Below are 72,089 nucleotides of genomic sequence, written 5' to 3'. Positions count from 1 at the left end.
TAGTTTGACCCCCCCCCCAGAGCCCTGATCTCAACATCTTCCGAGTCTGTTTGGGATTACATGAAGAGACAGAAGGCTTTAACGCTGCCTACATTCACAGAAAATCTGTGGTTCTCCAGTCCAAGATGTTTGGAACAACCTTGAAGGAACTTTGCTGAGTTCCTTCAAAAACTCTGTAGAGTATTTTATTTATTTATTTATTATTGGGACTTATATGCCGAAAGACTCAGGGCGGCTAACAATAACATACAATAAATACAGAAGTTAAGATAAAATTAAAATTAAAGGCCTCTGTACAATAAATTAAAATTAAAATAAATTAAAAATTAAAGTTAAAAAATTAAAAACATAATTAAAATCCCTGTCAGTCCAGGTCAGCCAGGTGGAAAAGGAGTGTTTTGAGGCCTCGGCGAAAGGACTGGAGATCTGGGGCCATCCGAAGCTCAGGGGGGAGCTGGTTCCACAGGGCTGGCGCTCCCACAGAGAAGGCTCTTCCCCTGGGGGTCGCCAGCCGACATTGTCTAGCCGACGGTACCCTGAGGAGGCCTTCTCTGTGTGAGCGTACTGGGCGATGGGAATTCGTTCCCGGCAGCAGATGGTCCTGCAAGTATCCCGGGCCTAAGCCATGTAGGGCTTTAAAGGTAAGTACCAACACCTTAAATCTCACCCGGAGGGCAACCAGTAACCAATGCAGCTCAAGCAAGAGGGGTGTAATATGGGAGTATCGGGGTGCTCCCATCACTGCGTGTGCAGCCGCACTCTGCACCAGCTGAAGCCTCCGGGTAGTCTTTAAGGGCAGCCCCATGTAGAGAGCATTGCAGTAATCTATACGGGAGGTAACGGGTGCGTGGGTGACTGTGCGTAGGGCATCTCGGTCCAAAAAGGGGCGCAACTGGCGTACCAGGCGAATCTGGGCAAATGCCCCCCTAGCCACGACTCCAATATGATCTTCAAAACTGAGTCGTGAATCCAGGAGGACGCCTAGATTGTGTGCTCTATCAACGGGAGGTAACATCTCTCCTCCTATAACCAAAGATGGAACCTCTTGGTCATGGCCGGGTTGAGACGCCTGTTCTTTCCCATCCAAATCTGTACCGCTTCCAGGCAACGGGACATCACATCGAGGGCATCACTGGGTTGGTTCGGGGTGGAGATGAAAAGCTGGGTATCATCAGCATATTGATGATACCTCACCCCGAAGCCACGGATGATCTCTCCCAGCGGCTTCATATAGATGTTGAACAGGAGGGGCGAGAGTACCGACCCCTGAGGCACTCCACAAATAAGGGGCCTAGGAGTATTCGTAAAAGAATTGGTGCTGTTCTGAAGATAAAGGGCAGTCACACCAAATTTGACTTGGTTTCAATTTCTCTTCTATTCATTTACTTACCTTTTTGTTAACAATAAATTAACACTTCTATTTCTGAAAGATTCTTAATTTACAGCATTTTTGCACAACTGCCTAAAATTTTTGCACAGTACTGTATGTGAACTGATACCAAGGTCTAGCAGTAAAGAACTTACTTTCTAAACCAGGGGTAGGCAACCTTGGCTCTTTTATGACTCGTGGACTTCAACTTCCAGAATTCCTGAGCCAGCTGGCTCAGGAAATCTGGGAGTTGAAGTCCACGAGTCATAAAAGAGCCAAGGTTGCCTACCCCTGTTCTAAACACTGATTAGTTTCAGCCTTTTAAGCCACAACCAGTTTCCCATTTGGCCAATTGCAAAGGGACATTTGAAATACAGGTAGTCCTCGACTTATGACCACAATTGAGCACAACATTTCTGTTGCTAAGTGAAACCTTTTAAGTGAGTTTTGCCCCACTTTGCAACCTTTCTTGCTACAGTGGTTAAGTGAATCACTGCAATTGTTAAGTTAGTAATATGGTTAAATAAATTACATTTTTTGCTTGTCAGATCACAAAAGGTGATCACATGAACCTGGAACACTCCCAATTGTCATAAATACAGTATGAGTCAGTTGCCAAGCATCTGAATTTTGATACATAACCAGCGCTAGCTGCAAAAGTTATAAGGGTGAAAAATGGTCATAAGTCACTATTTTCAGTGTCATTGTAACTCAAAATGGTAAGTTGAGGATTATCTGTATTGAAGCCCTACTAATACTGTCCTAGTCTAAAAGTTGGTAGGGTATCAGAAGTGAAGAAAATGATCATTTTATATTCCTCCCCACCCAGTAATGAATATTGAAATAGTTCTGATTGTTACCAGCAGGAAGGATCTTGCATTGAATTAGAGGTTGTCCAGGCTGCGTAAATCAAATATTTAGATTCTCAGTCTGTTTAATAGTGATATTGTCCCTGCCGCTAGTTTTGCCCCTCCTGTTTACTTATTTCAGCTGTCTCAAGCTTTCCCACCAAACGGGCTAGAATAATTGATCAACGGTTAATAGTTGTATCTGCAGATTGATGTATTCATGCTGTAATCATAAGGATATACCAATCCATTACATCTGTGGCAGGCAAACACTATTTGGACACTAGTGGCAGATAAAAAAACGTGCCAACAAGCAAACCACTTTATGGGTTTGTAACTTGTGTAAGCTCAATCCTAGAATAAAGAACATTACGAACATTAGGTCCCATAACTGCTCCCTTCCATGTAGTCATCACATTAAACCATAGAGGTGATGGTTGGGTCAGTTGTATAGGCCAAGTCCATTGTGGTTTTGTTATTTCATTTCAGTACTCCTTGGTTACTCAGAAAATGGCGAGCTGTAACCAGAGCCCCGATTTGTATTTCCGGTTGCAAAGAGACGAGAGGTCAAATCTGGGCGGCCCTTAATTGCAGAATGACCTGGAAGAGTCCCACAGCAGCTGGGGATTCAGGCGCGGGATGTTGAAGTGAAGCCAATGGAAAGCAACCTAGCGGTTCCTCCTCCCAGCGCCGGTTATGAGCGCTCCCTCCGGAGAACAAGCGACTCGACTCGACGGCTAATTTCCGCGTGCCAAGAATGGCGCGACCACGTGGTTTCAAGCGGCCTCCCTCGGAAAACGCCTCGCTGCTGCGCGCATGCTCGCCTTTTAATTTGGAGCATTGCAGGAGGTTATAATTCGGAAGCGCGAATGAACCCTCCTGGGCAAAGCAGCTGCAGCTTTCTGGTGTGCCCTCCCCAGGACTTCGCCATTAAGGGCAGAAATACTACTGTTAAAAAAACCAACAAACTACTACTGTTTCAAGATCATAACAAGTTACCTCTTCAGCTCCTGCGATTCCTGCTTACAAGAGGCCTCCCAGGTCGTCCCTCCCTCCCTCGGTTGCTTAATTTTAATAACATCCAAAAGGGCTACGTGCCTTTTAAAATATTCAATGTAGTGAAGGGCAATTAGTTTTCTCACGGATGTGTTTCCAAACGCTAGGAAGTTCTTGGCGAAAACGCAACTCGTACTTGCAGGATGTTTGTACCAATTTAGGAGAGTTCTTTGCGATTCAGGAATGTGTCGCATGGTACTGTAGTATTTGCCCGTGGAGATGCTTCGAGTTTAAGATCACGGGGTCCCTAAGACAAAGGTATAGGTTAAGTGATCTTTTCAAAATCAAAAGGGTGCATGTGAGACTAACCTTCCTCGAGTCCTGATTTGGGCGCAGTTTATATTAGCGAGATGAAAAGTCAAGCTCACTATTTATTCACTTAAGCAATCAGGACCCATCATCTCCTCTGAAGTCGGCATTATAACAGAAAATGAGACCATTGACTCCGGTTTGTGTAGATCTTTCTTGTCCCCATCGATTTGAAGACTTTGGGATGGCCTCTCCATAGGACTAGGAGTGTTTTCTCCTTCAGTCCAGCAATTGTTTTTAACCTTAATTAGCAGTTACTGTTTTTAGTGTAGCTGACTCCACCAGTGGCACCTGAGGCCCTTTATCAATTAAGAGACAACTAAAAGGCTCCTCTTGACTCAAAGGTTAAGTATTTGACACTCCCCAAAAGCTGTTCCTTGCTATCAAGTTAAACTAGCCAGAATCCTAATCCACAAAATGTTGGAGAGAGTTTCTCTTCTCCATTCAATCTCATTAAACTAGTAATTGTACCTTGTAGACAAATGAGTTTTTTTCCTATGTGTGAAATGGGAATAATGTTCCACTCAGTGCAAACATAGGCTTGCCTTTTATAATAATAATAATAATAATAATAATAATAATAATAATAATAATAATAATAATAATAATAATAAAGTTGGAAGGGACCTTGGAGGTCATCTAGTCCAACCCCCTGCTCAGGCAGGAAACCTTATACCATTTCAGGCAAATGGCTGTCCAGTCTCTTCTTAAAAACCTCCAGTGTTGGAGCATTCACCGCTTCTGGAGACAGGTTGTTCCACTGGTTAATTGTTCTGTCAGGAAGTTTCTCCTTAGTTCTAGGTTGCTTCTCTCCTTGACTAGTTTCCATCCTTTGCTTCTTGTCATGCTTTCAGGTGCTTTGGAGAATAGCTTGACTCCCTCTTCTTTGTGGTAGCCCCTTTTATGCTGGTATGGATTTTTGGAACACCCAAACTTAAAAAAGAAAACTCCAAACTTTACTGCATGGACTTTACTGTGATTTAATAAAGAGGCATTGTCTCATTTGTGCAATATTTAAAAATATATCAGTTGGGCTCCTATTTGTCAGACTGTTAATAGTACTTTTGCCAGGAAGAGAAGTTTATACCTTTAGTTGCAGCAAAATTTATTATGAGCATGGTAAATTTACTCACAAGCAAAAAACAGTTTGGGGCTGTGTCAATCAGGAGTGAAAGAAACACATTTTTTTTTGGAAAATCCTATCTGCTGGTTGGCAAATGGAAGGTTTTATTTTATCCCAAGTCCTGCTCTCTTGTCTGCATTGAGTGGGTTTTCTGCCTTGGGAGGCTGCCTGATGCTTTAGAAAGCATGAACGGGTGGGGGAAAAAGCCCTTTGGGGGATAAATAAAATACACTTTTAAAAGTTATGGGTACCACCAAGACTAATAGAACTTTTAAGTCCTTAAATTTCAAGAAGAATCAAGTCTGAAAATCTACATACAAGGACTTGAGAAAAAGCCATATGAAAGGGGGGGGAGTATTTGTAAGCAAATTCTTCCTAAAATCAAGTTTGCAAACAAATCCAAGTGCAGTTTACATCTACCTAAATACAACTGTTTCTTCAGCAAAAACTACGCATTGTGAAACTGCTATGGCACGCTTTAGTTTCTCTTACTGTAGTCTTGCATTGGAATTTTATATAGCTTGATGCAGAAGCAAATCCCACTGAGTTTATTCCCAGATTTCAGGAGTCTTTTGTGCTTACAAAAATGGGATTTAAAGCAGTGTGCAAAGATGCCAGACCAGCAGGCTCACAGTGCTGGATAATTTTTTGCTTGACCAAGCTGAGCCCTATAAACATTTTACATTTGGTTATCAATATCTGCCTGCCTTCTTGGCCTCCATCTCCCTCATTATCTTTAGCCCACTATAGAGGAAAATCATCTCGGTCCTTCACTTTTAGCACCTTGGGACTGCAGTAAAATCGGAAGGGAACAATAGAGCTGGTAAACGTATTTGGGAGGGGGAAAAAACCCACCTTCCCCATTTTTCAATTGGTCCAATTGAAAAATGGAAGGTAAGGCTGCTCTTTCTTATTCCGCCTTTTTCCCCGCTTCAAAGAGAAGAAAGTGACCTTGGCTTAATGAGGACACAAAGAGCCCAGTAGGACTTTTCAGGATCTAAAACCATTTCTCAGCATCAGGTTTGGTGGACTGTATATAGTCCACTTCAGCCGCTCTCCTGAGTGACATCACTTTCGGACACGTATAGAAAGTGTTTAATAGAATTCCCTGCCCGGACCCCGTCTGGAAACACGTTCGGAGGCGTCTCAAATCGCTTCCTTTTGAGGTTAATTGCACCGCAGTTTAAACGCGCGCTGTTTCTCCGCGCGCTTCGCCAGGCCTAACCACTGCACGCACGTCCACTTCCCCACAAGGGAACGAAGTGACGTCCCTGCCAGGCGGCTGCGAATCTGTCTCTGCTCAGTTATTTCTCTCTCTCTCTCTCTCTCTCTGTTCCCCGGAGCATAATCTGGTGGGATCTCAGAAAAGCCGCGGACAGATGATCCCGAGGCACCCAACAACAGCGATATCCGGGGCCATCTGGTCGGGGAGCCACACCAGAGTCAAATGCGTCAAGTCCCCCTCCTGCCCGCCATAAAGAACGAAGAGCGGCCCGACTCGGGAACGAGCTCGACGACCTGGCGTTTCGGCAGAGCGTCCAAGAGGGAGACGAGCCGCTTCCGAACCGCTTCTGTAGCTCACCCCACCCCACCCCACCCCGCTCTTCGCAGCCTCCAAGATCCCTCGCCGCCGCCTTCTTGCAAAAAAGGCCCGGGCGCCTCTCTGAAAGTATTCTTCCACAAGGAAAAGGTTGACAATCGCCAAGAAAAAATAATCCACCGACTAAAGCAAATGGATCCCTTCGGTTTTCAACCCTTGCGGGGCCCGGGTTAGAATTGACAGAACGAGAACTCAAACCGAGGAAGGTGTGCGATTTTTGCAAGGGAGGGAAATGCCCACGGTCTTCCCAGCCTCCCAGGGCTCTCGTTTTGAAGGGGCTTCGCCGGTTGCATAAACGCTGGGCAGTCCGGGCCGAGCCTAGCCTCTTCTCTTCCCCCAAGGGCGTTGGCTTGGCGGGCTTCCCTTTTGAATTATCCCGGGGAACGGGCGGCTCTCGAGCGCTTCGCTCCCTGACTATTAATGGGGATCCTCCTCCAGCACGCCTCAATATGTTGCTCTCTTCACATTAAAAACAGCCGTGCCGTTTGTGTAAATCTGTAATAAATAATATTTTAATGTTAAAAAGAGAAGTGTATAGTAATCAAAATCTTTAGGGGCAGGATGGAATGGAAACTGAGAAGGATTTGACAGTAAACAATCCAACGCTCATTCCTCTGCCTCACAAGACAAGTAAAAGGCACCGGGTGCTTCCAGTTGCCATGGAAGAAGGATATGGCTTTTTAAGAATAAGAAATGCTAAAACATCAGGAAGAGGTGGCGTGCAGGGATAGAGGCCAAACCTTGAAGGTGAGGCCAGGGGTTGAAAGAGGAACTCGGGCTGCTTTGGAGAAGTGGGGTGCTAGTGCAACGTCAAACGGGTAACTGTACCATTCCCACGAGGTTTGATTCTCAGCTAAATTGCCACTATGTCATGTTTTCATTCTTCTGCAGATTTATCTGGGGCCTCTGTCCTATCAGGCTACAATTTGGAGCCCTGGGTTTAGAGAGCTATTCTGAATTGAGGAATTTATCAGTGGAGAACATTTTGGTGCTTGATCTGGAGGAACTGCAAACCCCACCGCAACCTAATCCAAGGTACAGGAGCCAAAACCTATCAAATTATTTTGGTTGGAAATTTTACAAGCCTTTTCTTTCTTTGGCAGTTAAAACTAAATAATGACAGATCATATAACTGTTTGCTGCCCTTTTCTGATACTTGGAACCAGGCATTTGAGCCTGTGGAGTGGCATCCTCACGCTACAGCTGTTTTCATACTGTATAATAACTTAGTTGAAACATAGTTGACTAAATTAGTCCAACTGCCTGGATTTGGAGGAACATTGAGCCATAAATGATAAGCAGAATTCACATATATGATGTATTATAAGTTTTTCCCCTGACTTCCATCAATGCATCAATACACACTTTCCTAGATTTAAAATGTATGTGACCAGTTGGTGGCTCAGTTTGTAGTAAGAACACAGCCACTGAACCATAAAGTAGTCAACCATACTTTATCCTAGTGTACTATATGGTGTGAGCTCATTGCCCTGTGTTTGGAAACAGCTCTGTTTTAAGGTAGTGCTTTTTCTAATAAGACCTGTAAGCTTGGATAGCACCTGAAAATGCCATTGCTGATTTAAACCTATTTCTCTGAAACTTGATTTTCCTGACTTAAAGTCATAAAGCATTTTCATTCCATTTTTTCTAGAATACGAAGTGGTCTGCCATTTCCTTCTATCATTTATTTTTCCAATTTGTATCAGTGTACTCCTAGCAAATGCAACAGTCTTGACTTCTCAGTTTGGTCAAGAATCATGGCATCTCTTATTGGTTATTAACCAGATGTAACCCTACTTAGCTGTTGTTCAAGTTACTCTTATTGCTGTGTACGTAGCCTGGATTTAGTTCTGACTGGATTTTTTTTTACTGCCAGATCTTTTCAAGAATCTACCTTAGTTAAAGATAACATGTACTATATATCATGTATATATTTATGTTTTATGTATGTATATTAAGAGCTGAGATGATACTGATGGTGATTTTTGAAAAGCTTCTGGGAATGCTGCACTCTCAGTATGCAGAACACTCTATGCACTTCTGATAAGTGATATGGGCAATTCTGTGTGGTCTGAAGCTCCAAACTATACTGAAAGTAGCCATTGACCTTGTCGTTCTTGATGGAGAAAAAACGTATGTACCACTGCCACAGACATAATCCTTTTGTTGAATTTGTGCAACACACTCAACCACAAACTGATCAAGGTCAATTTTGTTCAGAATGTTGTGTCAAATCCTATCTACGGCCTACAGATTGCATAATGCAGCCCTTTCCTTATAGTTTTCCATCTGCAGCAGAATATGTTAGCCCTTCCAGTGTTTTCATTTGATGGTATAATGCTGATCTGTATCAGAATATGGAGTTTTATTCCATTCTAGTTATTCCTGCTTAACAGGGTCCTTCTGTATACATATCATTCCATAGAGCTTCACTAGCTTTTTTAGGAAAGGGAGGTCATGGGGAAAGATGTGGTCACCTTCTCCCCTATGTCACAGGGAGAATGCTTTACTCATGCCAGTTAGAACAGGGCTCTTCAAACTTGGCCCTTTTATGACTTGTGGACTTCAACTCCCAGAATTCCCCAGCCAGCATGCCTGGCTGAGGAATTCTGGGAGTTGAAGTCCACAAGTCATAAAAGGGCCAAGTTTGAAGAGGTCTTGAGTTAGAATTTCTGATAGCATGACAATTATGGATTTGAATAACTAGGTAGTACATGTACTCCTCATCTTATGACCACAGTTGAGCCCATAATTTTCATTACTAAGCAAGACTGTTGTTAAGCAAGTTTTGTCCCATTTTATGATCTTTCTTGCCACAGTTGCTTTAAGTGAATCACTGCAGTTGTTCAGTTAGTAAAACAGTTAAGTGAATATGGCTTCCCCATTGATTTTGCTTGTCAGAAGATTGCAAAATGAGCCCCGGACACTTGCAACTGTTATAAATACATGCCAGTTGCCAAGCGTCCAAAGTTTGATCACATGACCAAAGGGATGCTGCAATGATCATGTGAAAAATGGTCAATACTCACATTTTTGGTGCTGTGGTAACTTCAAATGGTCACTAAATGAATGGTTGTAAGGACTACAACTATCAACACAAAATAGAAGGTACAATCTGGCAAATTCTATTGTATTGTAGCAGCTTGTTTTATTGGCACAAGGATAAGGGGATTTTTAAGTGACTGTTTAAAGGCCCTTTGTTGTCAAACTCAGAACAGTAGAAAGAGTTTCTAAAGCTGAAATAAGATAGAGTGGGGACAGCATGTACAAATGCTAATAACCTTACAAGTGATAATGCTAATGGAGAAAAGTTAAAACCAATGAAGTATCCCATCATCTTAATTTATAGTTAGATTCACCTAACAGTATAGGCCAAAATATGGTTATTTTAGGGCTCAGTCTTAATACTCAATCTATAGGGTTAAATAACCTGTAATCAATAATTTGAAAAACATCATCAAGAAGTGGCTCCTGAAGAAAATTTGTTCCCAAACATTCAGAATAAAAGAAAGTGTGATGCTATCTGCTAAATTGGATTTCATTTTCAGAAAGGCATTTTTGCCATGGTCTGGAGCAAAAGTTCATCCTTATACTACTAGTTTAGGCAATTTATTCAGAAATAAATCCAATCGCATAGGATTTTTTTCCTGTTAATTTTAATGAACAAAAACTAGTCTTATATTTGGTCTGGGAAAGACTTGTGCTTTCTTGGATTTTGAACGGATTTAAGTTGGCCAGTTGTGTTTTTATTTTACCCCAAGCTGGATTACTTAAAGACATTTTGAGGTGTGTGAGGGACCTGCCGAATGCAAACCCGGACAGAAAGAAACAATTCATTAGTAAAATCAATTCCATGAATGTTTTATTTGGAAGTTTTAGAAATATACAGGTTGCTCTTCAAAGCCAAGGTTTTCTGCGAAACAGAGGACTCTTAAATACAGGACTCGATCCCAAATGAATTTCAAAGGCAGACAAACATCTTACATAGTTCGTCCAAAACCGCTTGGATCAAAAGGCGCACGTTGCCTCTGGGGCCAACTTCCCACTCAAAAAGCCCCAGCTGTTGATTTAGCCGGGACCACGTCGCAATCGCCCCCATCAGAAAAAGGTCCGGCAAGCAGGAATTCTCGACTTGGGCGCACGGAAGGACGTCAACCAGGCTTGCTTTTCTTTCCCTAGTAGTTAAATAACGTGCTCAGTAAATAACGGGGCGCCAGCCGGTTGAAAGTCGGCCTAATTGGTCTGTGGAAGATCACCCGGCCATTAAACGCTCGCTCTTCCCCCTCCCTGGGCCTCCTCGTCCCCCTCACCACCACCTTCCCCTCGCGTAATTAGGGACGCCGGTGGCGACGGCTGGGTTAAAGGCAACGGGGGATCCCCAAATGGCTTTGGAGAAGCGAGGACCGTGCCCCGCGACTCGTGGAAGCGAGCGCGGGCATATGTGCCGGATGCGTCTGAGCGCGGAAGCGTCGGCGACGAGCTTTTAACTCTCCGGGCGCAGGAGTAGTAGGGAAGGCGGGATCGCGTCGAGCCGAGCGAAAGGAAGGAAGGAAGGAGGAAGGAAGGAAGGAGGCCCGGCTGATTAGCATGCAGCAGCGCTCTCGAGCCCGGCTCCATTGTTTTAACACCTCCCCTCTCCTCCGCGCCAATCTGTCACCGTTCAGCAGGCGAACGCTGCTGCCTCGAACGCTGCTGCCTCAAATGAGACGGATAATTAGCTGCCCCGCACGAATGGCGCACTCTTCTCACCCCTGATTGCTATCACCTTCTTGCTCCTGGCAGTTTTGACACCTCGTAATCAGCCTGCTGCTTTTTCCTCTTTTCTTTCTCCCATTTCTGATCTCCTCCCCACCCCCCCCAGCCCCCACCCCACGCTCCCTCTTTTCCTTCAGGTTTTTTTCCCCTCCTTTTTTAATAAATGCAACGCCAGTTGCCATTTGGATTGAGTCTTCTCTGTTGAGTTAACCTTGCGCGAATTGCAAAGGGAAGAAAGATTGGGGAAGGGGAGGGAGGGGAGGGGGGGAGAAAAACGCGAGTCTACCCGAGCTTCCGAAGAAATAGGTGGGTGAAGGACGCCTGAGCGCCGCCGCGGGCGAAAAGGAAGCGCTTCTTTTTCGATCGCCGGCTTTCCCCTCGCGAGCATTCCCGGGCCGATGTGGGAGTGGGAGTTCTAGCACGCCCCCGTTAGCTCACCGGCAGATCACGGCGAAGCAAGGCCCCGCGGCCCGGCCGACCTGCAGTGGTTGGCTTGGCTCAGATCTGGCGCTTCTCGGCGGGCTGGAAGGCGTAAGGGAAAGCAACTCTAGCTGAGCGTGGCGATAAACAAAGTACGGAGGGAACCTCCAGAAAAGGACAGAGCTGAGACCTCTAAATTAATGTACGAAATTTCCCCTTCGAAAATCGCACCCCCTCGACGAACTAGTGGAATCTGTCACAGGAGCGTTTCCCGCTCGCCTCTAACGAGCAGTGACAGCCTAATTACGGGCAACGGCGTTGCAAAGGAGCAGCTGGCGAGGTAGCCCGGAGAGCCAGGGAAGAAAGGTGCGCGGCGGCGCGTAGGCGAGAGCACGGAGGAAAGGAATCCGAGGCAAAAAAAAAAGCGGCACGTGGCGCCCGGGACGAGGTTTCCTCGCCCCTCGGTGCCTTCCTCCGGTTGCTGCGTTTTGTTGGAAAATTGCTCCCGCTCGCCTTCTGGCTCCCGGCCTACCTAGACCAGGGGTAGGCAACCTCGGCTCTTTTATGACTCATGGACTTCAACTCCCAGAATTCCTGAGCCAGCTTGGCTGGCTCAGGAATTCTGGGAGTTGAAGTCCATGAGTCATAAAAGAGCCGAGGTTGCCTACCCCTGACCTAGACGGTCCTCGGGAGGTTGCAAGTGTGTGAAAATGCCCCCCCTTCAGTAGATTATTATGCAGTACGGGGAGGGGGGGGGAGAACGGCAATAGCACCTTTTCCGAGGTGGGGTTCTTATAGGAGGGACTTTTCATTTTCCTCAACTTGTGTTTTCTTCCATCAACCGGGCCTCTTTGTTGAATCCAGTCATTTCTGCTGAGCTAAGGCCGCGTTTACTCCATCTTACCGCCTGAGGGGCCTTAGGTGAGGGTAACAGACGGGATGGCTGCTCCCCCCCCCCAAACCTGCTGGAGGAACACTTTTTATTCTTCCTTGTTTCCTACCCACCCCTAGCTAAAGAACAGCATAATCCGGGAGGGCAGAACCATGTATGCCATATACTCCCAAATCCCAATGTGGGTTTTTGGTTACTAGTTGCTTTCTACAATGGTCAAATCGTGGTATACAGTGGCATCCTGTTAGACAGGCCTTGGCAGAATTTTGCTTTCAGACTATGGTCTCCACCTACGACAGGGGTAGGCAACCTCGGCTCTTTTATGACTCATGGACTTCAACTCCCAGAATTCCTGAGCCAGCTTGGCTGGCTCAGGAATTCTGGGAGTTGAAGTCCATGAGTCATAAAAGAGCCGAGGTTAACTACCCCTGACCTACGATGAGATATCCAGAGGTGAATAGACAATATACTCACTGACTTTGTGTCTGTGCTGCTCCAAAGGCTGAAAATCATTGATGACTGCCTTATCTATAATCTGTATTCTAGCCTAGAATTCTAGATATCTGGGACAGGATTTCTTTACCCTTTAAGGAACAAAAAGTTATCAGATAGCACTGTACTGCCTATGTACTGTACTGTACCATCACTCATCATGGTTGGTTGGAAATCATGGAGGGGGAAATACTTGTATTTAATCTGTAACTCATCCTGTAGATTGGATTCTTGTATTTTCTGTCTCATATAAAAAAGTTAGGGTTACAAACAAATAAAATCTGATGAATTGGATAAGCAGTTATTTCTAGAAAGGTGAATTATTCTTGCTGTAAAAAGTTAGCAGTACATTTGGCAACACGTAGCTCTCTACCTTAATGAGGTAGTAATGTAATTTGGTTATCTTTCTGTAATTCCCAAAACAGTATAATGAGTGCTGAGACATATTCCTTGTGTTTACTTGTGCAAACTACAGGTCCCTTTTGATAAAGGCCAATGTAGCTCAGGGTTGAAATGAGGGTCCTTTTCTCTGAGCTTTGGTTGTTTTGGTTGAAGAGGTTTCATTACCCAAACTAGGTAACATTATCAGTGCAAGTAGGGAATGGGGTTTCCTCTCAATTTATAGAGGTCCCTTTCAACAAACTAGTAGCTCCCTCTCATTTTTCAGTTGTCCAGTTTGATTGTTTTTGTTAACACAGAAGCATTCTGTACATTGAAGGATTAGAGAAGACACATTACATTAAACATGTATATTCCTGTTACATAGCCATAAGTTTAGGATCAGACACTATTTTCAAGCCATGCTGTGACTTTTCTTTCCCAAATACATCATCCACAGCAGCATAAGCAGGCAGGCCTGAAGAGGTCTCTTTGTTCCTGTCATATATACATTTGTAAAAAGTTTGAAAAACCAAAAATATTCTGGAGCACATTACAAATAAAATCTACAGAAAACTTATTTTAGCACAAAGGTAGTTTACAGCTAATCAAGGAAGTTCTAGAGGTTGTAACCAAAATTGTAAAAGATGTTTGAATAACCAAATGAGTAACAAATCATGCAAGAGGTTGCTCCCCCCCAAGTTATAAAATGGACATGTCACATTTCTACTGCACAAGACATTTTGAGAAATTAAGTGTGTCGCATATGTCGACACTTTATTAAAACCGATCACTTTTTATTCTTACATCTGGAATAAAAATTCAATAAGCTGCATTTATCCATTTTGTAAAGCTTCCTGAAAAATACGACATTGCAGTAGGTAAAATGGATTACTGTTAATAAGCTCAACATAAATGACTTAGTCTGGAAAAACTAACTGTTTTAAACTGGAGATTGTGAACTTGACCTTAAGTCTTTGTGATTTACTACTGAAGTAGTTTCCTCTTAATTCAGAAGTAGGGAATCAGATGTTGCTGATTCATATACTGGATCCTTCGCTTTTGGTCACGCTGGCCTGAAACTTTTGGAAGTTGTAGTTCAACATCTAGAGGTTTCAAACTTCATCTATCATATTACACAATTATTAGATTAGGCCTTAATTCTTTCCTTGTTTTTTTTCTTGTTTATGGTTTTAAGATTAGTCATAATACCAGTCAGTTTAGAGAAAGATGAAAATAACTTAGGCTGGAATCACTGGCCTAGTCAGTCCTCACTTTACAAGGAAATTTGTAAACTGAGGACTCACTAGACCAGTGTTTCTAAACCTTAGGAGCTTTAAGATGTGGACTTCAACTCCCAGTTCCCCAACCAATACATTTTGAAGTTGCTGAGATTAAAAAACAAATACTGGACTAGACTATTGGAAACTGAACATGAACAATGTAGCAGGAGGAATCAATTAGAGGAGAAAGGAATTTTGGTTCACCTCTCCTAAGCATGAACAATTGACTATATTTATGTGCTTATATATAAGAGGTCTTATACAGAATCTGATACAGGTAGTCTGTGACTTAACAACAATTCATTTAGTGACTGTTGAAAGTTACAATGGCACTGAAAAAAGTGACCCATTTTTCACCGTTTGTGATTGTTGCAACATCCCCATGGTCACGTGATCGAAATGCAGATGCTTGGCAACTGGTTCATATTTATGATGGTTGCAGTGTCCCAGGGTCATGTGATCACTTTTTGCAACCTGAAAAGCAAAGTCAATGGGGACGACAGATTCACTTAGCAACCATTTTTCTAAATTAACTACAGTGATTCACTTAACTATGGCAAAAAAGGTAGTAAAATGGGCAAAAATTCATTTAACAAATGTCTCGCTTAGCAACAGAAATTTTGGGCTCAACTGTGGTTGTAAGTTGAGGAAAACTTGTACTTGATCCCTTTCGTTCAGAATTGTCTGCATTGTCTGGTAATGGTTCTGCATGTTTCCAGCTTTGGTGATGGGAACTGGCTCTCGGTGATTGTGTGTGCAAAACTTGTGTTTCACCTACTAAGAAACCAAAGTATTTCCCAAATATTTAATGTGTGAGTGCTATTTAGTTAAAAAAAGAGAAAAGCCTCTGGAATTGATCTGGATTCCTAGTAATTTCATAGATATGGCTATATGTCCCTTACCCAAGTACAGACAGGTCTGACTCTGCTTTGCCTCATCTGTCAGTCTAAAAAAAGTCAGCAAAGTGCTGGATATTTACAGTCCAATCGGAAAAAACGTTATTGCACATTGGTTATAAATTCCCTGTATGCAACAGACTGAATTGCAGATGACAGACTCTTGCCTTCAATGGCTTTAGTTAAGCACAGAGCAAGACATTAGCTGCAGGATAAGGCTGTTGCAACACAGCCGTTGCCTTCGTCCTTTTTCATGGGATGTCCATGATTCTGTTCAAGGTTAGAAATAACAACACTATATCTTAGCCCAAATTAATCATGCCATACTGATTCTGAATAACATTTTTTTAATATGGAAAGTAGAGGTACCTCACTGTAGCATTCATACCTGCATACATGTTCCATGCATACTCATATGTAAATGCATTTATGGTTTATTTTGATATTAATGTAACAATTATAAATAGGTGAAACATGTGGGTCATTGGTTTATTACAAAAGGGGCAACATAAGAAAGAAGTTCATTTTAATAACGTTCACAATTAAATGCCTAATATAAGGGTCAGTGTGTACTTGCAAGCACTAACATAACACTTATTTCCATGTACCTCTTCCAATGTTGCATTAACTAGTCTGCCAAATGTTAAAAAAGTATACTAATAAATAAATGTTATTTAGAAATACAAAGGATGATACACACTTATCTGTTCTATATACAAAATACGATCTCAATTTTTGTTACATTTCAGACCAGATCATAATATTCAGCATCCTTCTGCAACTGCAGTTTTAACACAAGACATGTTGATTCAAAAGGAGTTTCGGGATATTTATTTTAGGGATTTGTTATCTGATTTTAATTATATTAATGTTGGGTATGAAACTCGACAGATTGTTATAAATGCCACCTTACATTCTGAAATTTGTATATCTGTTGAGATCAAAATCAAAGACAGTATCTACAATTAAATAAAACTTGTCTGTTTTCCAGTGACGCTAAGACTTCAAGTTGAAATGAGAATTCAGATGCCTCAGAAAATCCTCCCTTGATGTAAGAGATGGTGGGAACACTTTCTGACAGAATTCACATATTCCTGACTGCCTGGGTTCCGAGTCTTCAGAAGCAAGTGCCAGTAAGTCAGGGTCTTGAGAGGAGTAAGACTTCCACGGAGGCTGTAAGAAGCAGGTGGGGAAAAGGAGTGAGTGCTTTGTGCATGATCAGGGTTGTGTTCTCACTGACAGTGGTTTAGTTTCCCTAAATATGTAGCATTTTATTAAAGAATAATAAGCTTTGATTTTCTCTAAAGGAATCCACATATTTTAAAAGATGCCACGGTTGAGAAATACTGGTCTAGAGCATTGTAAAATATTTATTTCTTTTTAATTTTAGAGCTGATTACCATTAACAGGCACATTTGGTCAGAAGTTCTGGCATGATAAATATAGACATTATATTTTACTTCTGTAAAATAAGGCACTGGTATTCACATTATGTAAGAATTCTGATCATCAGCATTTCATACTTTTAAAACAATCAAATACGTAAATATTAAAGTCTTAAATAAAAAGTTCATTGATTATGGCAGACAAGCCAGAATAATTTTGGTAGGCAAATATTCATTCAGTGGTTCAAGACCTCTTTTTCAAGATAATATGTATTTTGAAAATTTGATTATGCAATAACAAAATGACAAGGGCACAAAGCCCAGGATATATTTCTAGAAGTACTTTGTGTTATTTTACTACGTAAGAATATGTAATTTGAGTCTACGTTTTCTTTGATATTCAAATACAATATACACAAATACGTATATATTTACTCCTATCAATATCATTGAATTTTGAAATACAGTAGTTAATCTAAAAGGGATGGGGAATGAGAAGCAGCTACTGTTTCTCTTAGGAGTTAATGCTTTGTCTAAACAATATTTAAGATTTGTCACAGGGCCTTTGCAGATTTCTCTTGTACATCTTGTACTGTGGTCAGTCATCAATCCTCCCAGACTAATTAGGTATAATTACATCAAGTTCTAACAAACACTACTTTTTTGTTGGTGTAAATTGCTTTGGAAACCTGTCTAAGCATTGATGCGTGTTTTAAGTATCACTATGGAAGTGTGCTTTTAATTACTTATTTGCAACTCCACCTTCATTTAAACTGGCAGTTTTAATAACTGTAACAGGAAGCATTTCATGCTTTTTTTGTAATATTTGATCATGTACACATCAGTTCTTCTCTTGAAATTTTTTATTTACTGGCCTGGTTAACACCTGACACTAAACCATAATGTGATTTGTTTGGTTTTTGGGTAAGTATGATGTGTGAATTCACCCATTATGTCTTAGTATTCTGCACAGAGTAGGTCACTGGAGCTTGTTTAACAAACCATAACGAAAAACAAGCTGTGCGAATCCTTCAGTTGAGTTTTGTGTTGCAACTTGATTCAATATGCAGTTTTATTTATTTAGGGATAAGTTTCATTGAATACAGTCAATCTTACTTTTGACTAGACATCTAGACTTTTCTTAAAACCTCCCCTTTAACGTAACCACTTCACTTAACATCTAATGAAATCAGCACTGCCCATGGAAGCATTTCTTTGGATTAACATTCCACTGTAGAAAAAAACTAAGCTATCTAGGGTAGGTTTTATTTTGGATTGTTGCTGATGGTGTACTTTTTATGTTACATTGTTAGGAATATTTGCGACAATTTTAATGTGGCAATTAATCAGTTGCCTTTTATGTGAGTAACGAAATACATTTTTTTTCATTTCCATAATTCCAACATGCATTCATGTTTGAAACATTAAAAAATGCAATTGAAACTCAGTAACTACTACTACCACCACTTCACGTTAAAAGGAAAAGCTTTGCTTAATGTGTTTATTTCAGTTGAAAATAAGAATCCAAATAGAATTAACGGTAAACAAAGGAGATCTTAACTTGCAACCCACTGGTTTAAAAACAAACAGAACTAAGCATTTTAATTGCTGTATCCTATTTTATGCATGCTCCTTGCTAACCTAGCTTTTAGTTAGAGAAACTTGCGTGGCCTCCTGAATGGCTCATATAGATAGTTAAACACGATGTATTTGTATAAGTATTGGGATATATATTTCTAAATGGTATACATCTAAGCGTATGTTAAAGTACTTTGTTTAACAGGTGTAGCATGTCCCGGTTTGTTTTCCTCCAAATGAGGGGCAGCCCATTCTGAACTAGAGCCCTATGTGAGCCACAGTACAGGGTCGCACAACATTCCTAACTGTTCAATTCAGTCTACATTCTTGTTTTCATTATAACAGTTTTCAATCCAGGTGTTTAAGAAACTGCAATACACTAAGAAAGCAGACTCAAGTTTTTATATTTAGTCTGCAAGGAAGAGCTAAATTTATTACATCAACTGAGAGCCACAGTTCTAACGACTTATGGTTGCCAATTACGCTGCATTTAAGTTTCCCCTCCTCATCTTTACTTGTTAACACATGTACTAAATACATGACAGAAATTCTTGTCTGCTGAAGGGAAAAAAAGGATTGGGGAATCAAGTGTGTAAATCAGCAATATTAGGATGTCAGCAAGGTTAATCCTGTATACAAGGATCCAAACATTTTAAATGCATTTTCATACTGTCTACATTCACTCTGCAGGCAAGATAATGAGGTGCCCCCAAGCTATCTTCAGCTGATTCAGAGAATGAATCTATCTACTTTTATCAGGAGAGGACAGTCTTACAGTCTCACTGAATACATCTCAAATCCGACTCTGAAATCAGGCCAACTTTATTTGTCAGTGGACGACCCTGCCTTCACTTTAATGCCAGCTTGCCAGAGCCATGTTAGTATGCTGAAGGAATTGGGGCCATTATTATTTTTAGCAAAACTGAACTTTCACATTTTCTCCTGTTGCTAAAAAGGGCCGTGCATTTAAGCTTCTTTTCCTGCCTATAATTTCACAGGGATGTTGATCAGTTAAAAACAAATTAGTGTTTTTATATTTGAAAGGAATGCAAGAATTTAAGCATAAGAAAAGTAACAAAATATTTAAGCAAATATATGTGTCTGTATCTTTAATGAAGTCTAAAGTAGCATTGGCTTCTTATGCCTACGTTTCTGGATAAGATACATAATTTTAATCAAAGGCCTTATGTTCTACATTCCTTCCTGGATACAACTAACAAATATTGGAACTATTTTGTCGCCAGTTGTCTTTCCAAATGTAAACACTTAAGATATCAAGACATCCTGGCTATCACTGAATTATAGTACAGTACTGGCTATTCAGAATTTAAAAATGCATGTGCTTATTTTTCAAAAACAAACATTTTAGCCTAATATCTTTAACATTATTACACTTTTAACTTCTATTCGCCTGTCTGTTTTAAGCTGCATAATTCTCTTATCAATTTAGAATCTCATACCAGCTGTTTCACATGCTTTGCTATACAATGCAGGGTGCCATCTATTGAGAAATGAATACACAGTCTAACTAGTTAAAAGAACAAGCAGGAGACATATTGGAGAAAAGGGAAAGTAAGAAGTAATAGACCGGATGCTTTGTAACGCCACAGGAATCTTCATAGTAATAGAAAAAATAGTTTAATTTGTTTTGTACCAACTCAGCTCAGGATTTGATGCAGTGAAAAGCAAAAACTGGTTAGTCATCAAATAATGCGGGTGATAAAAATAAAACCTAGTGAAGGAAATAAACAGTTTGGTATGTGCATGTTTATGTATGTGTGTGTGTGTGTGTGTGTGTGTGTGTGTGTGTGTAAATTACGTATAATAAAACATTCACTGACAGTTTTTCACATGAATTTTGTTCTGGAAGACATGATTGTCTTTTAGATTATTTTTTTTTATATCATTTGAAAACTAGTAAGAGGAAAGTAGACATGGTTATTACCTGCTTTTATGATTGAAAAAAATTGATATTGCAAGACTGAGTGGACATCCATTCTCTGTCACACACTCAATTATACAAATGGAGTCATCTCAATATTAGAACAAACATTCCAGAACTTGAAGGACTCTTCAAAAATCTAGACTGCATGTATTTATATGACATTAAGATGTTTTGTCTAGAACATAAATGATAAATCTTTTTATTCTCCATAAAATAAACATGTATTGTAAAAATTTCATCTTACTGTATGGAAAATTTGAATACTTTAAGGATGTTACGTTGTAAAATTGTCTTAATAGGTAAAGGTGTACATATCTTAATCTTTTAACAATTTAAAGATGAGAAGCTACTGTTGATAAAGGTGGAGATTTTATTTAAATGGCATCTAAACCCCTGCATAGTAGAATCTGGTATGAATTTACTCTTTGGCAGCTGCATTCCTTTATGAGCGTGTTTAGGTTTGCAGCCTAATAGAAGCCCAATCTGCTACCAGTACAGGAACAGGGCAGCAACAATATGGCACAGCAGTACACTAAGACAGAAAAGAAATGGAGCAGCATGGAAAAAACAATCAGGGTTGAGCCAGTGGATGGAGAATCATAAGACTCATTGTGATGTTATCTGAAAGGTTTAAATATCTTGAGTCGCTTTAGAAGTAAAGTTGTAAATCTTCCATGCATTATAAAGAAATTACTGTATTTTTCCGTGTATAAGACACTATTTTTTTCCTGCAAACACCCTGTCAACAATCAGGTGCGTCTTATACAAGTGCAGCGTCTTATACACGGAAAAATAACGGTAACCTCCGCAGCCCAGGGCATGTCTGTGTTGGTTGCCATGCCGCCTGGTGCAGGCTGTGGGCTTGCCACTAACGGGAGGGGGCAAGATCGTCGGCTAGCTGAACTTCCAGATTTGCCGCCTCAGTTGTTTGGCACAGAGAAACTCACATGTCAGAGCGTCTTATACAAGTTTGCGTCTTATAGACGGAAAAATACGGTACTTTCCAGCATCTACCTTTAGGGATTGCAAGGACTGAAACTGGTTTATCTGTAAGCAATATTGTGCTCTACTACTGGGCTGTAGAAGGATAAAAAGAGGGAAAAAGAGGGAAACCAAGAATATCATACTAAATTCCGAAAGCAGACTTCCTATAATCCAGATGTATTGAGCTTCACTGAGTCATCTTTGAAGTCCTCTACATCTGAATACATAAAATAGAGGAAGGCTGTCCTAAGAGTGAAGAATAATAAAACATTAATAAAAAATAAATGAGGTTTTCTTATTACTGACTGTTTTAAGGCAAATCCATGCATACATCATGACTATATCCAGAGAGAGCTGCTGAAACAGGTCAGGAGAAAGACATCTGAATTATCTGTGCGTGCAACATGAGGCCCTTGAGTAAACTAAGAACAACCTATAAAGGAATCACTTATTTGTAGTCATTCACACATCATGGGTAAACTTGCCTAAAATTAACCTCCATTTTAATTTAAAAACACACATCATCATCATCATCATCATCATGTTTTTTAATGATTTTACTGTTTTAAAATATTTTTAGTATTTTTAACTGTAATAGATGTTCTGAACTATAAGCCACCAAGAGTTACAAGACTGAGATGGTGGCTATAGAAATTGAATAAATAAATTAATTAAATAAATAAATACCAGAGTGGAGAACACTAGCTTTTGTTCCATAGGAAAAATTTAAATGCTATTACAATACCAATATATACTGCTCAAAAAAATAAAGTGAACACAAGATAAGACATCCTATTATTAAATACAGTACATTGTGTTGTTTCAAGTGTTCCCTTTATTTTTTTGAGCAGTATCTATTAGTATGTGGTGTCTGTGTGTGTGTGAAAAGGCTGGTATGGGCTGCTATGGGAGACTTGGGCTTTTCAGTAAATTGGCCAGGTCCAGGCACAAAACATGCATTATCAGAAAGCAAATCAGCTGTTACTACTTTGTTGGGATCTTTGTTCACCCAAAAGAACTTGCATAAATAAAAATTATGGTAAGGGGTGGTACTTGGAGACATGCCAATTTCTGGTTTCATTTTGTTCAAATGTAAAAATAAATCCCAGACATATACCAAGGGAGATGTTTCAGAGCTTATTGGTACGTACAGACCCTATGTTGCTTAGCCCTGGACTAATGCAGATATTTTTGATTAGGACAGCAAGCAGTAAATTTTGCCTTAGAAATATATAGCAGAAAGAAACTGAAGCCCATGCTCAATCTTACAGCTTACAAGTAAATCATAAATAAAAATAAACGATATAATTTAAAAGATTGATACCAGCTCAGGTACCCCAACATTTTTCTCATTAGCTTCTGAAGAGGGAAATTCTATTTATTATAGTCTCTAGTTGCAGTTATAAAGAAATGTGTTTTTATATAACACAGAGCTTTGTTCAAAAGAGTCTGGATGAGTAGATATGGGCGAGTTGAAGGTTGGGTAAACTTACCTTTGACTTGCTTTGCATCACTGAAGTAGTACAGTCATTGCCCATACTCTCTGCAGTTAGAATTCATCTTATTGAAACTCACCTCCTGGTCCCCAAGATCTATGTTAAATGGCTGATTTGGGAGCACATTTTCAGTCATGAGAGTATTTAGAATTGGAGTCGTCTCTGGAGAGCTCTCCAAGAATTCAGCATCACCATCTGTAGGTGGGAACTTAACATTAAGCTTAGAAAGGGATTCCACGGAGTTTTCTTCCTCGTCCGGTCCCATTCCTCTTGAGGCAATAGATGGGAAATGAGATACATCTCTGTTTGCTTCCTTTTTAACCCAAGGATTACAAAGGTCATCTGTTTGTTCATCAGTGCACTGGATAGGCTTGGAGAAAGGGATTTCTGATAAAAAAAGATGCAAAGGAAAAGATCAAAAGATACCCCAAATACCAGATTAAAAATATCATAGAGTTATACAAATTCTTGACCAATTCCACCATCCAGAGTTGCTCTGTGAGAGAAATAGGCAGCCTCCAAACACACACACACACACACACACACATCTTCCCATAGCAAGCTGATGTTGGTATTCCTCCTTGTCAAATCATTAATTTCTTTCTTCAGAGATACACATTAGAATTCTTGCTTGGAACTAAAGTAAAATAATACATAATTGCTTTTATGTCTCAAAGTGTTACAAGTTTTCTTGATTAGTAGTCTAGCAATTAGGCAGACTATCAGGTCTTTTTTTCCAAGAGCTCATTGCTTACATATAAATATATTTATTTTCTACATTAAATTAAATTACCTTTCTGTCTACAACTACATCTGTTCTTTCATGTTCAGCTTGGTTTCATTCAAGCCAGTCTCATTTTTTTTAGTGTTTTAATACAGATTTCAACTGTTTCACTTCATAGAGAAGGGGCATTTCTTCCTCCTTTCCCTCAAGATTTTCCTCTTTCATTCCAGAGACCCCCTTGGGAGAAGAATGGATTGAAAAGGATCACTAGCTACACTTTCTTCTGTGGTTTTAAATACTAGCTCAGAGAGATATTACTGGATGAGAAATTATAAGACATCCTTTTAGCACATATCATTGCAGCCATGTTGTAGAATTTGCTAAAACAACTACATATCTGCACTTACGAGAGTAAGTTAAGCCCATATTTGTCTCTGGTAAAATGCAGAGAATTCTGGTAGGTTAAAAGCCATTATTCAAGGAAATGACTGGCTTTGTCCAGACTTCACTTCTTCCAGTAATGTTATACTGTGAAGCACTTACACCAGCTATTCCTAAGCTGCCCAAGCTTTGGAAATTGGCTATAAATCAGCCAAGCCTAGCAATCAGATGCAGCTATTATTAGAGAACAAAGAATGTTGAAAATTGGGTTATAAGCACATATACTTTGCAGGAGCATCTGATAGGCCCCTGTTGGCTGTCACAGATTAGACAGATTTTGGTTTGATCTAGCAAAGATGGTTTTTACAACTGAGGTGAGGAAAGGGCTTTCAGTAGGGGGTGTGCAAATGTTTCAAATTTCAACTGTTTTAAATTCAAAACCTGAAACAAGTTTGCATTTGAAAAAGGCTCTTTTAGTCACTCAGAAGTGGTCGGAGCTTGAAACAGTGTGTTTTGAACTCGAAATGGAGTTATCGGAGTGCAAAATACTTCCAAAATGGTCAAAATTAGTCCATTTGGAATGCAAAACAGCTTTAAATTTGAAACAATATTTATTTGCTCAAACCTGAAATGCTTTGCATGTCAGTAGCTTTTAGACATTCACATTACATTAAATGACTTATTTCTAAAAGAAAAGTCATAGTTTATTGCTTTTTCAGTCAGCTCAAAATGTTAGCAGCAGCCCAATCCCTAGAAATACATCCTGTTGTTCCACTCTTTTTTTAAAAAAAGAAATCAGGTATCTTAGACTGTGGATTAAATTCATCACATTATGTTTCTAGATATACATAAAACATACATTAAAGCAAACCCGGACAGTATGCATCCTTTCTGTATACTATGCCACAAGTTGCAAATTCATATCTGCTTAAATAACTCAAGAGCAGCCTCACATGAGGCTTGTGTTGCACTGAGATTATCTCACTACAGTGGATATTAAAACAAACAAACCCTGATACAGTATTGCATCAAGGGGGAATAAGGACCTCACTTTCTAGCCCAACCATCTTAATTTAGAGTTCCCTCAGTCAGTGAACATGTTTGCTGCAAAAATGTAAATATATTCATTAGAATGTGGTTGCAAATCTAATTGACCAAGATTCTGAAATCTAAGTGGCGTTACACCAAATGAGCTCACAGTAGGCTTTTGCTAGCAATATATGGTGGTTAGGAAGCAGTGAGGTAACCCAGACACTGTTGCCTTTCTCCTTCAACATAGTTTATTTTTAGAGTGACAAAAAAGTATTTTGCCAGTAAAACCACCAAGACAATCACTGCAAAATGGAATTCGTGCATTCACAGCAAACTGAGCTGTCAAATCACTTGCCATAAATGAAGCACTGGTATTTTCCCTAAAACCTGAGGGTTCCTGCGATATCAAATAAATGCACTCTATTTTGTGGCATTCTGCATAACAAAAAGATATGGATAATCTTAAACTGAATCTCTACGCAGTCAACGCACAGAGTTAGAAGGCAGTAAAGCATAGTTTTCAAAAGAAAGTACTGCAATAAAATGATACCAGTTGTAGGTTCTCTCCGTAGGTTAAATTTATTCAGCTGGTCTGCCTGTGCCCTTGCCAGTGCACGTATTCGACTGAATTCTTCTTTCATGCCCCAGAAAACACTTTCCAGTTCATCCCTAAAGAATAACGATTTCAGACGTAAAGCATCATCCCATGCTTTTTCTGTTCCTTTAGCCCAACAAACATCGTTAAAAACACCGGCGCCATCTGTGTTTGCAGCCCAGACTTGAGGCCAGAATTTATGGGAGGGGATCCATGATCCCAACTTCGAGAAATTTTGATAAAAACAGTAACTTCGCAAGGTAGCTGACGGGAAGGAGAGGTTCTCAAATTGACTGAAACAATACCACACAGAAATGTGATTAAACCTCTCCTCTTCTCCCCACAAACTAAAACCTACTTATTATAGCCCCCATCAGAGAAAACAAAAATATAGGCATACTACAGGAATTTTCTATCTGTCCTTCTGGCCTCCAACAAAATGAATATTGGAGCATGAAGGGGTTATACGGGGGGAAAGTGTGAGAAGTTAAAAACAACTGAAGTGACTTCTGGCATAAAGATGTCAGAGTTTTTCTCTGCTACATGTTTATTTTATTTTTTAAAAAAATTAGATCCAGCATGAAGCAATATAATACCTTTAGTTTGGTCTTCAGGATGAAAGCAAAATAAATGTGAGCATATTTCTGTCATTTACCCTTGAATGGTATGTAGAAAACAACCCTTATTGATACCACCCATGGATAAAATGTCTCCCCATTTGCAGTCTTTTAAGCATATTCAGATAATGAGGGTTCTCCTGGAGGAGCCTGAAATCAAAAGAGGTAGATTGAGGACCCAGAGCTATTTGGAAAGAGGAATATGTCTTAAAAGATGCAAAATAGTGAGAGTACAATGAAAGGTGAAATAATCTTTTTTTATTTTTTATTTTCTTGGAGATCATATTCTGATTTTGGAGACAGTCTGTTCCAGCCTAATCTTTTTCCAATTCAGATTCAGAATTTTTGAAAAATGATCCAGGCTTCAGGTATCATTGAAAGACAGAGAATTTTTTCCAGAATTTTTGAAAAATGATCCAGGCTTCAAGTATCATTGTATTGATCCACTTGAAATCCAGCAAGTGAAGGTTTTACTGCCTAGGCATACCCATTTGCTGTTCTGCTTGGACCAAGCCTTTCCTTTCTGTTAATTAAGGCACCAGGTGTCCACTGGCAGATTTTATGTTATTAATTGTTCAGTTTAGAGCACTGGATTCACACATCATCACATAAGCCTGGCTTATTTGCAGTTGCCTCTGTCCCTATCTTGCCTAAATCGTAAATTACAAAGCAAAAGGCAAAACCAAGCAAATCACATTAGTTGGGATGGGTCAACCTAGCCTAAAAGTGGTTCCAGACATCCATCTTAGAAGTGGGAAGGGAGAAGGCAAGAAGTAAGGGGGAAATATTCCCCATCTTTTAAAACCAGAAAGCAACGACAAATAATGCATTTTTGTAGAAGAGGAGGGGGGAAAAAACCCCAATTCCATACCTTTCACAGACAGATGCAGAAGAGACCCCTGATGTTAATTCCTGTCTAGACGAAGGATGTTTTTCACTCCTTGCCTTTTGAAGGTGATCAGAAGTAGGGAAAAAAAAGTTGAATTATAACATTGTTACAAGAAACACCCCTATAAATTAACAGAACCATAAAGTACTAATATAATATCCTCTTGTTAATGGCATCTTGCCTTACTTTTTATGCAAAAAATAAAATAAAATCCATAAATCATTGGTTAGAAAGACATTATGCTGGAGATCTATTATGGATCATATCCTTATTTTTAGGTGCTAGAATATGCCCAAGTATTTTGGATAGCTGAGTTAACCAAGAAGTGCTGTTCACACTGGTTCCACACTTATACCTAAGAAAGAAATAATTTAGCTAAATAAGAGGGACACATTGAATGCTGACTTGCATTTCATTCTTTTTTATTAGGCTTTCCCATAATTCAGTCATTTTCATACAAAAAGAAATCATACAAATATTCTTCCACGTAGAATTCTCCCCACATAATGAAACTGGGTAGGGATTACCAAGTCCATACATATTTATGCATCAGTCTTTGTACATTAATATACATCTTAAAACTATCAGGAAGAACACTTTATTAAAGCTGATCCAGGGCTAATATAACATGTTTTCTCAAGTAAGGAGAGAAGTTATTATATTTTACTACCATCTTGTGGATTAACCCTGTATTACATGGGCGTTTTATTTCAAAGCCTATGAGCTAAGATAAGCGTCTTCTTCAAGGCCAGTTCGACTTATGGGAACTTCATGGACTTATCCTTGAAGCTTTCTTGACAGTTGTAAGAAAGTGTTATTCTATATATATATATATATTTGAAAAAAATCAGTTTACCCTACAGCCCAATTTTTTTCAGAGCAGTCCCATCCATGCCCTAACTGGACCCACCTTTCTTATCTTCAGAGCCCCAATAAGGTTGGTCAGGGGTTGCCACGTGCTGTTAATCCATTTTTACATAGCTTTCAGAGTTTAGAAAAAGTCTGCCTGGGTAAATGAATCCAGCACGGTCTTTAAAGTAAAATATTAGGTATACAAAGGAATGACAGATTGTACATCTGCTTTTCACTCCAAAAGGCAGAGGAAATTAGTCTGAGTATTTTTTAAATAGATAGACCAGTACTCAGAGTACTTTATTTACAGAAGAGTACACTGCATTTAGTTTTTGGCTTATGAAATTAGTTTCAGTCCTACAATATTTGACTGTCTTCAGATCTCTACAATATCTCTGAATTTTCTTACCTCTTTTTCGTATCTTGATACCTGTATGCAGTTTTGTGCTTCATTTATTTCTTTCAGCTGCTTTTTTAGATTCCTTATTTCATCTTCTTTGGCAGTGATAATAGATTCAAATTTCTTTTCCTTTAAATTACTATCTTCTTCAGTTTTTTTTAATTTTACACTCTCACTTTCCAATTGTTCCTTTAAAAAAATCACATACACAGAGAGAGAAAGAGAGAGCACAGTTGGTTAATTTTCAGGCTCTGAGGAATGTCATTATAGAATAGATTGTTATAGGCTAAATTAAGTCTTAGCAATCTGTGAAAAAGCTGTGAAAAGGCGAATTCCATGTTAGAGATCATTAGGAAAAAGATTGAAAAATAAAACTGACAATATCATCATGCCTTTGTACAAATCTATGGTGTGACCACACTTGAAATATGGCACACAGTTTTAGTAGCTGTGTGTGTGTGTGTGTGTGTGTGTGTATGTACAGTATATATATATATATATATATATATATATATATATATATATATATATATATATATACATATACATATATATATATATACATATACATATACATATATACATATATGTATGTATGTATGTATATGTGTGTATATGTATGTATGTAATCTGATGGAGCTGGAAAAGAGGCAGAAAAGGAGCAATTAAATGATAAAGGAAATGGCGTAGTTTTTCTATGAAGAAACTGTAAGTTAAGAGAGGCACAGCATTAACAGTATATAATCTACCACAATTTAAGTGGGTAATGTATAGGTAAGTTTTTTCTTCATTCATTGGAATCATCCAGTGGAATTGAAAGATGGGATTTATATGACATTCATCATTGAACAATGGCTCCCAATATCAGAAAATCCATCAAGAATGTTGGTAGTGATAAGTGATTATTAAGATAGCTAAATATGGCCTCAGGGTCCAAGATAGTGTGGCTCTTCTTAATGGTACCTGCTCAGCAACTGAGTGGGAAGTCCTATTGTCCTCAAAACCAGTTGTGGGCTTTTCAAAAGTCATGTGATTAAGGGACCAAATGGGCTGTCAAGTTTCCGACTATGGGCTTTTCAAGTGACTGAGGCATTGTTTACCTTAAAAGTCCTTTATTAGCCTAATACACCGGCAATAATATTATTGCTTGACATGGGCCTTTGATCTGATCAAGATTCCCTTTTGTGCTCCTATATGAAATCAGAGTTGAGTAAGTACCATTAGGTTAAGATGAAATAATTATAATTCATTTTCTTACAATATGCAGTTAATTTTTTTGCGGACAATTATTCAAAACAATTGTGCTTTATTTTGAGTACATACATAAAAGGAGTCACACCACTACTATGCATATTAGTGCTTAGAAATGCAAGAAATGTTGTCTTACTCCATTTATATAGTCTGTTCACTAATATTTAATTAGTTTCAGCATGTGCTAGGATGAAGATAAAATATATTTAAAGAAAGTGACAATAGTCTTCAAGGCTCTTAATTTCTGGAACAGTTAAAATGTAGCTATTTAGCACTTAGGATTTTGCAAGACTCAAGATATTAAGCTTCAAAAATAAGATATTAAGGCTTTTAAATAGTCTACTTTTCCCCTGCATCATTAGGATATAATCTATTAATTCTCTGCATATAATGACAGTCTATACAGAAAAGGGGAAACCACCAAGAAAAAAACACGAAGCTATTACCACCGCCACCAGCAGCAGCTTTAACAATGTGTTTTCCTGATGATCAAAATCTCCAGCTCTGATGGATGCATGGCATTCGTCAATTTACTATGAAGAACAGTCATTCAATGTAATCATATTACATGTTGCATGTGTGTGTTTTGCCTATGAAAAATGGCAGTCCAGAGTCAAAACTGGGAAACAGAGTATCAGAAGTAGGAACATTGTGAAAATGATGACTATCTAAAGCCTAGTTGGTTCCATCTGGTCAATCTGTTTAACTAATGACAAGCAAAACGACTGAAATGCGTTTGCTTTTGTTCACATTTTGAATGGGGAAAGAAAAGTACTGTCCTATTAGTCCTATATTTGTTCTGGATATACTCAATCCATTTTCTCCATTCCATAATATAACGTTCTTGCGAGTGATCTTTCAAATAAGCCGAAATCTTTGCCATCTCTGCCAGGTCAGAAACCTTTAAAGTCCATTCTTCTATGGTCGGCAGTTCCTCTTTCTTCCAATACTGACCTATTAAGAGTCTTGCTGCCGTAATTAAATTCAACATCAACTTAGTGTCCACAACCGTAGCATCTGTAATTATTCCCAACAAGAAAAGTCGAACTGAAAAGGGGGGGGGGAACTGCTGCAATGATGAAAGCTCACCTACCTGCAATACATTTTTCATTCCCCAGTTGAAATTTCAAATATTTTATTTACGAGTATAAATGTATAAATACTTATATATTTATGGTTTTATTTTGATATAGTAAGCTGCTCAGAGTTGCCTTGCAAAGAGATAGGCATCAAATAAATTTAATTAATAAGTAAAATAAAAAATAAGGGGGGGGTTACCACCAATACTTTAACCACTATTAAAAATACTGCTCAGTCATTCTCTGGGTTCTGTATTTCGTTCTTTTTTTTTGTAAGCCACCCAAAGAACATTTGGTGTTATTTGCCGCCTGTGTAAATGTAAATAATAAAATAAATTTGTGGACGTGCTTGATAGAAAGGTTTTAGAAGGATGAAATCTATTTTTCTATTTCTGGATGGGTGGGAAAAGCTATTAGCACCACATTTTGCTCAGAGTGGAGCCAAGGAAGATGGAAATAAATAATAGGAGAGAAACAACAGAAGAAGAAACAAATGAAAGATGTGAAAAGTACTGAGACAGTGACAGGTTTCTAAAAACAGCAAGAAGCAAGCTGACCTTTCTAAGAAACTTTATGATTTTTTTTAAAAAAGAAAAAAATATATATATTTAAAATGTAATAGAAAGTGGGATGAGGACTTTGTAATCCCAAACTTCACACGATAAACTGAAGGAAGTTAGAACGCACCTGCAGAAGGGTGCACATCTATACCTATTTATGAGACTGAGAATATTTGAACCCACTTTTTCATGCTAAAAATAAATCCTAAAGCACAAAACAACGAATTAGAAATGTTTAAAGATGGAAAGTCTGTAACTCCCAATATTATTTTGTGTCTAGTCTTGTTCCTGGGGCTCATTTATGAACTTCTGGAGGGTGGTAAATCTTTGATTTTCAAAGTGAAAAAAATGCTATATAAAAGTCACCAAACAAGGTTAACATTTATTCAGTGAACTTGTCCCTTGCCACCTGGAACTTCATCAGTCTAGATCTGCAGTAGTCTTCCTTCTTTTCTTGCTATTTCTTAAGATGGGAACTGCTTTGTAGAATATCTGTGCTGTGCTGTGTTACCTTCCTGTCTCCTTCAAACCTTTGGACACAGCCCAGGAAGTGAAGTGAATCCTTGGAAGTAAAAGCAACCCCGGGTAATTTTTTCCTCACCCCTTGAAACCTCCAATAACAAACTATTTTCTGTAGTGTTGCTTAGACAGCTATACCTCCCTGGAGTTACCATGAGGAGAGCTTGATTTGAAGGAGATTTAATGTTTTATGTAAACAAACAACATCACACTTATTCAAGAGAACACAGGAGAATCAAGTCTAAACCTAACAATGGAGAAAAAAAGTAAAAAATAGGAATAATTATTTTCCCATTATTGGCTTGTAGCCTTAAATTTCACGTATATGAAGAGCCCAATTCAAACTACATAGCCACACCAACATAACCATGTGCACACTCAATAGGGATCCTCACTATTACCATCTGATGAGTGGGATTAAGATCTTGGCCGTTGCTTTCACAGTTTACGGTTAGGTGTACTGTATAGTAGGGAAAAAGCTTATTTTTTCCAACTTCCACCCTGCTTTTCCTCTATGTTTCCCAATAGACCTATTCCTTTTCGGAATTAGAGGTGACCAGAACACTCCAAGGAGTATCCTCCTGGTACAATTTTTTTTAAATAAGCATGTTGCTACCTGTTTTACCGAGGAATTCTTTTTCTTCTCCCTTGTATTTAGATAAAACAGGGAATACCTCTTCCCTCCTGACTTTCAAGTATGACAAACCCTCTCTCCTTTTAAAAATAATAGCACATCCTTTTAAAAATAATAATACCTGGATTTCATATAACATTTAAGTTTCAAAATGCTTGCCATCTTTTATTTTTGCAATTTGTGTGACCCTCTTCTAAAGTAAGTGTTACCACAGGTAGAGAACTGAAGCAGAGGAGGAAAGCCGGCTTGATTAAGGTTACTTTGTGGAAACAATATTAGTTGGACGTCTGCATGTTGTCACAATGCAAATGTTGCTTAAAAGTAAGCAAATATACTGGGGATATTTGTGTAGGGGCAATGAGGATTGCTATATCCATATTTGCAGTCTGTAAATATAGTACTATGTTGTTACCAGAGGAAGGTTAATTTTTCTTTTTGTTTCCAATTCCAAATTTCTGAGGCAGAAATTGCAAAGCTTGCTTAAAGAGAAAAGGGAAAAGAGAGAATAAGAGATTCTGAAATTAGATTTCTCCAATGTAATTATCAAGTGTCACTAATTTGACAAAATAGGTATTCTTTATTAACAAATTAACACATAAGATTAAAATATGCTTAGTTGACAGAAATACAAGTCCCTAGCTCATTATCTGTAAGCTAAAAAAATAAGCTTTCATAAAAGAGCTTGATATTAGAAATTGAGAAAAGCTGCCTTAATCCACATCAGATTCATTTAGCCAAGTACTAATCTTTTTGAGCTCTCCCAAGATTCCGGATTGAGTTTTTCCCATTACCTACTAATTCTCTGTGTCAGCTAGGGATGGTAAAAACTGACCAAAATCCCAAGCTAGCACTATATGTAAATCACATACTATTTCACTGAGGCAAGATCCCATCTATTGCTTAACGCAAATAGATTTAGGGAACCTTCTATGCTTCATGATCATGCATAACCTCTAGTAAGACACACACAAAAAAAGAAGTGTAAATATTACTGGAGGCAACCTAAAGGCCTCCAACTATCTGCTCAACTACAATTCTTAGCATCCTTCACTATTTGACATGCTGGTTAAGGCTGCTGAGAATAATAATTCAGGATACCAGAAAACTCCTTGTCACTAGTTTACTGTGACCAAAGGAGAGAATCAAAGCTTTCATTTTTAATTGGAGCCTAAGTTGTGGTGACTCTTAATTGTGGCTAGTTGAAGAGCGTCAAATGATTCCAAGCAGGCTTGTCTCTGTAGCATATCTATATTTTGACAAGCTTATATGAAATAACACGCTGCAGTGGATCAAAAACATAGGTGAAATATCTCTGCTGAGGGATAGCAGCAGTGATGATGTCTTCAAGTTCATTCCTATTACATGGGTTTCTCCTAACAGTAATATACTCTTATAAATTATCTTTCTCTCTTTCTAACTTTTAGAGCCACTATATATCTTAAAGAAAGCGTCCTACCTTCAAAAGCCTTTCCCTTTGCATTGCCAATTTCAGCTTTTCTTGGAGCTGATCAAAATCTGAGTTCAACAAGGTACCATTTCTTCTCATTTCATTGTCTTCATGGACTGGAACTTGACTATGAGTGTTGACTATAAACGAAAGTATTGTTTAAAATTAAAATATTTAGGTGCATGTGAAAAAATGTAGAATACATTATGGTTTGTTTCACAGATAAATCCCAATTTGAATTTAAAAAATACATAAAATTTCCTATTCCACTATCAAATGGATACAGCAATATACACGTTCTAAATAAAACCCCTTTTCATAGATATCATGCAAGAGAAAACCATAAAAAGATTGTATAAATCACATTTAATTGCTATTTAATGATACTGCAAAACAATGCAAAATCTGTTAATTAAATCAAATTATTTCAAACTGGTATGCCACTAAACAATAAGGAACACAATGCAACTTAAACAGTTACTCATTTCTGGCTAAAAGGCAGGGTGAATCAAAGCTTATTTCTTTATGAGCATACTTAATCCAACTTGGAGTTCACAAAGAGGGATAATTTTAGTGACTAAACTGAAGGGTTTTTTCTGATTACGTAAATAGAGAGCTTGCTAACTCTCCCCCAGAACCTTGCCTTATTTGCTGCTTCACGAATGCTGGAGGTATAAGACAAGAGTTCTTACTTTAAATACTGGCTTATCTAGATTTTAGCTGCTTTTTCGAGTGAACCTTTTGGGAAAGAGCATCCCTTGAAGTCAAGTTTCTAAGATCCAGTTTACAACCTACTGGAATGCTTGTATCTAATTTATATACCATAAAAGACCATATCTAGATTTTTTTAAACTCTTATATAATCTTTTACAGGGAGTGCAGAATTATTAGGCAAATGAGTATTTTGACCACATCATCCTCTTTATGCATGTTGTCTTACTCCAAGCTGTATAGGCTCGAAAGCCTACTACCAATTAAGCATATTAGGTGATGTGCATCTCTGTAATGAGAAGGGGTGTGGTCTAATGACATCAACACCCTGTATCAGGTGTGCATAATTATTAGGCAACTTCCTTTCCTTTGGCAAAATGGGTCAAAAGAAGGAATTGACAGGCTCAGAAAAGTCAAAAATAGTGAGATATCTTGCAGAGGGATGCAGCACTCTTAAAATTGCAAAGCTTCTGAAGCGTGATCATCGAACAATCAAGCGTTTCATTCAAAATAGTCAACAGGGTCGCAAGAAGCGTGTGGAGAAACCAAGGCGCAAAATAACTGCCCATGAACTGAGAAAAGTCAAGCGTGCAGCTGCCAAGATGCCACTTGCCACCAGTTTGGCCATATTTCAGAGCTGCAACATCACTGGAGTGCCCAAAAGCACAAGGTGTGCAATACTCAGAGACATGGCCAAGGTAAGAAAGGCTGAAAGACGACCACCACTGAACAAGACACACAAGCTGAAACGTCAAGACTGGGCCAAGAAATATCTCAAGACTGATTTTTCTAAGGTTTTATGGACTGATGAAATGAGAGTGAGTCTTGATGGGCCAGATGGATGGGCCTGTGGCTGGATTGGTAAAGGGCAGAGAGCTCCAGTCCGACTCAGACGCCAGCAAGGTGGAGGTGGAGTACTGGTTTGGGCTGGTATCATCAAAGATGAGCTTGTGGGGCCTTTTCGGGTTGAGGATGGAGTCAAGCTCAACTCCCAGTCCTACTGCCAGTTTCTGGAAGACACCTTCTTCAAGCAGTGGTACAGGAAGAAGTCTGCATCCTTCAAGAAAAACATGATTTTCATGCAGGACAATGCTCCATCACACGCGTCCAAGTACTCCACAGCGTGGCTGGCAAGAAAGGGTATAAAAGAAGGAAATCTAATGACATGGCCTCCTTGTTCACCTGATCTGAACCCCATTGAGAACCTGTGGTCCATCATCAAATGTGAGATTTACAAGGAGGGAAAACAGTACACCTCTCTGAACAGTGTCTGGGAGGCTGTGGTTGCTGCTGCACGCAATGTTATAGTTATAGTTATAGTTTATTTGATTTATATACCGCCCTTCTCCTTGGTAGGGACTCAGGGCGGTTCACAGGGCATATATCAAAAAGAGAATACAAAAATTAAAAAAGGAATTAAACCCATGCCCAATAAAACAGTGGTACAAATTAAAAACAATTAAAAACCCATAATCCCCCATCAGGCCAGACCAGCTAATTCGAACAGGTGGGTCTTCAGGCCCCGACGGAAAGTTCGGAGGTCTGGTGCCATCCGGAGCTCCACCGGCAGTTGATTCCATAATGCCGGAGCCCCCACAGAGAAGGCCCTCCCCCTGGGGGCCACCAGTCGACATTCCCTGACTGGCGGCACCCTGAGGAGGCCCTCTCTGTGGGAACGCACAGGGCGGAGGGGAATCGATGCCGGCAGCAGGTGGTCCCCGAGGTATCCCGGACCCATGCCATGTAGGGCCTTAAAGGTCGTAACCAACACCTTGAACCTCACCCGAAAGACAACTGGTAACCAATGCAGCTCGCGGAGCAAAGGTGTAACATGGGAGTACCGGGAAACTCCCAAGACAACTCTCGCGGCCGCATTCTGTACCAGTTGGAGCCTCCGAGTGGTCTTCAAGGGAAGCCCCATGTAGAGAGCATTACAGTAGTCAAGGCGAGAGGTCACGAGCGCATGAGTGACCGTACACAGGGCATCCCGGTTCAGATAGGGCCGCAACTGGCGCACCAGGTGAACCTGGGCGAAAGCCCCCCTAGTCACGGCCACTATATGCTCTTCCAAAGTAAGCCGTGAATCTAGGAGGACTCCCAAGTTGCGAGCCCTATCCACGGGGGGTAAGAGCTCACCCCCCATAGAAAGAGGTGGAACATTTGGAATGTCCCGGGATGCCGGAATGCACAGCCACTCAGTCTTGTCAGGGTTGAGTTGAAGTCTGTTCCTCCCCATCCAGACCCGAACCGCCTCCAGGCAACGGGACATCACAGCGAGGGCATCACTGGGGTGGTTTGGGGTCGAAAAGAAAAGTTGGGTATCATCGGCATACTGATGATACCCAACTCCAAAACCACGAATGATCTCACCCAGCGGTTTCATATAGATGTTGAACAGGAGAGGCGAGAGAACCGACCCCTGAGGAACTCCACAAACGAGAGACCTAGGGGCCGATCTCTGCCCCCCTGCCAACACCGACTCCGAGCGTCCCAGGAGATAGGAGGAGAACCACTGAAGAACTGTGCCTCCCACTCCCAGTCCCCTGAGACGCCGCAGCAAGATACCATGGTCGATGGTATCGAAAGCCGCTGAGAGGTCTAATAGGACTAGGACAGAGGAATGTCCCCTATCCCGCGCCCTCCAGAGATCATTCACCAGAGCGACCAATGCCGTCTCCGTGCTGTACCCGGGCCTGAAACCCGATTGGTAGGGGTCCAGATAATCCGCTTCATCCAGGACCAGAGGGAGCTGATGCGCCACCACACTCTCAACAACCTTCGCAAGAAAGCGAAGGTTGGAGACTGGACGAAAGTTGTTCAAAACGGCTGGGTCCAAGGCAGGCTTCTTGAGGAGAGGTCTCACCACCGCCTCCTTCAAGACGGTGGGGAAATAACCCTCACTCAGAGAAGCAGATATAACCGCCTGGAGCCAGCCTCGTGTCCTCTCCCTAGCTGCATAAACCAGCCAGGAAGGGCACGGGTCCAACAAACATGTGGAGGAGCTCAGCCTCCTCATAATCCTGTCCACTTCATCAGGGGTCACAGAATCAAACTCTTCCCAGATAACATTGACAAGACCGCCCGTGTCCTGATCGCCCGACTCTGCCCAGCTGGAGTCCAAACCGGTCCGAATCCGAGCGATTTTATCCGACAGATGATGGCTAAATTCCTCGGCACGACCTTGCAAGGGATCCTCCCTCACCTCCTGATTAAGAAGTGAGCGAGTCACCCTAAACAAGGCGGCCGGGCGATTATCTGCGGACGCGATGAGGGTGGAGAAGTAATTACACCTCGCCACCCTCATCGCAGCGAGATAAGACCTAATATAGGTTCTTAACCGCAACCGGTCGGGTTCGGATCGGCTAGACCTCCAGCAGCTCTCTAGGCCCCGTTTCCGGCGCTTCATCTCCCGGAGCTCCGCGGAAAACCATGGAGCTCGCTGGGATCTGCGCCGGGTCAGGGGCCGCAAGGGTACAACCCGGTCAAGTGCCTCAGTGGCTGCCCTTTCCCAGGCTTCCACTAAGGCATCAGCCGAGCTGTGAGCAGTGGAGGCAGGTGGGGACCCCAGCGCCGCTTGGAATCTATCAGGATCCATTAAGCGTCTGGGGCGGTACCATCTAATTGGCTCCGTACCCCCACGGCGGGGGGTGGCAAAGCGGAAGACCAGCCGCAGGAGATGATGATCGGTCCATGACAGGGGCATAATAAATGGAGAGCCCCCACCTAGATCATCCAACCACCGTCTAGATAAAAAAATCAGGTCAAGGGTGTGGCCTCCCCCATGAGTTGGCTCTGAAATTACTTGCGTCAGGTCCATGGCCGCCATGGAAGCCATGAACTCCCGAGCTAGCTCAGATGAACCTCCCAGGGATGGTAGATTGAAGTCTCCCAAAACTATAAGTTTGGGAAACTCAACCACCAAACCTGAGAGGATATCGAGCAGCTCGGGCAGGGCTGCCGCTGTGCGACTAGGCGAAATGTACACCAGCAGCAAGCCCAACTGCGCCCCAGGACCAAATCTCATGAAGAGAGACTCACACCCGACTATCTGAGGAACGGTGGTCTCCCGCGGACATAAGGTCTCCCTAATGGTAACCGCCACTCCCCCACCCCTACCATGAGCTCGTGGCCGGTGTAGCACCTGGAAACCTGGTGGGCAGAGGTCAACCAGAGGGACCCCACCCTCTAGGCCCAACCAAGTCTCCGTGATGCAAGCCAGGTCCGCATGCTCACCCTCAACTAAATCCCTAACGAGGGGAGCTTTATTAACCACGGACCTGGCATTCAGGTACACCAGCCGGAGCTCAGGAGGCTGCACATCCCCGCTCCCGGGACCTCGGGGAAAAACCAGAGGGTCGGAGCGCCTCACCGCTTGTAAACAGCGGAGACGGCCCTCCCGGTAACGATATGGCCCCCTGTCTCTCCGCCTGCTGCCTTTCCCCGTCGTGGGAATTGGTAGTCCCACGACCCGCTCAAGAGCCCCAGATGTAACCACAACCCGCTCCCCCCGAACGCCGTCAGACCCAGGCCTGGCCTGCAACAAAGTTGATGGTGAACAGATCAAAACACTGACAGAATCCATGGATGGCAGGCTTTTGAGTGTCCTTGCAAAGAAAGGTGGCTATATTGGTCACTGATTTGTTTTTGTTATGTTTTTGAATGTCAGAAATGTATATTTGTGAATGTTGAGATGTTATATTGGTTTCACTGGTAAAAAATAAATAATTGAAATGGGTATATATTTGTTTTTTGTTAAGTTGCCTAATAATTATGCACAGTAATAGTCACCTGCACACACAGATATCCCCCTAAAATAGCTATAACTAAAAACAAACTAAAAACTACTTCCAAAAATATTCAGCTTTGATATTAATGAGTTTTTTGGGTTCATTGAGAACATGGTTGTTGTTCAATAATAAAATTAATCCTCAAAAATACAACTTGCCTAATAATTCTGCACTCCCTGTAAAGTCTATCTCAGTGTGCATATCAAGACATGCAAATGAAATGCATGTGTGCATTCACCTGCTCCCTCCAAATAGGCCATTTGAGTTTTGCATAAAATGAGATAATTAAATAAGATACTCTAGGAACAGAACAATGCCATATGACTGAGCATTGCACTGGAAGGGCCTTTCTCAAATATTTAGTTCAACCCACTGTTCATTACAGGAAGCCACTAAACTACTCCTGCTCTATTTGAAAACCTCCAGTGTGGGAATCTACTACTGTCCTAGATTCTTCCGTGGCTTACTATCAGGAAATTCCTTACAATGTTCTTTTTTTAAAAAAAAAAATCAGGTCACTGATCCTTGACTTGCCTTCCCTTTTAACAGAGAATGAGTCTGCACCTTCTTGTAGGTAATATTAATATCCTACTATCAAATTTCCTCTGTCTTCTTTTGCAAATCACTTTTCTGCTTCCCTATTAAAATACCCAAAGCTTTTATATTTTCCTCTTTATTTTCTCGTTAAAACGTATGATTTCCTTATTTTTTTTCTCTGCTTTATTTTTTAGGCTTTTTTACTTCCCTTTTCACTCCATGTCCAATTCTGTCTCCCAACCCCTTTGTAGCACCTGCAAGCAGAACTAAACAACAGGATTTTTCAGAACATGTTCCCAAACATAATACTATAAAGTGACAGCATTTCAAGAAGAAAACCTGTCAATTTATCATCACCAGAAGAGCTGTGATGGCATAATGCTTACAATGCAGTATTGCAGACTAATTCTGTCCACAGCCAAGAGTTTGATGCTGGCTGACTCAAGGTTGACTCAGCCTTCCATCCTCCCGAAATCAGTAAAATGAGGATCCAGATTGTTGGGGGCAATATGCTGACATTTGCAAACCACTCAGTGTGTGCTGTAAAGCAGGGCTTTTCAACCAATGGTACGCGTACCACCTGTGGTACTTTGCCACATGACAAGTGATACGTGACTGCTAGCCAAGTGTAGCACGGGAGGGGAATGAGCCGAAGCGACCCAAGCCTGAGGGAAAGGCAGCTGCAACTGCAGGACAGTCTGGGCTCGGCAGAAGCCCCAGGAGCCGGCAGGGCTCCAGCTGATTGGCGCTTCCGGAAGCAGCGTGGAGCTGGAAGTGAACTGAAGAAAAAAGTGGGGGAGGAGAGGCTATAAAAGGTGGTTTGGGTGGGAAAGGGAAAAAAAAAGACAACAGGGAAACAGAAGGAGAGGTCAGCAGGCAGGGAGGAAACAGGGACAGAGAAGAAGCAACAGCTGTTGTTGGAAGAAAAGGTTCCCTGGTTTGTTTTCTCCAGCCAAGAGAATGCAATCAGCACTGATGAAATGAAAAGCCAGCATGTCAGAAAGGAGGTGGGTTTATTTAGTTCCGGATCAGCTGGCAGCTTGATTGGGTTACCATAAGGATTTTTGTATAGTTTTTACAGCGTTTTGTAATTCAGAGGCTCGGTTTGTGTGCTTTGGTTACTGGAATATTTTAGTCTGTATTTTAAGCTAGCAATGAGTCCAAATTGTTGACTTCCGTAGACTTAATCTCTTTAAACAAACTTAATTAGTTTTACCCCCTTATCTTGAGTCTCTCTATGGCTTTTAGAAAGTTTTCTTTGGAGGTAAACAGGCTTAATTTAAGGCTAAAGCTTTTTGCAATTGCTGGAGCTTTCAGTCTCGGGTTGCAACATCGTGACGCGTGACACACCTGAGGCAGCTTAAAAATAAAAACTAGAGTTTATGTTTTTCTTTATTTTGGGAGCCTTTCTTACTTTGTACTTGATTCCTGTGTCTTTGAGGGTACAGGGAAGGGATTGGGATGTATTCTTACTACACTGTGGAAAGAGTTCAGAAGGGAGAGAGGAAGAAGGGCCGACCAGCTAGCTCAGGGATCTACAAACTTAGCAACTTTAAGACCTGTGGACTTCAACTCCCAGAATTCCTCAACCAGCCATGATGGCTGAGGAATTCTGGGAGTTGAAGTCCATAAGTCTTAAAAGTGCCAAGTTTGAAGACCCCTGAGCTAGCTGGTAGTGATGCATATTAATAAACATGGATAAATTCATCATATATTTGTCAGTGCAAAGGGAAAATGATTCAGCAAAGGAACAGCCACCAAAGAAATTAAAACTGGTAATTTTTTTACTTTTTTTCTACAGTTTGTAATATTTTATTAGCTTATAGAATAAAATACAAAAATACAAAAGCAAAAGTAGGACACTGTGGGGAGGAGAAAGGGGGAAAAAAGTGAGGGGGAGAAGGGAAAAAGAAACAGACTTCCTCTGTTGCAGTAGAAGGAAGCATTAACATTGAATCTCAACGTTTTACTTTTTTACTTTTTACTATTATAAACTAGCTATTTCTATAACAACAAATGACTCTATTCAGTAAAACCCCAAATCCCGCCCCCTTTTTTTGACACCTTGATAAGCACTGGTATTACTCAAATATTGCCTTGTCGAAAAAGTGGTACAATCTGTGAAAAGGTTGAAAAACCCTGCTGTAAAGCACTATGGAGCAGTATATAAGTCTAAGTGCTATTGCTATAATACAGGAGTCTAGGACCTTTAGGCTCCCACCATTGGCTGCGCCCACTTCGCCCCCAGCTATGAGCCTCAGCCCATTTGCAGCTAACTTTCCTCCTCTGCTGGCTCTCCCCCAGCAATTCTCCATGGCCAATGGGCCCCTGGCCCTCTGCCCCCCAGCCCCTCTGCCTAGCCCTTTCCCCTAGGCCAGGGGTCGGCAACCTCAGCTCTTTTATGACTCGTGGACTTCAGCTCCCAGAATTCCTGAGCCAGCATAGCTGGCTCAGGAATTCTGAGAGTTGAAGTCCACGAGTCATAAAAGAGCCGAGGTTGCCAACCCCTGCCCTAGGCACTGTTTGTCCTGGGCATTTTGCTCCACGGGACAAGAAGCTGCCAGCCAATTGGGTGGTGGGTGGCAACAATGGCACTGGGAGGGGGGTGACTGAGGGGACTCAAGGGGCTGTGTGTGATGGGATCGGTGGCAGGCTGGGGCAGAAAACAAGATATGTGTTGGCACAGGGCTGTTGGTGCTGTGGAGGGGTGTCCACTTTATACAAAAACACAAGGATAACCTTATACAAAACGTAGTGTCAAAATCAAACCACATAAGGACTTAGCGAATGTGAGACAGACACTTTCTATATGTTACTTAAATATGAATCCTATTGCTTTAGCTGTTATCCGTGGCTTCTAAAGTTGAAGTTTTACATTTTTAAAATGCTTTTCATTAGTTATGATATAGCACAGAGAAAGTAAGTTCACTGTACGGTAGCACAGTATTAGCAGTTTTAAAGGGCAAGGTCCAAAAAAAGTGATCAAGTGATTAGGCTGAAAAGTGGAATATTTTCAAGACTGGATGGAAGGTGCCAACTGGAGGTAGCAGAAATAACATCCAGAATGGATTGCCAAAAATATTGTTGATCCACTCAGAGTTTTCCTTCACTTTTTCCCCTTTTAGGATTTCACTAGATAACCCATGACACCTTGGGTCATATTCAGAGATTTATCTGCTTTGAAAATCGCCCACATTGAACTGTTTTGTTGTTGTTAGCTGCGAAGTTGTGTCCGACCCATCGTGACCCCATGGACAACGTTCCTCCAGACCTTCCTGTCCTCTACCATCTTCTGGAGTCCATTTAAGCTCATGCCTACTGCTTCAGTGACTCCATCCAGCCACCTCATTCTCTGTCATCCCATTCTTCTCTTGCCCTCAATCTTTCCCAGCATTAGGCTCTTCTCCAGTGAGTCCTTTCTTCTCATTAGGTGGCCAAAGTATTTGAGTTTTAGCTTCAGGATCTGACCTTCTAAAGAGCAGTCAGGGTTGAACTCCTCTAGGACTGACCGGTTTGATCGCCTTGCAGTCCAAGGGACTCGCAGGAGTCTTCTCCAGCACCATAGTTCAAAGGCCTCAATTCTTTGGCGCTCAGCCTTTCTTATGGTCCAACTTTCACTGCCATACATTGCAACTGGGAAGACCATAGCCTTAACTATACACACTTGTTGACAGGGTGATGTCTCTGCTTTTTAGTGTGCTGTCAAGATTTGCCATGGCTTTCCTCCCGAGGAGCAAGCGTCTTTTAATTTCTTGGCTACAGTCCCCATCTGCAGTGATCTGGGAGCCCAGGAAAATAAAATCTGTCACTACCTCCATTTCTTCCCCATCTATTTGCCAGGAATTGAGAGGGCCGGATGACATAATCTTGGTTTTCTTAATGTTAAGTTTCAACCCAAGTTTTGCACTCTCCTTCACCCGCAACAAGAGGCTCTTTAGTTCTTCCACTGAACTGTATAGCACAATAAAACACCGGCACGGGAAATGTTCTATGATATTTCGTATTATGTCATAAACTGTTTAATAATATTGTTTATGTCATGTTTTATAAAAATTTGCCAAATTTTAATTCCATGGGTCTTGGAATTTGGACACATTTTGTAAGTGATATTTGAAGTATCTTGGTTGAAAAAGTTTTGCCCTATAGCCCGCCATTTTGGCCAGTTAAAATCAGTGCCTTAATTTTTACTAATCCCAATTTCTTGTTCAATATTCATACATCAGTCTCTTATGCTATAAAATGGTGAGCAGATTTTGCTTCTGTAATTCAATTCTGAATGGAGGCAGATCAGCTTATAAGAGACTGTTCTTTTAAAAAACGTTTTTAATGTAGATATTACCAGTATTACCGTAGGTGGATCACGTGGGGAAAAACCTAGAATCGTGTGACGACATACACACAAGACAGACACACAAACGAGATACTCACGGATGGCAAGAGACACAAACAGGGAGATAGTCGGTAGAAAAGCAGGATGGAAACTACCTACCTCTGTTGGCAGTCATAGAAGCCAACTGTGATTTGAGTTTTGTAACAATACTCATTAGAAATTCAATTTTTTCCTGCTGTTGATGTATCTGCTTCTCATAGCTGTCTGTCTGTAACGATAGTATAATTGGAAGCAATCATTTTATGTTGATGAATAGGTTTTACCTCAGACAGGCACAAAGAACGCCTATGCCATGGCATTAGCACTTAGATCTACTGCCTCAAAACTCTAGTTTGATTTTATACTCAAGGAGCCCATGTATCTTGTTTCCCTTCTGTTCATTTATTGTATTCTCATTTCATGGTTGTTCTGAGGAACCAGGGTGGAATATAAGGGTTTAACACCTGCCCCCCCCCATTTACTTCACAATAATCTGATAAAGGAAAGTGTGGCTGCAAAACAGTGACTTGTCAAAAATACCAGTATCATTTGCATGGCTGTACTCAAGTTTTATCTACTGTCCTGTACTATACTGCCATTTTAAAAGAAGTTCTGGATTTTTTCCACTTTTGACAAGACAATTATGGACAAGAAAACAATTCGCTTTCTGGCATAGACAGATGAGTTATTTGGTGGAACAATAGCAATGCCACAACTTCATTTTTTTTTAATCTTCCACTTCTGAAAACCATAGCTTTGAGCAAGCAACGGAAAGGGTGCAACTATCTCAAAACACAATAAAAGCTCAGGATATAGCAATAACTGCACTATAAGCCCATTAAAAGGCAAAGAGGTCAGTATATTTGAGCAGCCTGGATGACCTCAGGAAGCAGAAGGAAGAGAAAGTCATTAAGACCCAAATTGAAAATGTACAACAGCAATGTCTTGTCAACGCTTCTGTACAGAGCACACTCATGACAGCTAAAACAGACAGAAGAAAAGATGCTTTTGACAGCCAGTGTGCACAAGTGATTCTTTTAGAGTCAGATGGCAGCAACAAGTTGGTAACTACAAGATATACTTGACAACCAAATATCCATCTGTATTGAGTACCATCTGGCCGTGATGACTCCGGCTTCTATGCATTTGACACAGTTTCGATCTGCAGAGTCTAGCAAAACAAGTGGCCAACCAGAATCCACCATCAGCCACAAACTGACAGATGCTCCAACCAGTTCGTGAGACCATACAGTAAAAGGGAGGAGGGGTCACCGGAGCAAAAGCCTCTTCTTTAAGTCACCCCAAGTTAAATGGGAGACAGTAATAAGTTGACAAACTTTAAGCAACTGCCTTGTACTTTGCCCTTGGGAATTTAAGTAGAGAAAACTTCAAAGCAATGAACTAATTAAGGAAAGGGAGAATCCAAATGGCATTTGACACACACACAAACAATCCACTTATTTGGTTAACGTATTAAATGGTAATCAGGATATCACAGAGGCGCAGAAGCATACAGCACAGGGACAGATTTTGTCCTCTGCATTGGTGGGACCACTAAACTGAGTTTTGTTAAATTGTCTACTGTACCATTTAGAGGCCTTTCATTCAGGCTAAGAAAAAGAACCATTTGACTGTTCAATAAACAAACTTCTCTAGGCAAAAACTTTCACTGGGAAACATTTACAAATAAAACCACCAGCAATATATTTTAAAATTATCAGATGACACTGATAAGCAGCAGATAAACAACTGCTTGAATACTTCTTAGATCTCCTCAAATAGAAGGGAGAGAAACCCCAGTTCTATGGTGTTTCATTTGACATGAAAAGCGAAAATCCAAAAGGGTGTGAGCAAAAGCCCAAAGGCTTCCTGCATGGCTGCAGAACTATGGATGAGACTCATCTATAGCGAACCCAGTAAAGGTAGTCCTTGTTTAGTGACTACAATTGCGACTGACAACTCGGTTGTTAAGTGAAGTGATTGCTAGTGAAACTATGTCTGTGTTTATGATCTTACTTCAGCTTTCCTAGAACTTATTAGCACATTTTGTTCGATGGTTTTTATATAAAGATGCCAATTGAATAAGGACGCTTCTGTATGCAAAACCGCTGAGCTATAGTATATTCCTCTTATCTCCCTATAATGTCCCTAGACCACTGGGTCTCAGTAGTGTGCTGCAGCATACAGGTGTTTTTAGTGTGCCACAAGATTTTTGTCTTATTTGCCTGTGTGTGTATATCTGTGTATATATATCTGTATGTGTGTGTGTGTGTGCGTGTATAAATGTATAATCTGTATGTTTAATACAGTGCAGATATTTTTTAAAAAATTATATAAATTTCCTTCAAACCTTATGTTACATATTTAAAAATAGGCACACTATATATGATCAATCATTTTCTGGTGTGCCATAGAGCTACTGCTATATTAAATATTGTGTCATAGGATGCAGTATTGCAAAATAGGGTGAGAAATACTGCACTAGACTATGTTTTTAAGTTTAACACTAACACTAAGACTAAGTTTAACACTACTTCCGTAATACAAAGCACCAACGAAAAAACATTTCACATGCCTGTTTCCTTACTGTTTCCTCTTGCAAATGTGGGAGACTGTTCTTCCCCTACTATCAACTTCCTGACTATCTCTGTCTCCTTGCAAGCCGAGCATTCTTTGACAAAGGCAATCCAAGAGGCAAATGGTAGATACATGTCAAAGCTGCCTAAGAGTTAAAAGAGAAATTCAAGCTATCCTTGATAAGACACAAAATTCAGTTTCATAAACAGAAAATACTATCTTTAGCATGGCACAGCATTATATTGTGATTGCATGATTTTGGCAGATAATCAACATAGCATTACTGAACTACACTGAATATTTCTGCAGTGTAGGATATCTGAGTTGACCTTTTTTTCTCAGAAGCGATCTTAAAGGAAATCTTAACTCGTAGGATTAGTTATTAAAACATACGTACTTTTTGCTTTAGTTCTTTGCTAGCAGAGTCTCTCTCCATACACGCCTGTCGAAATGCTTCATATGCCTTATTAAGCTGCTCTGCAATATTTTTATCCATACTTCCCAGCAATATTTCATCACTGAAGAGATTATGAATGCAGCAGATTTGGTTAAATTACTTTAAACAAAGAGAAAGATATCGGTTATTATAGATTAGTTTGCTGCTTCACATTTGTCCAGAGAAAAGAGCAACTAATGGAGCAATATGGTGATATCCCATTTAACACTATTTGGATTTTTTTTCCCCAAAACAAGGCTTGCCCCCCCCACTTTAATTTGAGGATCTCTTTTTAACATTGATACCTTGATACTCCAGATACAAGTATTCCTTGATTTATGACCACTGAGCGTAAAAATTATTTTGCCAAGTAAAACAGTTGTAAGTGAATTTTGCCCCATTTTGCAACCTTTCTTGCCACAGTACTAAAGTAAATCATGGCAGTTGTTAAGTTAGTAACACGGTTGTTAAGTGAATCTGGCTTCCCCATTGACTTTGTCAGAAGGTTACAAAAGGTGACAATTGTAATAAATATGAATTAGTTGCCAAGTGTCTGAATTTTGATCACGTGACTGTGGGGACACTGCAACGTTAGTGTGCAAAAGGGTCATAAGTCACTTTTTTCAGTGTCATCGTAACTTTGAATGTTTACCAAATGAACTGTTGTAAGTCAAGGTCTACCTGTAATGCACGAAATGAAACAAACAGCTACTATGAATTCAGTAACCACAGATAATGCTTTTAAATGAATCTGGATTTTATAAATTATATGTGCATGTTCCATGTAGATGCAACTATTTATTCAGGCTAGGCAAGGTTAACTACTATTCTATAAAGCAAGCTTGCTGGCAACCCACTAAAACAGTCCATTCATACCTGCTCCCCTCCAGAAAGAAGTAAATGAGCTATAAACAAACATTTTTTTAAAAAAATATGATTCCACCTGCCCATATGTATTTCCTTATTTGAGTGAGGATGGTCTTTGTGCATGCTTACGGAAGCAATAGTACTCTCCCTGATTTGCTACTAGGAGTTAGCAGGATGTGATGGATGTGTGTATACATGTGAGACTGGCCACTCAGGTGAACATCAGCTTGTATGCATCATGGGAGTTTCCAGATGGGTGAAGGGTTCCCACTGGTAGTGTGGGATCAGATGGGAGGAGCTGTGGCAACTCCTCTGCTTTTGCCATATGGCTTTGTCTTCTCATCTCCCAGGGAGAAAAGGGGCTAGAAGAAGCTGCTAGTACATTGCTGAGAGCTCAGACATCCAATGGTGATGGGAGAAAGAAAAAGTAAGTGGAGGTTGGAATGGAAGGGACGAGTGGGAAGTCCTGGTAGAGTAGCTAAATCCAGCAAAATAACTGGAGACCCCATGTTGGCTATGGGGTCACGTAATGGAATGCGTGAAAGCCTTAGGCAGGTTGGTGGGTGAAGGAATTAAAGGCTATAATAGAAGAGATTCTTGAGTCCAGCGAAGGTGACAGCATGAGAAAGGAGGTGATTGTACCTTAATTACCGGTATGCTTTGGCAGGATTTTAGGATTTTGTTACATTATCCTATGACCAATAAGATATTCCCAGAAAATGGTTCTTTTTCCTGAGCTTGCCATTCTCACAGGACTGGACAGGTTGTTAGGATATGGGAGCATCCACGGGCAGCTTACAGGCATCGTAGCCAGAAATAACGCCAGGAATGTTACCATGGCAGGTAGCCCTGCGTACACTGGGTATCCTGGGAGGGACAGAAATACTGCCACTGGCCAGGAGGGAAGGAAGGAACAGGCTAAACCACAGGTCTGCAACCCGCGGCTCCGGAGCCGCATGCGGCTCTTTCAGCCGTCTCCTGCGGCTCCCACTCGTCTGCCATGTGCAGTTCAAAAAAAAAAGGTGGGACTAAAAAAGTTCAACCAATCAATTCAAATATGCAGGGTAAGTGCATATCTCGCCTTGGCTCCACTCTTCAGTCAAACCCTGTTCTGCGCATGCGCGTATGTACGCGCATGTGCACACATTTTTTGCGGCTCCCAGTTTTTCCTTTTGTGAGGGAACCGGTTCCGAGTGGCTCTTTCACTGTTTCAAGTTGCTGACCCCTGGGCTAAACAGATGAGCACTATTCCTTCTCCGTCTCTCTCTTAGTCCAGTCAGTATTTCTGTCTCACTTCATTCCAAGCAGTATTTACAGAAGATCTATGTGAATGGGGTTTTTTTTGTTTTGTTTTGCGTGTTTGGTGTATAAATGAATGCCCTCTAATAACTCCACAGCCTCCAAGGAATCCATGGCCCACAGTTTGGGAACCACCACGAGGAGTTAAGGCTGAAACCATCATCCATTTTCCTGGAAGATCAGCAGGAATTATCTATGGCTGAAGCCAGGGGTCCCCAACCTTTCTGGGGAGGTGGTGCACATGTGCAGATGAAGCTCTGCTTGCTCACCCGCCGTTTGCGTGTCCCAGTTCCTAACAGCCCCAGAGTGGTTTTGGCCTGCTGTCCGGGGTATTGGGGAATCCTGGTTTAAGCCATAAAGGTGACTGTACAGTTTGGGCACAGCGGACTGTGTGAATACAGCCATTCAAGAAATCATAATTAAGCAAACCCTGGCTTATGAATCAGGTTAGAAAGATGCAAAACAAAAATGACAAAGCGTGATAACATTCTAATCCTGTAACTTTCTTTTAAAAAACTGAAGTGATAAGAAAAAAAAACATTAGTTACTGCTAGGAGGCTTATTGGAAGAGGGTAAGAAAAAGGAAAACAGGAGAATTTATCCCAAAGAAAACAGGAAAATTATTTTCTTTAAATCAGAAGGTCCATCTAGCCCAGTAATTTGTTTTCTAATGGTGATTACTAAGAGTTGACATTTGAAAAGTTAAAAACAAAGGAAAAACCCAACATCAAATTGTCATAGGCACACCATCCTTAGCCAGTCTTTAATGTTTAGACATAACAATCTATATATAGATTATTGCTTAATTATTAAAAAGTTATATTATTTTTCGCAGTGACTAATGTAATTATACAGTTTCATTATAAGAGTATTAAAAATCAATAAAAAAGAGAATGACCTGGTTAAAACTCTCTTCAACAATCCAATAAACACTTAAAATTAATAGAAACATCTATTAACAGAGAAAGAAGTAGACCGATCTTGGAGACACACTTCAAGACTTGGGAGAAACCATTCAAAAGGTTTCAATTCTACCACTAAATGTGACTTTAAAAAGTCAGTGGAGGAAAAAAATGTTTTTCCAAAAAATCTTAATGCCTAAATAAATTAATGAGATGAAAAAGCAGGGTTTTAAGTTAATTTAATCCAAGTCACATATGTCTTAAAAGTTACAATGAGGATACCTTATAAACAGACTGAAAAATATTGAAACTGGGCTACGCAAGAAGCCATCTTCAAAATCCTTTGCTATTACAATGGGTTTTCTTTTGAAATACTGAATTTTGAGACAATTTAACCTGCTAACAAAGCAGTGAAATATAATCTCCCATTTAATATTGCCCTATTACAGTAAAACTATAACAGAATAAAAATAGGTAAAAATTGAAGAGTTATTTTAAACCTAAATGATCAGTGGACAAGGCATTTAGTAGATTAATCTATTAGCTAAGCCTGTTTGCAGCACGCTATTATGTGACAACACAAATACAAGATGTAGTGTGAATATGTAAGGAAAATACTCAAGTTGCCACTATAATTTCTTTAAAATATGAGACCAACTAATGCAATACCAATAATGAAAGTTACTACGGGCTGGAACAGTCCTTATTCCCTATGTAGACCAAAATATTGCACAGTTCTCTTTAACCACAGATTTAATGCTAGTTGAAAAACCAAAACCAATTATCCTTCCTCAGATTTCATACCAAACAAACAAGAACAGCTTCCAGAACATAATTAATTAAATGTGACAAATTTCTAATTTAAACAGAGTCAACTTTGGCACCAGCATTCTTTTGCTTCCCTATTTATCATTGAGGGAAAACTATTTTTTTAAGGAGCCCTTACTCCTGCTCAGATCCTTTGCATTCATTTTAACTGAAACATAATGGTTTATAAAGATTTCTAATAGTGCATTCTCAAGCCAGTTAACTCATAATTGTCACCAAACACAAGGAATTTACAAATTTACTGAAATTTGTAAGATGGTTGCTTAAGAGATTTAAATGTCCATCTTTTAATGGCTTATTTGGATGGATGCTAGATGGAACTCAAAGAGGCGAAAGAGTAATTCCAGCCGATTCCATCCATTGTGCAACCATCCTGAAGGAGTGAGATCTGAATGAAAAGTCAAAAATTACTCAGTATTTCCCCAGAGGACTAGTCAAATGCTTCACTTGGTTGGGCTAAAATGAACTCTTTCCCCCTGTAAGACTGAGAAGGCATATCTGATCTGGCCTTAATGCCATCTCCTCTTTCCATGTTCTTTCATGGTCCAGCAATGCTCATGTTAACTCAAAAATGAGCCCCATTGAATACTGTGAGAAAAAGGTACAGGATTAGAGCCCTGGGGAACTATTAATTCTATATTTATGACAACTGTTGCCATGGTGTTATGTTTCTACAATTGCTGAGCTTTCCAACCCAACAGTAGCCAAATGTGTCAGAGTTTGATAAATGTCACAAATTGGCATCTACAACATTGGGGGGGGAACTATAAAGACATTTGCGTTGTTCTGCCAAATATTGTGTCTTTCTTCAAAATGGGGATGAGAGCATCTTGATAATTAATGCAACAGGTCAATTAGCTAGGCAGGACTAGGACTAGGGAGAGAAACGGACACTTGGCCTTGATTACGGCAATTGCTTCGCAGGGCTTCCATGACAGGTACTTCTTTTTTAATTTTTTGTTTGAAATAAACAAGGAAGCATAAAATATACTCTTTGGGAGAAAAAGAGAATTTTTTTTAAAGAATGGGCAAATACAGTACAGGTAGTCCCTGACTTACAAAACAGCATTGAAAAAAGTGATTTATGACTGTTTTGCACACCTAGAACCATTGCAGCATCCCCATGGTCATGTGATCAAAATTCAGAGGCTTGGCAACTGAGTCATATGTATGATGGTTGCAGCATCCCGGGGTCGTGCGATCCCCTTTTGGGAGCTTCTGACAAGCAAAGTCAATGTGAAAGCCAGATTCACTTAACAACCATGTTACTAACCTAACAACAGCAGTTATCCACTTTAGTACTGTTGGAAGAAAGGTTGTAAAATGGGGCAAAATTCACTTAACAACTCTCTCGCTTAGCAACAAAATTTTTGGGGTCAATTGTGGTCATAAGCCGAGGACCACCTGTACACAATCTGTGGGCATTGTTCCTCCGCGACAGCATCAAAACTCATATTCTGTTACAGGTCTCAACATTGGAGGGAAAGGAGGGAGAGGTTTTAAGGGGTCTGAAGATCACAACAGGAGGTCATAGCTTCCAGGTTGCCATCCCATCCTTTTGAAACAAACTGATCCCAATACAGAGATAAAAGGACCTAGAACTGTTGGTAAGACAGGCAGCCCCCAAATATAAATTCTATATGCAGAGGAAGGAAACTACACACCTGTCTAGAAATACAAATCTCAAAGCAGTATGCATGTGGATGGGTTAAATTCACACTATATGAAAGAAAGCTGAAGCTGCAGGCTTTCATCTGCCCATCCGCTACCCCCCTTGAAAATGTCTGAACGCTGCTCAGAGGGCGCCCAAGTGGCTTTGGAAACTTTTCTATGGAACCTTAAGGTTCTGCAAGAACTTGATGAGATTCTGAGAGAGTTTAAAGACAAATCAAAAGCCCAAACACAACCAGGGACATCGGTACAATTTCCCTCAAGAATAGCAATCATACCCCAGTCATTGAACTTTGATTTGTTTGGTTGAAACATCAGCCTCCTATTGTGTAACTAGAATTGTGTAACTCTAGTTTTAACTTTGGTAAGCTGAAATCTTTAAATTTTCTATTTAAAATAACTGTTTCTCAACTTTGGCAACTTTAAGATGTTTGGCCTTTTAAGTCCCAGAATTCCCTAGCCAGCGTGCTTAAGTCACTCATCTTAAAATTGCCAAGGTTGAGAAACATTGACTTAGAATAATGGACAGATTTTCTGGGAAAGTAATTGCTACAAAGTTTGTGAAATTCATAAATTTGCATAAATAACCTATAGTGAACACAATTTAATTTTATTCCCCATTTTCTGCCATGAGAGCTTTGTCTCTTACTCAGGGATTCTGGGATTCTTTTTTCTTAACTAATTGGTTCCATAGCATAATTGGGATTTTAATTGTATTTTAACTGGGGTTTTATTTCAAGGTCAATATAATCTTTTTAAGTGATTTTCAGTTTTGTAATTTGTTGTATTGTTTTTAAAAACCTTGTGAACCGCCCTGAGTCCTACAGGAGAAGGGCGATAAATAAACAAACAAACAAACAAACAAACAAATAAATAAATAAATAAATAAAATAAATAGCCTGTAAAAGTTTGAAAATCCCTGTTGTAATGTCCCAAAGGTACTTTTTGAAGAGGCAACTGGACTTTATGTTTCCATGAAGACGTTTTTCGCTCCTTCTCCAAGAAATGTTGTAATAGACTTAAAACTGAAAGAAAAGTGGGCTTAGGTGCCATATCAGTTGCAATTCAATACAAATGAATCAGATGGAGAAAAAGGTTATCTGGGACCTATCCCCAATGATGTCAGAAATTAGGAAGCAAGTATGAGATGGCAGTCGAAGCCTTTAAAATAATTTTTTTCCAAACAGAATATTTTCTGGTTGTGCTGAAGTTCAATAATTCTCAGCTGGCATTGGCAGAAAATTATGTTTTGGCTATAAATGGCAAAAGTCAAAGTCCCATCCCTCTGGAGGGTATCCAGTTGAGAAATGTTGCTTTGAAAACTATCCAAAATTAAGTCAATGAAGATTCTCAGTTGTCTTCTAGGTAGAGTTGTCTGGAAGTTGGCTCAGGACAACTGGATGTATTTTGGGTCTGAAACGATTCACTGCTTATTCAAGTCTTATCTAATCCAAGACTGAAGAAGCTACTTGGATAAGCAGCAAAGCACAGAAGTTCAGTTCCCATGACTCAACTTTCATCTAAAGTTAAATCATTATGCAGGAAAATCAGAAGCAGAGCCAAGTTACCCAATACAATTAAAAGAAAAACTGAAAAGGAGATGCTGGGAAGCCTCCTTATGTACCAGATCCAGAAACCAAATTGTATTAATTAATCACTAATTGCTTGAAAAATTATTGCCATACAGTATTCAGATAACGGGAGCAATAGAAATATTATAGCTGCACTGCATTAACTTGAATGATCAGGAAACTTTCTTGAAGAATAATTGAAAGAAATGGCATCAACAAGACTGGATTCTCTTCTAAATTTATTGTTCCACTGAAGTTTCCATTAAAGGAAATGCTAGACAACTGTGCCAATGCAGCTTTTTAAATAGGTAAGACCATCAGAAATAGAATTGGAAGACAGTTCTTCAAAACAATAATCCAAATTAGATTTAGTGAAATATTTCTGGTGAAACATTTCTCATTTTTTAACCTCATTTTTCCCACTCTTCTTTCAAAGGTACGAACATTAATTTAAACAGAAACAAAAGTGGCTGATTTTTATGTTTCACGCTGTGAGCCAAATGTTATTTGGGTTACACCTGTCCACTTAAAAGTATGGTATTAAATGGAAATCTCCTGATAAACAAGGTTTATTCTTTGCATTGATGTATGAAATGCTGTTTTGAAGCTGCCTCACAATTATCTTGAAAATAACTATGCACTGCTTAGCAAATTATTGCAAGTTGTCTTGAAGAAATAAAAAGAAGCAATTCTTATAACAAGCTACTGAAAACCTAGGACATGCCCCTCCACTCTCAGTTATAAGAGACAGATAAGACACACATATATTGCAAAACAATGCTTTTCATTTACATTTTTAGCACATTGTCTAATATCATAGGACAGTTTTATGAGTATCCTTATAGACCGCCTTTTTATTTAAACCTCATCATTTTTGAGATACACTATATTGCAAGAAAGGTACATTGCTTGCAACAAAAATCAAATTCAACATAAACTAGAGGTTCAAGCATCTGGAAAAAAAATATGGAGAAAGGATTTTTCCACACTTTCATAGCTTTCTAACACACACACACACACACACACACATATATATATATATATATATATATTATATATATATATATATTTATTTTATGGGACTTATATGCCGCCCTATCTCCCGAAGGACTCAGGGCGGCTCACAACAATAAAACAGCTATAAAAAACAGTAATACAAATATTAAAAAAGAATTAAATTACAAAGCCCCATAATTAATTACTAAAACCAATAAAATTAAAACAATATTAAAAACCCCCATCCTCAGTCCAGGTCGGCCAGTTGGACCATAAGTATCAACATGTCATCTCATTCCTAGAAAACTGCCCCAAATGTTGCAGGTTCACTAAATCCTGCATGATTTTATTAAGCAAGACTCCTAAAACTACAAGAGAAATTGAATGAAAGTTCAGCATTCTAACTTGAGAGTTTGGCAGTGCTTAAAAATTGTTTTAATTAAATTGTTAAGGTTTGTGTAAGGGTTTTTTTTGTGAGAAATGAATATTCTGGACTATGCTGGGGTCAGCCTTTCCCCCCCTGAAATATGAGCATTCTTTTAAAGAAAAGAAGCTCCACAACTTTAACTTGCCCCGTTGGCCATCAAAGAAAAATGTATCTCCTTCTTTAAAGAAATGGAAGATTTGTCCAGTCTATTCCTGAACTGCTTAGTAGATTTTTTTTGTTCAAATCAATAACAGATAAAAATACAAATCAAGATATAAGGAATGTGCACCACACAAAAAACTCACCAAAGCAAAGCAGACAAAATAGGGAGAACTTATTTCACGGGATTTACCGGCTCACTGAACCAAATGAAAAGATAATATCTGAGAATCAAAGTAGCTCATTGAGATGCAAAACCTGACAGAAGAAAAAAACAGACCAATTCAAAGAAGTATGGAGTGTAGAAAAAGCAAACTACATATCACTATTAAGAACTGTCTAGTCCAGGAATAGGCAACGTTGGCTCTTTTATGACTCGTGGACTTCAACTCCCAGAATTCCTGAGCCAAGGTTGCCTACCCCTGGTCTAGTCAATCTACATGTAAACAGTGTTCAAGTGCTGGACATGGAGCTTGATTCTGATCTCTATTTAGTCATGAAATTCACAGCTGATTCTAAGCAAATCATTCTCTTGGCTCAGAGATGCACAGCTCAAACCCCAGAGTTGTTGTTACTCTTCTACAACGTAACCTGTAACTGCCACATAACCTCAACAATTATCAAATTAAATGACTGAAGGGTGAAACTGTTAATTGAGAGGTTGGAGGATAATAATGACATTGAAATACTTGAGAATGAAATCAGTTAGTCTTCATTTTATCCATCATTTTTCGCAATGTGATTGCCAAGTAGGTCATTTTAAAACCAGGCTCACAAGATGTACATCAGATAGTTGTGGGAATACAAGAGGAGAATCTTAAAGGCTACCCAGGACCCCATGGAAAATGGAACAATTGTATTAATTAATTTAAAGCTTACTCTACATACATATAATACATTCCATCTTTTTCTTTCAAAAATTATGAAATAGAAACCTTATTTAAAAATGTTATTTTCTAGTACGCCTATATGTGTGTGATAAATTTCTTTTTAAAAATATTTAAGATGATTATACTTAAGTGAAATTCTTAAATTTTGTATAAAACTAATCATAATTAGGAAAGCTATAGCCCTTCTCTTTTGTTCATTGCCGAAAGTAATTCTGACATGTTTTGATAGAATTTAATCCTAGCATCAGAATACAAGCAGGTTTTTACACTCATACAAGCTTTACTCATCAGTGTAGTTGAAGTGATAGAATAAAAATCTCATAGAAATTTTTAACTCCTCTATGGAGTTTTTAACATCCACATTATTATGACAAATGCCTAAGTGGTTTAACTGTTTAAATAGATACTTTCAATGACCATTTTTGGAAGAGAAATTGTATTGGGCTGGGTTCAACAATCACCTAAAGCTTACGGTAGTTTGCTTAAAAATGGAGCTGAACTAGCACATAAGATGCTGAGCTGAAACTAAGCAACCTTGATTATGGCTGAGAATGATATGTGAGTTCTGTCAGTACATTTCAGCTCTATTTTTTTCTAATTCCAGATCTGGAGAGGGAAATGGACTTTTTTTAAAAGCAACATAATTTAGGTTTTGTCAGTATGTACATCATTTTGGTTGATAAGATGGTGTGGTTTGCATATCATCTGATGCAAACAATCTGTTCCAATCTTGCCTCTGCCCATGCCACCTGTGGCTTTTGTATGGATAAACTCAACTATCCCAGACTTAGCTTCTAAAGTTGCCAGGCTAAAGTTGCAGCCTTGGCTTTACAGGTAGTCCTTGATTTATGACCATAATTGAACCTAGAATTATGGTCATAGGTGTAGGTCATAATACTCATTAAGTGGGTCACTGCATGAGTGCACTTGATTTAATTACCTTTTTTGCGGTGGTTGTTAAGTAAATGTGATTATTAAGTAAATCCATTGTTTGCTGTGATGTTTTTTGTTGGAAGCCAGAAATAAATGCCAGCTTCTGGCTAAAAAGTCATAAATCATGGTCACAATACCAAGGGATGCTGTAAAAGGCCATAAAAGTAGGCCTGTTACCAAGTGCCCAAAATGTGACCAGCCTGATTGCAAGGGCAAACCACTTCTGAAATCTTGCCATGAAAACTGCAGGGACTTACCCAGGCAGTTGCCAGAAATCAATGCTGACATAAAAAAAAGTCAGTTGTAGATTTTAGAAGGCATAGTATTTGAGGAGCGGACTAATGCTCTTGAATCCAAAGAGAGGGGGGAAAGCTACTCTTTATATCATATTCAGAAAGTGATCAGAGCATATTTTTACCCTGTTCTTCACATGAATCTAACTAAAATTGATTCCCATCATTTTAAAGGTGCGTTCTTCTAAATTAATATACACAAGACTACAGATATTTGAACTTAGCTGTTTTAGTTAAAACCTTGCATATGATTAAAAAATAATTCCACTGATTTCAACAGAAGCACATTTGGCTTCTCAAAAGCACTCACAATTGACTGCACTCATATAACACACTAAAATAGTATACAAAATGTATGCCTGGATTTGCACACCCCACTAACTCTAAACAAGCACTCTGATTTAATTAGATGTATTTGTTACTTTCAGGAAATAGTGTCCATGGGATGATTGTCAAACAAGGCTTCAGTGGGGCAAATTCCATCTCTCTTGTTAGTACAAAGATGGAAACTTTCCATTCAGGGAAACCGGAGGAAGACCTTCACAGCCTTCAGGATTTCTATTCCAGTCGCAATCCTTCTAGGAAGAAAGAGCAGACTGGTTTTTCAAATACTCGCCCACTGGAATTTCTCGGAGGTGTAGTTTCGCAATAAAAAAACTTCCACGGTCTGGGTTCAAGGATTCCGGAACAGGAAGTTTTCTCCAGTCCTCGGCCCTTCCGCAATTGGTTCGTAAACACTCAGAAGCTACACGACACTCCAATGTTTGTGCTACTTATAAGAGGAAATGAACAAGCCATCTCTTTGCTCCGGGTATAACTGGTTTTAGACAAAGCAGCCACCCTGCCGCCTCTCCCCTTGAGCCTCCGAGTGGTTTTTCCTCCTTAGGCGCTTCCGCCTTTGTCATAAAATCTATGAATGACAAGAGGCGCTGAAATAAAGCAACCCTTGTGGCGTTTTTCTAACTGACCCCAAAGGCCCTGGCAAACAATGGCAAAGCGGACCTGGGAAATAAAAAGACACAGGTTAAATAAACTGCATCTCTTCGCCCACACCTCAAATCGAGAGCGTTCGCCCCGGGATTAGGGCAGACGGACCAGAAAGAGAGCTTGTTTACAACTGCACGGTTAAGAGTTTACAAGGCAGCTTTCCAAAGGTAGCTAGGTAAAGTTTTTTTTTTTTTGCTGTGTGAAGAGACTACCCAAGCTAAGAAGGCAGGGCTTAAAATGGAAAGCAAAACGGAAGCAGAATAGCTAGCTAAACTACAAAGGGTGGGGGTGGGGAGAGAAACAGAGAAAAAAAAAACTTTGGGGGAACCGAAAGAACTTCGTGTTAATGTGGCTTTTCGAGAAAAGGCAAAGCATTACAGTTCAAAAACGTCGGCGAAAAGTTGCGGGCTCGGCCGCTTAGCGGGCGACTTATAAAGGCAAGAAGAAACTTACGAAGCCCCCGCCGTGATCGGCTACGGCGCTCCGACCGCCTCGGAGCAAGCCCGAAACTCCGACGCGCCACCCAGGAACAGAGCGAACTTCCTACTGAGCCGCCGCCGCCGCCATGTGATCCGCTGCGTCAAGCCCTGCCAGCTCTCGGCAGCTGGGCTAACTAGGCGGGGACGCGGATCTCGGCCTTGCCGCCCTCGCCGGGCTTTCTTGGTTCCCCGACGGGCTCTTTGTGCCCGTCCTAGTCGGAGAAAAGAGGGCAAATGGGCTGTTCTCTCAGCTTTCCCTCCTCACCCGTCTTCTCGCCTCTGGCTGGGCAGCGCGGTGCAGGGGAGCTTCTCCCGCACGTCGCCCCGCCGGGAAAGGAAGGCCCACCGGGCCTGCTGGTTGTCCAGGCTTGGGTGAGCGGGGAGCGAGGGGAAAAAAACGTGGCAGGCAGAGCCTCTGCCCGCGGTTTGCCCGCTTGCCCACCTGCAGCTAACGCCACCGGGAGAATTGGGCTGCTGCGCCCAGTCCCGATCGCTGCACCGCCTACAGGTTGGAGCCGACAACAGGAAGATCTTCGGCCTGCGTTCCTCCTCGCGGCTGCCTTCTCTGCTTCCCCTATGAGAGAAACTGGTATTCTCCCTTTGGCCTTTCACAATACAAGGTCGGGGGACCACCCGGAAATCCTCCAATCTTTCCCTAGGACCTAGGGCAGGGGTAGGCAACCTCGGCTCTTTTATGACTCATGGACTTCAACTCCCAGAATTCCTCAGTCAGCTATGCTATGCTATGCTGACTGAGGAATTTTGGGAGTTGAAGTCCATGAGTCATAAAAGAGCCGAGGTTGCCTACCCCTGACCTAGGGTTAGGCTATACCAGGGGTAGGCAACCTCGGCTCTTTTATGACTCATGGACTTCAACTCCCAGAATTCCTGAGCCAGCCAAGCTGGCTCAGGAATTCTGGGAGTTGAAGTCCATGAGTCATAAAAGAGCCGAAGTTGCCTGCCCCTGGGCTATACCAAGAAATCGAAAAACACCCTGGAAGAACGGCATTATTGTATACAATACAATACGGTTGTTGCATTCAGGAAGAGCCCAGCATTTTAGTTGAACTGAGGCCACTTTATCCTATGATGATTGGGAAGAGCACAGCTTAATCCTGTTTGATATCCAAAGGGCAGCGGGAGGAGGTGATCAAGTCTGCAAATCAGGCAGTAGCTTAGTTACTAATTTCTAAAGTAAGCTACAGTGAAGTGCTCACCATAATGGACATCTAGAACCTTGCAGATGTAGAAGTTGTTGCTTACCCTGACGATTATTTGCTCTGCCTATCCTATCTAGACTACAAAAATCTGGATGGCCACCAGATAGTAGAAGATAGCAGAAAATAGGTAAATGTTTCTGTTATCTTTACTACCCTGGAGCAGTTGTTGGAATATTTGCAGCCTGCACATCTATCCCTGTCTCAGTTTTCTGGGTTTGGACCTCTTATTGAACTATAAAGTGATATCAAACATACTGAAACATATGGGGGGGTAGGTTTGTACATCATACTAGACTTAAGATGTGGCTGACTATGATTTAGTGGGTTTTGCAGATGCAGTTTTACAGATGAACTTATATGAGACAAAACAGCTATTGACATTTTCAGTATTTTCCATTAACTAACTAGTTTGGTGGCTGATGGTGGCTTGTTATACTTTAATTGCAACATAAAGATTAAACATTTGGACAGTGCCTTGTATAAAGCTTTATTTTATTATACTAGTGGCTAAATATTTAGCTTCTGCAACATATATGTAAAAAATAAGTGAATCTCTGATCACCAGTAAAGCTAGCAATGTATTTGCAGGAAGGAAGAAAACAGATGGATCACAGACAGATTCAGTTGGAAAAAAGGGAAACTATGGTCAACTCCCATATATGTTTGCAGTCTACTTTGCTTGCTGCAACAGAATCCTGAGAAAATCAAGCCCATCTTGATTGGCAGAGCTCACGTGGCCTAAAGTGGAACAATTCTGCTCTTCTGTGATCTAAAACCATTACTTCTATTTTACTGAAGAAAACAGGAGGTTATAATTGACGCCATTTGAACAAAAAAAAGATCATATATAGATTTTGGAAAGATTCTTAACAAGGAAGAGAATCTTACCCCAGACAAAAACTCTATCCTCTATCAACATGTGTAGATGTGTATTTTGCAAAAAAGGAAAACAATTTGCTGTGTTGTCACAGCTGTGATGCCCAGTACATTATATATAATTATGCATTGATGTAATGATTATGTATGTTATTGCAAGGTATTGTACAAATGTTAAAGGCACTAAAGTGTACCCTGGAAAAATGAAAAGAATTTTAGAATGTATGAATTAACTCTATGTAACAGGTCCATTTTGGAAAAAAGTGATCAGCAGATTATGTGAACAGCATATCTGCTTTTAATTTAGACACTTTTAGACATAGAAAAGAGACAGAACTTTCAAAGTCAGAATTTATTCTTATCCCTTACCAACACGGGATACTTCTAGATGAGCAGGCACCCTACCTTAAACACAAAATTGTATTAGCGAATCTTGTGATATTGTCCAAACTAATGGGTGGGAGACCTCATTATGTAGAGATGGAAAAATCATATTCCCTGGTAATAATGAAAAGCCAGCCTGGTTGTTCACATGGTTTAGACAGTCACTTGTATCAGCATGAAGGAACTTTACTATTGTATCATTCTTTCTTTGAGACACTCTCTGCTTTAGAAATTGAGCATGTGCCAACTTTGCTATGGTTGAGTAGCAATTGCAGTGAAATGAAAATCTGTTTATTTACCCCTAGCATTTGAGAGCTCATGATGGCATAGCTGAACTAGTTAAGAGCCATTGTTTTATTATTCTTACATTATTTTGATGTGCTTAATCACATTTCTTAAGATTTTCTTCAATACCAGAAAAATCATTGCACAAAAGGTAACAATATTTAAAATGCATTTTTTTTTAAAAACTGGTTGACAGAACTTCCCTTATTGTGGATGGCACTCCTGTTACTATAGTTTTTTAGGGCTACTCAGATGTACATTCTTCTGTTCAGGGAAACATAATTCCCAAGTTAAGATTAGGGGTGAAGGGGGGTTATTTTTTTTAAATCTGTTCCTGCCCATGTCCATCTTGTTATTCATGTAGTAAAAATAAAAAGTCGATTTTCCTTGGGTGACAACTAGGGTAAATCTTTACTTGGGAATAATTTATTATCAGGCAGAATTTAATACTGGGAAGTTTTCTAAGGAAACAAATTTGAGTAGCACAAGAAATGTTCTACTTCTAATGGGCTGGGGCCTATTGCATTTATACTGATGTTGTCCACATAGAAATATAGTTTCCTTACAGATAAAACTAAGTCACCATTACAAATATTTACACACTGTTGTGCCCAGCATGACAATAGAATCATCATTATCATATCATCATCATCATCATCATCATCATCATCATCATGCAGCTTTACTGGGAACAGCTTAAAGTTGAGATGATATCTGTAACACCATCAGACATCCACATCTGCCTATCCCAGATAGAAAATATATAGATAGATAGAAAGATAGGTAGATAGATTGATAGATAGGAGACAGAATTGGTATCCTCATGAACAAAAGTACAGTAAAAAAACTATTAATTTCAGCATTCTCATTTGTTTTAACGTCATGATGTTTTATTTGGGGGGATTTTGTTGAAGAATAGTCCCAGGTTTTTATCAGTAATTCCAATTGCAGAATTAATATTTTTATTGCTTATAAAATTGTAAAAGAACAGAAGAATCCCAGATTATTTACACCAAAGCACATATAGGAGGTAGGCCCTAATTATAAAATGAATTATAAAATCTACACCCTTTTTTAATACATGGATTTGATGCAGAGTACATACCTTCTATCTTAGCAAAGTAGTCTTTGCTTTCCAGAATATTCAAATCATTTGGAAACACACCTTTTTTAGTCTGCTTCCATGCCTATTTTGCTATCAGAAAGTTTTCTCAACGGGAGCTTAGAAGTACAGTTCTGTCTTGTTCAGCTAATGACTGACGTTAGCTGGGAAATTCCACTGAAAAATCCCCCACATGAGACTTCCTTGTATGTAGCCACAGAAAACTGATCATTATAATTTGTACTCTCACTAAATCAGAATTTAAAGTGAAAACAAAATGTAAACTAGCCGTAGAACTTTAATATCCTGTCAATAATGCCATATACTACAATAAAACTTCTGTTCTATGGATGTGAATTGAAGGATGAAAGTTTCTGAATGATTTTTAATCAGCAGGGACTCAGGGGTACTTTGTAAGCCTTATTTTGAACAAATGTATAGATTATGAAAAAATGAAAAATAATAAACATTTTCTGGGGGAAGATACACAGATTGTTCAGATTTGAGAGGATACATATAGGTTATGTGTATTTTTCTTCATAAAAGTTTTACACTGAAAAGGAATTGCCATTTTCATATTTTGAAAAGTGCTGTTGCAATCTCTGAACCATCTTTTTGTGAGGGGATTTGAGCCACTGTGGCTTTAAATCAGATGGCAAAATTGAATGGTGCATGTTCTGGACAATTGGAAGTTTCTGTACTAAAGTTTTGTATGAAAATTTAAATTGCTTATGAATATTTACTAGTGCTTAGCTAAAAGCCTTTGCAATTTTCCAGAATGAAAGCACTGATAATATTGAGGTGCACTTTTTTGCAGAACATTAGAATGTAAAATACAAATCCAGTTACAAATTTAAAATATCAGTTAAGCAAATTATTAACAGACAGTCCAGTAGATTACCCTAAAGCAAAATCTCAGACCAGTGAATCAGCAACTATTTTAACAATAGCTTTTGCGTGAATTTGACCAGCTGCAATTAAAACAATGGAGCTACTGTCTATTTTTATTATGTTGGCCAATAAGTAAGCAATTTTTTTTTCTGGAAAAGACTTCTCTTGTGTATGAGTTTGAGTTAAAAAACTTAGTACAAGTTTCCAGAACAAAGGACAGAATTGAAGATTACAGGGAAAGTTTCTTAACGGCAGGGATCCACAAATACACAGCCTGCACCAACTATATCAGTTGTATCATCCATCATCATGGTAGACATAATTCATAAACAGATGGCTGTAAAAGTTTGTCTACCCTTAGCCAAATGTGGAACGATGATACAGTCTATTTTATATAAGTTGAACCATTCAGAGAAAGTAAATTTAAAGTCATCAGCAGATCTGATAGTGTTTGGTCAAACAGTCTTGAAGATGAGTGCCAGACAAAAATATAGGAGATACAGAAATAGAATTAAAGTTTTAAAGCCGTTGAGAATGAAAAAAAAAGATCTTTGGTATTTAGTAGTGTAAGATGGGAATCGAGCCTTCTTTTTATTTTCCCATTTAACTGATGATTTGGAGCACTTAAGCAACAATACAGTGTGTGGAGGATAATACAAATCCTATTGCGTGAGCAGAAATCCTTTTGCACAATGTTAAGTAGGCAGCTATATTTGTAATACTATTATCATATTTTTATACCAAACTGGAAACATACAGTTTTAAGTTTATGTAGGGAATAGGTGTAAAATTGCAGGGATTAGATTTCTCTCCACAGCAGATTTGGGGGAATTTGGGGGGGGGCGGGGGCAGGCCTCTGTACCATAGTCTAGAAGACTTTTGAAGACATCTGGTGGAATTAATGGAACCATGAATTGGATCAGATCACATAACTATTATACAGTAATCCTATGAGTCCTAACTTTGGGGGTATGCCCCTCTGAACCTACTAATGAACCTAGGTTTTGTTTGCATAATTTCTGCATTGTTATTAGCAGAATATTGCATAGAAAGCATAATACTAAATACTTAAATGCAGTGAATAACTTCCTGCAAATAATTTGTGGAGAAATTAAATCTGAATTAGAGCTGATTTCGATGGATGAACACTGCAAGAGTTCACTGCATTTCAAGCCCAAATCCTACCTCCCTAGTTCCTTCCAGACATTGCAGCAAAGTAGTATCTTCTGCTATGGCTTTGGGCATTTTGACAACAGAGAGAATATAATGAAATGGATAATTTATGTTAATTATTTTATAATCAAGCGCTACCTTGCAAGAAGGATTGACTCAAAACAAGTCCCCTCCATTATTTCTTGGTTTGCATGTTTGTTTATGCTTTATACATGCGCATCCTTTGATTTCTCGGTATTTGAGGCCAGTTCATAATTTATTGATTTATATTTACTTATATGTCAGATTTGTTTCCCACCTTTTATTCAGGAACTCAAGCAACATAGAAGAGAATTTTCCTTTATTTTAGCTCACAACATTAAGTAGGGCTAAAGTTATCACCTAGCATGGCTCAGCTTGGAAACCTCTCCCTTTTCCCTCAGCATGGCTGGCTCAGGAATTCTGGGAATTGAAGTCCAGGAGTCATAAAAGAGCCAAGGTTGCCTACCCCTGACCTAGATACTTTATGGCTGAGGTCTTTCTAACCCTAGCTTAGCTGCTAGCCATTAGACCAACTTATATCTGGAACACCCTAAATAGTGGGATTTAAACAGTTTTTGAATCATCGTACCTCAAATGTGCTAATTTACATAATACCTTCAAAATCTGAAACCTCTGCAACTGAAATTTGGCCTAGTTGTGCTTCAGCGTAATCAGAAGGGTCATGTGATTTTCATTTCCAGTGCTCCCTGCGATCTTCCTACAAGAAAAGTCAATATAGAAGCCAGCAAGAAGTCACAGTTTTTTTTTCCTTCTCCACTGCTTTTTTTGTCTGCCAGTGGTCATTCTGTTTCTCTGTTTAGGTAAGGAAATATCTTTGAATTACCCGAGTGGGTAATGGGTTGTGTAGTTAGATTTATACGGATTGTTTCACAGCTATATCTTGTGTTCTGGCATAAAAGGGAAGAACATGCATATAACATCATACCACACTGGAAGAGGTATCTCTTTCAATGTGCATGGGTGGGGATGACAAATTTTAAATTAAAGCTTTACAATGGCAGTCTTCCTCTCTCTCCCCCCTGTCCCTCTGTTGATAAAAGTAAAACCCAAAGAAGATGGGAAGAAATCAGCATTGTTCCATAAAAGCACCAGAAAGCAACTCCTATCAGATAACAGTTCTTGGATTTATTTAACATTGTTGGTGATGTTTCAAAGTAATACATTACTCCTGCTCCTTATATTGATGGGTGTAGAACAAGCCCTTTTTTGAAACTGTTTAAACATGAAAAATCTGTTTCTTCAAAATTTTTGAGTGGTTACTGCTTTTTTCTGTCTATTTGATTGCAACCGGATCATCGGGCTTACTGGCAATTGTTTAAGTTGGCAGGCAGCCCAATGTTGCAGTTCTTGTGAGGATTTAGGGTCTAGAAAATAGCAATATTTGGCTCTTTAGTGATAGGTCTCCAGAATAAAGACATTTTCTTCCCTGCATCTGGTAATTTACTTCTGCAAGAATGTAAATTTTCAAAGGAGCACTGAAGATGCAAAACTGTTTAGGCCACAGAGAGACCTTGATTTCTGATCTAGAAAGTCAGATGTACGGTAGTAGCAATGATATTTTCTAAGATCAGATCTGTACAGTGACATTAGAAATTGACTATCTTCTCCATCCCATGCTTCCATCTCTGAAAAAGCTCACAGTAACACTTTCAAGAGGCAACAGTAGGCTGATCCAAAGTATTTCTGTACTTCTTTGAGAGCCTTTTTAAGGAAGATTATTATTTTCATTTCTCTGAGCTGGAATTCAAGATAACATCTGCATTGTATAGAACAGGGGTAGGCAACCTTGACTCTTTTATGACTCATGGAATTCTGGGAGTTGAAGTCCACAAGTCATAAAAGAGCCAAGGTTGCCTACCCCTGGTCTAGAACGTCTACTAGATGTCAATATGGCCTTCTTCCACAGTCTTATCTCAGGGATGGCGAACCTTTTAGAGACCGAGTGCCCAAACTGCAACCCCAAACCCACTTATTTATTGCTGGGTGCCAGGTAGGATGTGGCCCACTGGGTGGGCATGGCTGTGGTGGTCATGGCAGACTGGGTGGGTGTGGCCAAAGTGGGCGTGGTCACCTCAATGTTGCTCATGGGGAGGGACGCCTGTGGGGGCTGGGCAGGGTTGGGGGAGATCCAGGGGGGTGACTGGCAGGTGAGGCAGTGGGCAGGAGGCTCGTCCTGCGGGGTAAAGCGAGGCAGGGCAGGGGTGCCATTGCCACAGGGCAAGGTGAGGCAGGGGCCAGGGCACCTGCTGCCTGACACCATCGGCCCCTGCACACAGAGGCCAGCGAGCGCATGGGGGCTGACGGTGTCCGTCAGCAGCCACAGATTGCTGGCTCCTCGACCAGCGCACTCTGGGGCTCCACAGCCCACCGCCAGCAGTTCAGAGAAGCCGCCTCTGAGCTGGACAGCTGGATGAAAGCTGAGGAGGGGATGCAGTAGGTCACGCCCAGGAAAAGGAGAGCATGCGAGGCCAGGAAGGATGGGGCAGGGGAGGAAAACCAGCCATGCTGGGATGCATCCAGCCATGTGGGACCTCGGGCGGCTGGTTGAAGAGGGATGGTTGCCATCTCCAGGACATGCCACATGTGCCCATGAAGAGGGCTCTGAGTGCCGCCTCTGGCATATGTGCTATAGGTTCGCCACCACTGGTCTATCTGGCACAATAGACAAGTGCCCAAGATACCCTTAATATCACAATCGTGGAGGAAAACATTTTATGTGGAAAAGATAGCAACATGAAGGAATGATATAAAATGAAAAGAACCCAATTATGTTTATTATTATTTATTAAAACATGTACTTTATCGCTCTACCAAACATTTACAAGATGGTTAACAACCCACAAACATAAAATCTGTGGTAAAACATAATTTATTGACTTAAACCCTTTATAAAGGCTTCTGGCTTCCTAAGTTATATTGTGATCTCACAGGGAAAAAACAACAACTTCACATTGTCATGAATGATTGCTTTGAGCATATTTGCATAAGAGCTGCAATGGAAGCAACTTACTGAATAAGCCTCAACTTGTATTTCTCGAGCAAATTTTTCTTGATTTGGAACGTGTCTTTGCAGGGGATGTAGTCAGGCTAAACCACAGAATAACGTTAAAAGAATTTCTTTGCAAATGAAATGTCACTAGTGCATGGTTTTTCCAACTGGTGTTACAACTGTTGGAAAGAAAAAAAATAATATATGAACCACTTCAGACAAATTTTCTGAAATAAACATAATGTAATTTGCACATTTAATTCTTAGATAAACTAAAAAGTGATTGGGGCTTTTCTAGAATTAGGTGATTCTGGACAGCAGGCAATGGGAATGTCCACCTTATGTTCACTGCGCAGCAGGGCCATTGCAGCTTTGAAATCCCCCATTGTACCAGCTGCAATTTTACAGAGCCAAGACTAGAAAAACAGTTATGATTTGTGTCACTGCAACTGTGAGGAGGCTATGCAAAGGTGACTTATTGGGATGGTGATGTGCCATCTTTACCATTCCTGAAATTTGCCAAATCAAAACAAAACTGACAAACTCCATCTCCATTTAGCTGCTTGGCTGTTCACTGGCGCCACTCATCAGAGTCATAATTATGCCATGGCAACCTGGACAGTGGAGTCAGATCATTAGAGATCTGTGGAGAGACAGATAGGGGGAAGACCAATGAATTCTATTTGGTATTTAAAGAGGCATTCTGGTTGCTGCCAGTTTTCTGAACATAGTACAAAGAGTTGATGTTGAGTTTTAAAGCTCTCACGTCAGGGCAACCAAGGAACTCATGGGGTGGCTTTGCCCCTCCCCACTTAGTCCAATCTATTGAATAGACGTATTGTAAGAATAAAGTGAAGGCTAATTTCAGGTTGTTTAGTATAGATTGGAATGGGCAGCTATGGCAGCTTTACAGCCTATGGACTTCAACTCCCAGAATTCCTGAGCTAGCAATGCTGGTTCAGGAATTCTGGGAGTTGGAGTCCACAGGTTTTAAAATTGCCATAGTTGTCCACACCTTTGGTATAGGTGATGATGATAGTAGTCAGGGAATAGGCCTTTTCCTGGGGGGCATTTAACTTGTGGAACAGGGGAAGTTAAGGGAAGTTTTACTGCAGTGTTGGCTCTGAGTGCAAGAATCCAAAATAAAACCAACATAGGACATATGAGAGCCTGTGGGATGCAAGATCGAGGAGTGTTGGACTAAGAGCAAGGGGAGTCAGTTTTCAGTCTACTCTCAACATCAGTCACTGGGTGACTTTGGGCAAGATTAAAATTACTTTCCTGCCCTGACTCAATTCATACTTATTGGACTAATGGTCAAATTGAAATGTATGATCTTTTGGATTTCATACTTTTCTGAATTCTACAAAAATATTATTTTCTCAAAACATTCACTAAAATCCATAATTTACTCAAAATGCATTTGGAAATGTGTAGATTTTGATGACGTATGTTTAGAAATTAATTCTGTATGTGAAAATATACTTTATATAAAGGTGTATTCAAAATAAACATGAATACATTTGTATATACATTTAAAATGTAATACATTCCTATGTACAGGTAAAGGTATTCATTCCAACATGAAAGAATTACTGTTCTATTACATAATTCCCAATGACCCAATAATTTTGTATTGTTAGTATTTATAATTAAAATTTGATGATGTGTGATTGACTTTTGCATTAATTATCCTTTCATTTCTTGGTGATGAATAAGTCCGCCGTTGCACCTGTTCCTTGTAAAGTATGTTGTCCATATCTCTGCTACTCCAAATAATAGATGAGATTAAAGTTTGGTACAGATGAAAAAAAAAATCCCAAAGAGTGAATGAGGTCCAAATCAAGAGGCTAATTGCTACGGATTAATTGCAATACTTTTTCCACTACTATTTCCGGTTTAAACCAGCCATAGGGGAAGATGCCATCTGGACAAGCCCTTAGTAAATGAAAAACGTGTGTGCACGCTCTCTCTCTCTTTCTCACACACACACCAGTTTGCTTGGCACAAGTTCAATTTCTTTTATTCACCAGCTGCTAAGTCATTTTCATATATCTTGCGGCTTCTTTCAAATGAAAACACACCTGTTCTTCTAACACTGTACCCATTTTCTGTTGGCTGCCTGCTCATAAGAAATCCAAGATCATTTTTATAAGTGGATTGTCTGACAATTTCTGAATTTGTTATCACTTAAAAGAGCTTTGTGTTTAAATTTTGTGAGTGGTATGCGGGGGGGGGGGGGCGGGAAGCAAGAATGGTATAACTTTAGCTTGTACAGTTCACTCTGCAGACCTAACCTGAAAGTAAATAAGAATTCTCGAGAATACCCCTGCAATGTAAATTAAGGAATTGAAAAACTGTCCCACCCCAATTGGTAGTTGTTTTGCTGATGGTGTAATCTTAAGCATATACCTGAAGGTAAGTACTTTTCCCACTCATAAGACATACTTCCAAGTAAAAACTGGGAGAATCAGATGGCTCTTTTCTATATGAAAATAAACAGCATTATTCATACTGACTTACATAAACAAATTCTATTGGCATTTGAAATTATAGCCATATTCTTAAAGAAAATCTTTTAGAGCATAAGCAGGGCAACTGGTATTAGAATGGTCACTGATGGAGCACATGTAAAAGTACCACTTACATACCTCTGTGTACACACACACACACACACACACACAGAGAGAGAGAGAGAGAGAGAGAGAGAGAGAGAGAGAGAGAGAGAGAGAGAGAGAGAGAGAGTTAGATGACATAGAACACTGAACAATGAGAAAAGAGAAGACACAATTGTGCATGTGTGTGATTCTCAAAAATAATTTATTTTTGAGATAATAATGAAATTTCAGTTTCCCTTCCAAAACTTCTTAGTAGACACAGTACACCTTACAATTCTTTACATCCTTTCCCCAGTCATCCAAATCATGGCCCTTGCCCTCAAGGTAGTTTATGGGATTAAAAAACAACAACCTTAAGTCTCTCATATTACAACCCAATAGTGGGTGACCCAGCAGTAATAACTAATTTATTCAAATAATTAAATAAACAATTCCAGCCAATATTCATTGGCCATTTGCTTAGACAGGACCCAAGAATAATTCCCCTTCCTCAGGGTAAAGCTGTTGTGTTGACCGTTGGGCCTGACATCATTGCTGGGGGTGATGGCTTGTATTGCTTCTGGCTGTCTGTTCAGGAGGTAAAGGGGGCAAGAGAATACCATCTTTCCATCTTTTTTTCTTCTGCATGATTTTCAGCAGGATGACAAAACCTGCTGACTCACCCACCCCGTCTTTGTATATATTTTAGCTGCATTTGGCAACACCACTTCTTAAGGGTGATACAAACACCTAATTTCTATCTGTGTTAGAAGGGAGAAGCTGCTCTCTGCCAGCCACAATATTTTATCCCCAATTCCCTCAGTCTTCAGTTTCCTAGAATTTTGCCACTAAAATTGGGGGAAAGGGCACCCTCCCCAAAATGTGAGCTAACATAATGCTGTGAAGTCACAAGAAGAAAAGTTATTATGGGGGAGGGTAGAGTTATGGGAGGGATGCGGTGGCTCAGTGGGTTAGGACGCTGAGCTTGTTGATCAGGTCGGCAGTTTGGCGGGTCGAATCCC

At 40.0% G+C, this 72,089-nt stretch overlaps 1 protein-coding gene across 1 annotated transcript; it reads right to left on the bottom strand.

The window, feature by feature from the left end:
* Positions 1-15,768: 15,768 nt before the first annotated feature.
* TANK (TRAF family member associated NFKB activator) lies at positions 15,769-60,089 on the bottom strand. The gene is given in 11 exon segments (XM_083367557.1): positions 15,769-16,594; positions 22,889-23,196; positions 25,497-25,615; positions 27,030-27,103; positions 28,309-28,488; positions 32,755-32,766; positions 32,768-32,821; positions 33,799-33,929; positions 44,314-44,422; positions 47,168-47,326; positions 59,483-60,089. Coding segments are annotated over 10 exon segments (1,263 nt in total). The 5' UTR covers positions 47,267-47,326; positions 59,483-60,089; the 3' UTR covers positions 15,769-16,417.
* Between the last annotated feature and the right edge of the window lie 12,000 nt (positions 60,090-72,089).

Source organism: Vipera ursinii, assembly GCF_947247035.1.
Source record: "Vipera ursinii genome assembly, chromosome: 1".
NCBI classification, from domain to species: domain Eukaryota; kingdom Metazoa; phylum Chordata; class Lepidosauria; order Squamata; family Viperidae; genus Vipera; species Vipera ursinii.
Note: the sequence above shows the minus strand (reverse complement) of the source record. Positions and strands in the feature narration are given on the sequence as shown.